This window comes from Amblyomma mixtum, chromosome 9 (genome assembly GCF_055824585.1).
Source record: "Amblyomma mixtum isolate Tamu chromosome 9, ASM5582458v1, whole genome shotgun sequence".
In the NCBI taxonomy this organism is placed as follows: domain Eukaryota; kingdom Metazoa; phylum Arthropoda; class Arachnida; order Ixodida; family Ixodidae; genus Amblyomma; species Amblyomma mixtum.
Window position 1 is genome coordinate 34,567,973 of NC_143020.1, and position 72,089 is coordinate 34,640,061.

The window sequence follows — 72,089 nt, forward strand, 5'->3', positions numbered from 1 at the left end:
TAATATCATATTTCATTCATTGTATACTTATATGCAACATCATGTTAAGGGGGCGAGATTAATACTTTTAGGGGATTTCAGTCTTCCTGATACTAACTGGAATACACTGCACCATACCTCACCTTGCGCTGATGTTTTTGATATAATGCTTTCTTTTAACCTCTCGCAAATTGTAACAGAACCCACACGTGTGCAAGGAACCAGCTCCAATGTTTTAGATTTAGTTTTCCTGAGCAGTCACTTCTCTTGTCCAGAAATAAAGGTTGAAATTTTAAATGGCCTGTCTGATCACAAACTTGTAATGCCGCCGCGGTGGCTCAGCGGTTACGGTGCTCGGCTGCTGTCCCGAAAGACGCGGGTTCGAACCCGGCCGCGGTGGCTAGAATTTCTTTGGAGGAGAAATTCTAGAGGCCCGTGTACTTTGCGATGTCAGTGCACGTTAAAGAACCCCAGGTGGTCCAAATTTCCGGAGCCCTCCACTACGGCGTCTCTCATAGCCTTAGTCGCTTTGGGACGTTAAACCCCATAAACCAAACCATAAACCAAACAAACTTGTAATGTGTTCTGTCCCGCATCAATATAGTGCCCCTTGTTTTCCATCTACAATAACGTACCCAGACTACAACCGAGCTGACGACACTACCATACTTGATACTTTATCACACGAACTAACACCATTTCAGCAACTCTCAGAATTACATTAATACTGACATAGAAACATTGTAGCAGAGATTCAAAAATGTTGTGTCATATTGCGTTACTAATTATGTGCCTACCAAGACTAAGAGAATACGCAAACGTAATCCATGGATAACTCGAATCGTAATTCATGCCAAGCGAAAAGTTCGACGGCTGAAAAAAGTGTAGAAACGCCATCCATCACCAAAAACAATTGAAAAAATAAACTCGGCCATCACTTATTGAAAAACCAAAATAAAAACAGCTAGAACATTTTACTTTACTAATACGCTGACTCGTTTCTTAAAACATGCTCCCCAAAAGATCTGGCGTCACCTGAACCCTAAATCATGAAAAGATAACCAAGCTTCTCCACAGGAAAACAGAAATATTGCAACCACACTGAATAACTACTTTACTTCTATTTTCACTACAGACAACGAAATTAAGCCTCGTATTAGTTCTTGCTCAGGAAATAATTTAGAACCCCTTACTGTAACAGAAGCAGGAGTCTTAAACCTCTTATTAAACTTGGACACAAAAAAAAGGATCAGAACCTGATGGAATCTCTAACATTTTCTTGCGTAGATATGCCGAATGGGTAGCAAAATATTTAGTAATACTTTTTAACAAGTCATTGTCATCGCACATCATTCCTAAAGAATGGAATATAGCTAAAGTGACACCTATACACAAAACAGGAAGCACGTCAGATCCCTCAAATTTCAGACCAATTTCACTAACAAGCACTGTATGCTAGTTACTAGAGCACATTATCTTAAAGCACATGACAACCTACTTAGAGGAAAATCAAATTTTAACACCTTTTCAGCACGGCTTTCGGAAAGGGGTTTCTACACTCACACAACTAATCGAACTTACACATGACATATCCTTCGCTATTGATCAACAGAAACAAATTGATCTCATTTTCTTAGACTTTTCGAAAGCTTTCGACCACGTATCACATTCCAAACTTATTATGAAACTTAATGCAACCCTTGGAGCTGGCCCTATAGTAGATTGGATTGTTAATTATTTGACTGACCGTACTCAATTCGTCAAAATTAACAACGCTAAGTCCGAAACAACTAATGTTACATCCGGCGTGCCACAAGGAAGTGTTCTTGGCCCAGTATTATTTTTAATTTTTATAAACGACTTACCTAATAGTATTTCTCACAATATTAACCTCTTTGCCGATGACTGTGTACTTTACCAGGAAATTAACTGCGTCAATGACCATATAGCTTTAAATAACGCTTTAACAGCAGTGACCAAGTGGTGTGAAGAATGGCAGATGACTATTAATGTTAAAAAATCAGTTGCTTTATCCGTAACCAGAAAGATACCCCAATCAAATTTCCAGTACACATTAAACAACAATCCTCTTAGTTCGGTGTCCGAATATAAATATTTAGGCATAACACTGACCTCTGACCTCAGATGGGATTCTCATGTTAACACTGTCACATCAACCACCTTAAAACAGTTATTTTTCATTAACAGACGCCTCAAACTATCACCATCAGAAACAAAGCTTCTTGCGTATAACACATATGTCAAACCAATTCTAGAGTATGCTAATGTTGCTTGGTTTCCTTTCACTAACAAGCTTACTAAACAAATAAAAGCAGTGCAGAGGAAGGCGGTCAGATGTATATTTAATAAACACAGGTTGACAGACTCACCAACAGAACTACTCAAACACGCAGGACTACTAACCCTTCAAAACAGAGCAAAACTAGCGCGCCTTAAAACCATGTGCCAACTCGTACACAATAAATTAAAAGTCGACACTTCAACGTACATATCACATCACAAACGCGACAAACACGTAATAAACACATACACACTCTAAACGAGTTTTCATTCCGTACTGACACTTCCAAATATTCATACTTCCCTCGTGCTATACGCGAATGGAACACCTTGAACACATCCATTGTTAGTAATCCATCATTGAATTCCTTTAGCACACGTGTGGAAAATCAACTACTTATATCTTAGTATTTATTGAGTTCATATATGTCATTAGGAAGTTATTCCTTCCGTTTGTGTTTTCACTTGTGGTATTATTGTCCGCCAAAATCATGTCATATGCTCCTCATTCTGGTTCATTTGTTATACGTATGTTCTAATATATAATCTCGTGTCATATTTTTTATGTACTTTGATTAATTACCATTGCTATTTTTTGTGTGCCTCTGTACTTTTGAATGCCCTCCCTGTTACGATCCCTGATGGGATTGACAGTATCGAATAAATAAAATAAATAAATAAGTAACTGTCGGTCATTTGTTTATGCAAGACAAAAATGAGGAGGCGACGTCACATTAGATGGAATGCAGCTAACACCCCCCTATAAATGAGATCAAAATGTTCTTAGTTATCACCTCAATCGCGACCGATTCGTAGTTATACGAGTATAAAGCGTCCGATCTGTCTTCAGCTCAGGCAGCCAGCTTCGTTGATTTAAGGCTGGTTTTGGAACAACGCTTCCGAAAACATCCTTCTTCGTGCTAACCTTTTACCACAAAGATTATTGCAAGCTTAGCGCAACGAACCATTTGTATACCACCAGCCCCACGTCTGTACAAGTTGCTTAACCTAAGATTTTGTGCAATTTTTTAAAAATCGCCTTTTCAGTTAGAAGAGCGATTTCTTGACATACCATTTCCCGTGGTGTAGTACATTAGAAAACAGCTAAGACGTGCTAAGTAGCAGGATGGTTAACTGATGATGAGTAGTTTTAAAAAATACAATTAGGCTCCTTAATTATTGCGAAGCGTGTAGCCCACTGTAAGTAATATTCCTCTTACTTTTCAGAATTTCAGAAACGCAGTTAGGCTCGACGCTGTGGCCCAGGAAATTCTCGCTACATCGGGCCAAAATTTCAATTTCGAGAAGCTCTCAGGCAAAGCAACCTGTACAGTGCACGTGGCACGTCGAAATAGAGAAAGTTTGTTGGCCCACAGCGCATAGCATAACTTCGCTGCGAAATCCTGAAAACTGTTGTGTATATTCCTAACGGTGGGCTACAAGCCTTTAAATATTTAAACGTCCTAACACAGGTAGCTAAAAAGTTTACTGTTCGATATTACTTTAGCAGCCTCCTATCTAGCCCCTCTTAGCTGCATTCTGATGGACTACAAGGCTCACAGTGCGATGCCGAAAAAAGCACTCTTCAAACTGAAAACTCTACTTTGAAAAATCGTGTAACATCTTAGGTGAAACACCCAATATATTGTACCTTTATTTAGCAAGAGAATGCTTCACAAATAGGCTTTGCAGACTTGACAGCGCAAGCTTCGGGTGCCGGGAAATCAGTGAATCTGACTACCATTTATTATAAGTCTGGCTTCCTGCTATCGCTTTAATGCACAGTGTAAGTCGTCGATCACCACGACGCTGGAGCGAAGAGCTTTTTTTTTTTTTTGCAGCGACACTGAGCATATAACTACCTTTTAATGTCATGCTGCACAGGTGCTAAGATTCTCCGTATCTAGCCAACCGATCCCGACATGCCCTAATGCCAAGCTTCGCGAGCCTGCCACACCCGCCGCTAGCATAGTCGACAACACGCTCTTGGCAAGAAAATGCGAGCGGTTCCCTTGCCTGTGGATATGAATCAATCTACATGTGGCGCGACATGTACATACGTTAGACGGCGCAGCGTGCAGACTTAAAGCGACTCAACGTATGCAGAAACCTCGCGCTTCACTGGAGCAGTCACTCCGCCAACTGAGCTAACCAGGACGGCTAGCATATGGTCGGACAAGAGTGAATTGATCTATAACTCGAAGTGGGAAGAGTGTTGGTAAAATGTTTAGGGGAATCCCCAAAGGTGAAGTAGATTTGTAATAAGGGAGTAATTACTCATTGGCATCCACCCAAGCGCAGCCAATGGCTACAAATGAAAGCTGTACAGTAGTTCCCTTGCCTGTGTTCAGCTTCGTCTACGTTCTGTGTGTTCCTTTCTGTGTCTGCGTTTTGTTATTTCGGCTGTTCCCACCAAGAAGCTGTACAGCTTTCACAGAAACTTCGTAGTTAAAAGAAGATTCGTTCTGGTCTGGGGTTCGAACCCGGACCACCGCTTCGCCGCAGCAGTCAGTCTACCAACTGAGCTGACCGGGACGGCAAGCTTATGGTGGAAGGGAGTTGTAATAACGGAGTAATTACTCATTAGCATCCACCCAGGCGCAGGCTGCGCTTAGTTATAAGGTAGCAAGTTGAGCTAGTTGGCAAGAATCCATATCAGAAAACTATGAAGACACACGAAGACAATAGAGTAATTCATATATGCGTCCTGTGGATTGTCCCACAGGGTCTGTGTTTTTTTTCTCTGTTCGTTAACGTACACATGCCTTCTTCATTAAAAATGGCATCCAATATGGTTAAGAGCCATACGAAGTGAAAGATCAAAAGCTATGTCTTTTTAAAAAGAAATACCTGGAGAAAGAAGGATAGTGCTAAGTAATGAAGACTACGACCCATGCTCTGTACTGATATACGTGAATAGCTTAACAAATAATTTTTTCTTAGCCGCTGATTTAGGATATGCTCTCCTAAGCTTTGAACAGCTTTCAACTTTTACAGGCATTTTACATTTACGCTGGTGACGCGAAAAATCTGCCTGAGTAAAGTGCGATTGGCAGGCACTACTTATTAAACAAAAGCAACAGACATGAGTACAAACTTCAGGAATAGCCCAGATGAGCTCAACTGGTAGAAAATACCGAAGGCTAGTTATCTACCCAAACGAGTGAATCCTAATAAAAGTGGCCACTCAGAGAAATTCACACTGGTTTCGGAACTCTAGGCGAAATAAATTAATGTTACCATATAGCAGGCGCTGACATCTATCCAGCGAAAAAAATTTCTGAAATGTATGATAATGCAAACTAGCGCACTTACTTGTTTGTGTGTAAAGGGAAGCACATTTTACATTCTGCGCGATTGGTTACTGTATGTTCTGCTGTTGCCGTGTTACGAAAAAAGCTCATGAGAATAATGGTAATGTATGCAAAAGGAATTGCTTACCATATGAACATCGCTAGGAATATTCTAGATGAGCTCCTTTTAATTTTTTTTCTTAACGAACCCCGTGTTGTACTTGCTAAGGTTTGAAAAAGAGAGACAGGACGTAATGAGCAAAAAAAAATGTGTGACCATGACAGAAGTACTGGCATCATTTCCTACGTTAGCGACATTGCTTAGGGAGTTCAAGATAATAGCAAAATTTGTACAAAATATTTCTGAATAGCAATCTGCAGAAAAGAGGCTATAGAAGTACGCTATTTGTTGTGGGGAAACCCCAAGGTGGAGATATTGCCGCAAAGCATTTATGCTAATCTACTTCACATTACGGAATTTTCTAAAACACTGGACAAACTATATTCCCACATAGAATTATTGATCAAATTGGCGGCGCCCTACCTCGTGCTAGCCGCTCTGATTACCTTTCTTCGCACAATGACTAACCCGGTTTTAATTCCCTCACCAGGAGGAATTTTTCTTCAACTACGCAGTTTCTTTAAAACGCTTCACAGGTTTTTCTTTTGTAGCTGTACGGCTGCATTCCGGTGGATGCTAGTTACCAATATTTTATGTACAGTCAGCGTCAAGTTCAACACGAACAAAGTGTTGAAACTGGAACAGCACATTTCCAAAGTTTAAAATCAGCGAGGCAGGGTACTAGCCCTCCTTTATTTTTACTTCAGTGGGGCGAAGACTGCTGCGTGGAAGTTCTGACTACTGCTGTATTTCTTCTTCAGCAGATGATAGTTGTCTAATCGTGTTCCGGTCTCAGTAATTTCGTTGGCGCTTCATTTGACGCTAATGGTACCTTTTAAGCGGGAAACCAGAGAAATTCTAAAGTTTTTCGAAAAGTTCAGTGTTCTAACATAAGAGAACTAAAAGTGCAGACCGTTATTTGGGCGCCTCCTTTCACGCGAAGTCCAGGTTAAAAAAAAAACAATACAGCTTGCAAGTACAGATAAGCAGCTGTTGCCAAAAGACTCACAGAAAGCATCGCGGCTATGCCACCATCATGTCTAGATTCCACGAAGCGGTTTCTTAAATAGAATTTGCACAACGGAGGCTTTTCGTGGACTTTGGTGATAAGCGCCAAATGAAAGGCGTGAAAGCTTCACTGCTCACTAAATCTCTAATGTGGATAATTTTCAGCCGTATGCTGCTTGTTGCTCGGTCTAGGGGTCCGGAGGAGGTTAAGAGGGGTGGGGGAGTTGAAAAATTAAGGGGGGCACTTTGTTGGCCTAAAGTGCGGTGAGACGAAAGCCTTAAGCGCGGCGTTGCTGCTTGTGTCACTGATGTGTGGTCCAGATGTTAAGTTTCGCCTCTAAGAGTGAAACGCGACAGCGTCTTGCAACGCTGCCAGGGAATCCACAGAACGCCATCGCCCTAGCCATCACGAACCCCTCCCTCCAACCGATTGCCACCCTTCACATAACCCCTGCTGCCACTTCGGAGGAGGCCGAAGAGGCCGCCATTGCCCTGGCCATCACACGCACGGAGGCCCGATATATTCTATCCGACTCTAAAACTGCCATACTAAATTTTCCTCGCGGGAGAGTTCACGTCCCTCCATTCCGCATACTGAACTCCCTCGCCGCACACCCACCCCGCCACATGGGTGCCTGCCCACTCCGGTAATCCCGGAAACGAGGCCGCCAACGCTTTAGCCCGAGGTTCTCTCAACCGGGCACCGGCAGCCTCCGACCTGGGGCTCTCGCGGGAGCGCATGCACTCATTAGACACTTTTAGTTGCTGCGTACGTAGCGACATTGCGTACGCAACGCTCCCTACGTTCCGTACGCTGTAAAGGACACCCCCGTCACACTTATAGTTGGCCGTACTGCCGTGCCGCCGCAGAGCAGTCGCGTAGCGCGTTGTGTTGTCGCCATCTAGTGACAAACACTGAAAGCGCTGTAGCGCTCGGCTGAACATTTTTCAGTTTTTGACAATATGAATAGTAGATTACTGTTTTTAATGGAGGAAAAAATGTATAATGTTTAATGAAGTGCAAAAGTAGCCACATGACTAAAAAAATTATTCGACAGGTGCGGTTGCTATGACGATAAGCGTACACAACGTTAGTTAGGCTTAAAAGGTCAAAAATCGCCTCATTATCTTAAAAACAAGGGGCATTTGTCCCTAATATTTTCGCGTGTGGGTGAGAGTAGACAAAATAAAAGCTAACAGCACAGTTTAGAGCGAGCCATCGCGTTGAAGAAAGCAGCGGCGAAGTGAAATCGGTCCGAAGCGGGCGAGATGGTCGCCGCCATGTTCTCTACGCAGCACGTAGCGTCCCGCGTTGCGTACGCTACGCTATGCTTTACAGCGGGCTGGCGTCCGCAACGCGCGGCTAGATACGTCGCGTTCTGCGCATGCGCATTCGTTACCCGCGGTGTCGTTGCGTACGCAAGCTCACTGCGTACGTCCAACTAAAAGTGTCTATTCAGTGAAATGACGCAAGCCTGCAAAGCTGAGCGTCGGCTCTACCCTGCACCCCATCCCTCCCTCGACCATTATCATCAGACACTTTGGTGACGGCTTCAAACACGCACCTTACCCTCCCCTTATGTACGCTCGCGCTATCACCTAGTCTTCACAAACCCCTCCTATACCCTTTGCCACCCCCCCAAAGCCACTCTCGACCATATTCTTTTTCTCTGCTCGGCGGATCCTCCCCCGCGGGGCCTGGAGCACCTTACCACTTGGGAGGCATGGGAGACCCTGCTGCGTTCTGAGGACCCGGCCAAGCAAGCCATCGCCACCGGCCGGGCTGCCAGCGTCATGAGCCTCCGGGACATGAACGTTTGAGTGCAGTGGGACCGTGCGGGGGCCCACGGACCTGCGTGTCCCAAACTCCCCAGTTGTAAATAATGTTTTCACCACCACCACCACAATCGCCCGGAACGGCAGCTGCCCGCACTGTAGTGCGGTGTCTTCTGACACCTATTACATGGTGTGGGCCTGCCCCTCCAACCCGGCTATTCCCCCCATCCCCAACCCAACCCGGGAGGACTGGGAGGCGACCCTGCTCGGCTGCCACGAATTACAGGCCCAACAAGCCTTAGGGCGCGCTCACACTACACCAAAGTTTCGGCGAGCGAAGCGGATTCGCTTCGCTGGAAAAAAAGGGGCTGTTCTCATTACCCCACCCGCGACGGCGGATCCGACGCGGAACTGCGGCTGCTTCTCGCTTTTTCACGAAAGCAGCGAGACCTCATGGCAGTTTCTTTTCCGGTATCGGGAATTCGCGAACGAAGCGAGAGCGCGCGTGAGCCCCGCAGACAGTTCGCGCGCTTTTGTCGCTGGTTGTTCGGCTGCACACTGTCTTGCGCCGTTTTATCGCAGAATGGCGAGCATTTCAGAGGAGGAGGAGATTGTTTCGATTCTTCTCTGCAACTCTGTAATGGCTATGCTGGAAGTGTTGCGAAAGGCAGAAGAAAGACCAGCTTCGCGGCGGAAGCGGTGGTGGGTGCGCTCGTAAGAGCAATATAAAATTTCCACCACACCTGATAACCTGCGCCAGGCGCTGATCTACAGGTATCGCCTTACGTAATCTCGTGTCTTTTTTCTGAATACGAGCGCGAATACTGGAGATTTTATAAAAGAATGTTTATAGAAATGAAGTGTTGGCATTTATTTCATTAGTGCGCCTTTCGAGAATATGACCCCATGTATCTACGAAACGACATCTGTAGGCCCAAAGGAAAATTGAAACTCCTTTGCTTAGTCCTTTCCTACAAGGTAATTAGGAGAATTTTTTATGAGCTTTACCTCCCACGAGCAGGAACCAAGTTTCATCTCTAAACCTTCGAAGAACTGACTGTAATTGGTTTCCACATAACCGGCGTGGAACTATAAATCACATCTGTTCCGCTTAAAACCAACCAGTTCCACTAAACGAGATGAAAGGAAGCTGCCTGTTTCACATAAATTAAGCTGGTCCATCTAACATGAAGTTAAACTCAAATTTAGATGTGGGTATCACAGGACACGCGCGCGTTACTAAAATTGTGCACAATTGAATATTCATCACATGTCACTATCTTAATACAAACATGCATGCTAACTGCAGGGAATAAAAAGTTAATTACTCCATTGGTTAAAGACGTGGCACATAAGGAGGAGCTCTGGGAAAAGATCGGCAAAGAACTGGGAGTGAGCGGTACGTACAATTGCTTTTATATCTTGCTTCACGCCGATACACGCGAGAATCGTTTTTTTTTTTTTCGGATGCCAGTGTAGTACGTTTCGCGTTGTTCTTCTTTGGGTGCGCCTCCTAGCATCACATGATGTTTAAATAAAGGCATTTTGTATTTGTATTTTTGTACAGTTCAGATGTGGTAACTGGACGCTCACATTTTCCTCGGTGTTATGAAGGTACACGTACGCTCGTAAGCGCACGCAACCAAGCTGGTACAGGAATCAAACTGATTATTGAGAGGATCCCCCGGCGGAGCCACATCAAGATCCTTGTCTTCACTTTTCAACAATATTTGGGATTCGACTTTCGCGACACGAAATAAATCGCTAAAAATGCATCGCGCTCACGGTCCGCCCCAGAGCTTGTCACGCAACGCCCAGCGCTGCTACCGTGTTGATATACACTCCAAGATATTCGTACGAGCTGAACTTGCATGGGACAGGAGCTGGCAGTGGCACAAGCAAAGTAACGAAAGTACGTCGCGCGTGCTCGCACGAGCTGTGCGTGCATGCGATAGATGCAAACAGCGGCATAAGCAAAATATGTGCGCCGGTTTTTCAGTGCGTAATGCATGCGTCGTACGATCGCGCGAGTCCGAATGCGTGGTATAAAAGATAGCAGCGGCGAGAAAACAACCATCATTCCCGTATGCTCAAAACGGGAAGACCACGCGAAACGTATACTGTATACGCCAAAACGTATACTCTACTGGCACTCGAAAACAGAGTTCTCAACAGCGGCATGAGCATGCGTCGTACACGATCGCGCAAGGTCCGCATGCAAGGGATAAAAGTTCACAGCATAACGAGAACAACGCGAAACGTACTACACTGGCATCCGAAAAAAAAAAAAAAACGATTCTCGCGTGTATCGGCGTGAAGCAAGATATAAAAGCAATTGTACGTACCGCTCACTCCCAGTTCTTTGCCGATCTTTTCCCAGAGCTCCGCCTTATGTGACACGTCTTTAAAGTTCAGCTGCCGCTTGTCGTAAAGGATTGGGTGTTCCTTTATAGCGTCTAGTAGCATCTCCACCGAGAAAGAGCTAGCCCGGCCCGCTGCCATGCTTGCCGCCATGCTAGAATTTGTCCGGACATGACGTCAACGGCCCGTAGTCGCTTCCGCGGCGAAGGCGGAAAAATCGGTCCCGCACCGATCACCCTCTCCGCGCCGCTTTCCGCCTTCTTCGGCGTCAAAAACGGCCGAATCTGGCCGAATCCGCTTCGCTCGCCGGAACTTTGGTGTAGTGTGAACGCGCCCTTAGTCGGGCGCGCCCGGGCGGCGGCCACCGCCACTGGGGTCCCACACTAGGGACCTCCACCTAGTTTTTTAAGGATCGGTCCCTTACGGGCTGATCGAAGCATACCTCCTGTCCTTTCTTAGTAAATGTTTTCACCACCACCACCCACGCCTTACCCGTCGGTAAATTGGTTTTTGAGGAAAGGAAATGTATCTGTCTCGCATACCTCGGTGTACACCTGAACCTCGCCCTAATGGGAAGGGAGGAAGATGGGAATGAACGAAGACACCGTATCACTAGACGCGTCTTTGTTCATTCCAAACCATCAAGCTGGCATGGCGGAGTGGTTAGCATGCCCGTCTCGCACGCTGGAGACCGGGGTTCGATTCCCGAACTCGACCAATTTCCTACTCGGTTTTATTTATTTATGTGGCCTGATTAGAAAGATTTATTAGGTTAATTGGGTGATTAAGCAATTAACTAACCTCAGTCCCACTTACTTGGAGCATCACTATACGATCCTTTTAATTGGTTACATGGCTACAAGGCAAAGTACAATTGGCCCCGTTGGAAATTCGCGCACTGTGACGTCACGACCGTTTCGACCAATTGAAAAGCGTGACATTTCTGTCGACAACTCCTGCTTACAACGATGAGGCATTAAAGGCTCCCGCCTTAAAAAAGGGTGCGGGATGGATGGATGGAAAAAACTTTATTGTTAATAAATTGGTGTTCTTGACCCTTCGGGGTCACTGGGCGCCGTGGTTGATCCTTGGTCCAGGATGCCGCACTTGACTGCTGCCATCGTGGCTCGGCGCACAAGGAATCGTTGCGCTTCCTCGTCCTCGCTGGCCAGCAAGTGCTCCCACTGCATCACACTCGGGTTGTTTACTCTTGGCTCTAAGCCTGCCTTAGGGCAGGTCCATGTGACATGTTCTAGTGTAGGTTTACCCTGACACCACGGACATTCGTCTCCATATTGTGTAGGGAAAATATTGTGTAGTTTGTGCAGGTGTGGGTAGGTACCGGTTTGTAGTCTGCGCCAGTCTACCGCCTCCTCCTATGGTGAGCCTATTGTGTGGGGCTGGGTAGCGTTCCCGCTGACCCCTGTAATGATCGAGTATATCTGAGTACGGGGGGGGGGGGGGGGGGGGGGAACTTGGTAAAAGGTGCCTATGGTGCAAAGTGCTGAGTCTGGTCGGTTGACGTACCCTCGAGCTAACTCGTCTGCTGCCACGTTGCCCCTCATCCCCTCATGTCCGGGAACCCACACTGTACTATGTTTAGTGTTTTTGTGTCTTCTCGTCGTGTGTAGAATATGATTGGCGGTGCTGTCGATCCTGCCTCTTGTGTAGTTTCTACATGTTTGTTTGGAGTCCGATACTATAGTGAGGTTGTGTCCGGTTGCGTTGCCGTGCGATATTGCCAGAGCAATGGCGGCTTCTTCAGCTGCTTCTCTTTTTGGGTTGTTTGTAGCTGCGCTGGTTATTTCTTGCGCTGAGCACAAAGGCACCTGCCCTTTTCCTGCCTTTCCCCTGATACAGAGCGAGAACTGGACGAAGCCATGGGCTGGACGGGCCTTCTTTCTTTCTTGAGTTGTAACTGACTGTAGCAAGTGGCTGATTTCTTCTCTTACGAAAATACATGTGCTCTATCATCACAATCGCAGTGCGTACCAAAGCTGTGCCTTTCTGAACGGCTTCTAATGTTTATATTCATATGCATTATCTCTTACAAATCTGTTGACCAACAACAAAGCGGCTTCCCAAGATGTCTCAATTATTAGTCAGGTTTATGCTTTTATTATTTCATTTTTAAGAATCCTCAAATTCAAAGAAAGGCCGCGTCATAAGGCTGTTGTTCTAATCCTTATATGGCGATGCCATAGCTGTGAATTGCATATTAAATTGTACAGACATGTATCTATTAAAAGTTTGTATGCATTCCTGCATGCTATATAAGCTAATAGAACATTTTCGTCCCTTTATTCGTGCAGCAATAAATACTGCAGATATCACCGATACAATGCCATCAAGTTGCAAAACAACAAAAGAAGGAAATGCATAAAACCAGGGCTGAGAAAAGGATGCAGTAAACTTTCGCAGCCCTCTCTGTAGGCACAAGTATTCTGCAACGTAGCTTGCAGGACCGTTCTTGGGGTGTGCTCGGAAAAAAAATGACATCCTGCGTAGGTCCGAAATGTCGCGCTGTAATATTAGAGTGAGAGAATTACATGGTTCACCGACGCGAAGTCCTGGCATCGCCCAAAAAGTGGAGGCGATACAAAACTTGCTTTTGGTCGAACGGCGTGACAGCAACAAAGGCAGTAAAATACTAAATTTTAACTAGTTATACTCAGTATTATTACTTACAACTGCACAAAGTAAAATGGAATAGAATAGAATTAAAAAAGAATTGGAATAGAATTTTACAATATTTAGAATAGAATTGGAATGGATTTGAAATAGAAAAAGGATAGAATTTCAATAAAATATGCAATGCTTTCCCTGGAGTCACACATACGTTCCTTACGTGCCCCAGTTAATTTTATTGAGTAATTTCAAGCAGATATAGAGTTTACTCAAAAGCATTTTATGAACCAGGAAGAAAAGTTTACTGATTCTTACCGTGGCCTCCCCCACAAGACGGGCGATGAGGAATTGACGCAGGAGCAAGTTTTCAAAGTAGAGTGTGGGATCAACACGCGGGCAGGGAGTGAAATTAACTTTGGCGTCGTAGGGACCTGTGACTGCGTGTGACGTCGCACAAACTGCGGGAAAATTTTTAATTTGGGCTCCACCCAGGCGCGTCGGCAGTGGGTGAGATTTATTCCTTCGTCTTTCTGCTAAGCAGGCCAAAGCCGTATCGACTTAGGGATCGTGGTCGCTCTCTGCAAACAACACCACTATCACTACTACTACGACTACAACTGCTGCTAATTATTTTAATGCTTGAAGAATTATCCCTAGTTCTGAAGGCTGACATTATTGAAGGCTGTTATAGAACTCACGTGTAGCCAATTAGCCCGCATTTGGCCGTGGAATCTATATCATTCACTGTAAAAAAAATCCTAGCAGCGCTAATACGCAATAGCGAAATCTTATCTTGCCACCCGTTGCCTCCTCCCTTTTCTTTGTCTCTATCGCAATTCGCCCCTTCCTCTTCTTCCCTAAACGTGGAGAGGAGGATTTTCCACTGCGCCACTTCCAACATTAGCAGGTGGCCGCTAGATGCCAAGGTGGGCAGGTGGTGGCCATTAAATGAATAAAATAGAATAAATTACGGTATATGAAACTATAGAAGGTGTAATTAGGATCTTAAGTCTCCCGATAAAGATTCCAAGGTAGAACGCACGGCTTTGTGAATAAGTCGAAGCTATACCACATTTTGCTGCAAAAACTGGTGGTCGCACTCTCGCGCTACACAACGCAGCTCTGTCGAGTGTGTTTCAACGAAAGTGCCGTGCGCAGTCACCGGGCCCAATTTGGCGGACGCTACTCACTGCAATGGGCCGCAAGAGATAAAAAAAAATTCACAGGGGAACTTAATTCAATTATTTGTTGGTAATGCCATAGCATTAGCCTTTATTATTAGCGTGAGCATTATATTTTAGAATTCGCGCCTTTAACGGAACTGATGTTATCTACGTACGGCATGGGGCATCACTTATGGTCTTGTGACGTCACGTGAGGCGGTTGACCTCCCATCCCTCAGCCAATGAAAACGCTCCGCTCTGCCAACTTCACTTTCCCCCTGCCAGTGGAAACGCTCCGGTCTGGTGGCGTCACCTCACATTAGTAAACTTGAATTCTCCGGTCTACTGACGAAACGAATGCACGAAACCCATGCGCGACGAAATCCCATGCCCGAATTTTAAAACTGGTGACGCATTTTGTCCCCGTGGGGCTTCTAAGAAAAGATACGAAGTCTACCTTCAACTGCATTATTTGCCTGATTTATTTTGGTTGTTGTTTTGTTTGTGTAAGGGCTGTTTCTATATAGTGCTTTCTTATTGGTTCTTCTCTGCTCACACCGTCACCCGGCATGCCCGTCTTATTTTTTTGTCCCCACCTTCCTTCCTGTATTCCGTGTCGTGTAGTTTCTAAGTATATTCAGGAAGCTCTCTAGTAGAAACTGTTCAGTGTCCTCTATGATTTGCTTAGGGCAGTGCATTTATTATGAAAGAGAAAACTGGAGAGGACAATTAAGCTCCGCCTTAAGATATGACGCGCAAACGTAATGCGTTAATTACAATCTATGCAGAAGGTCGTTCTTTACATTCACAGATCCCTGGGAGTCCTCATACCCCTCTTAGCCCAGTGGTGCCGCGGTTAAGTGATGCGCCACGGCCCTGCAGTGGCAGGTGCTCCCAGCGGTTGGGACTTTTGTGATCCAGGTTGTCCCGAGCACTGTGCCACATCACTCGACCAATGGTCAATTTAACTGCCACCTGCCACAGTGGGCAGTTTGCTCACAATGCGGTGGTGAGGTTGTAATGACACCGGTAGGTCACATGATCCAGGAGGTCCACCTGCTTCCTAGGTTGCTCTCTGGCCACCACCTTAAATGTCAAGCCCGTAATATTTCGCTCACAACGCCCACATGTATTTTCTGGTGTACGGGGCCTTTAACGCTACCCCTTTAAAATATGGACGGCTGACTTTGAAAAAAACAGAAAAACCCACTACAAGCCTTTTTATTGAATACAAAGATTGGGACATGTCTTAGAAATAGATCAAGGCTCACTCTTTCCTGCTATCGGTGTCTCGGGTGGCCCATATTATTCCTCTTGCGAGTCCAGGGGAAGGAGGTCGCCTTCAACAGCAGCATCAAATACTGCATCGGCAATGCAAGAGACAGTTCGCGCTGTTATCAGTGCATCATACAATGCTCCCGGCGCATAGCATCAGCTACTACTTGCAAGAACGCCGCTCGATTCTTTTTTTATCTTTCTCAAGAAGTCGAGAAAACAAATACGCAAGCAGCATAGCACCAATTCGTGCCTTCAAATGCAATACTGAAAGCCATATTCCTCTATTTGTTTCTTTTAACTTTTTTGCAGAGTCGGCTCCTGTGAGGATGCTCGCTGACTGCAGACTAAATTTCCTACGTGCCTAAAACAGCACAGCGGGATTTTGTGCTGGACCTGCCTAGTGGTCGGGGATCCGCCTCGCATGCGGCAGGTTCTTGGTTCGATCCCAAGTGCCGCCGGGTGCCCGCCGGTGATACAATGGGTAAAAGCTTTCACTTGCCTGGTGCTCGGCTTATTCGCCGTGAAATGCTTGGGAAGTGGGTCTTTGACCCCCCCCCCCCCCCCCCCCCGCCCCCTCGAGCAAACGAAAATAACTTGTTCCATGGCGCTCATTGGGAGCAGATGCCCTTGCGCCATAAATATTCATCGAAGTGCCTCCTTTTTTCTATGGGAGAATCAGACGCCGCCAGGCTTTTTGCAGACGGCCATCATCACAGGGGACAGATGAAGTGACATTCTTTACACTTGCAAACCTTGGTCAGGAGGCTCGACTTGCTCTTCTAGACATCTTCGACTCATCATGGTGTGCGGGTACAGTTCGGGATGCATGGAAATCAAGTCATCTGGTTCCTGTCCATAAACCAGGAATATCGCCGCTTGACATCGCATTGTACCGTCCAACTATATTGCCTAGTTGCGTGGGCAAACTCATGGAAAGGGTGGTACACACATGAATTGAGTGGTCTGGAGCGCTGTCAAATATGACCAGATGTAATATCAGGGTTTCGATGGGGACATTCGTCTATTGATAGCGTGATTGACCTGGTGTCATCAGTTCAACATCAGAAGCATCTGAGGCGCTCGGCCACGGCGTTGTGTCTGGATGTAAAAGGGACATACGACAAATTCACCAATCAAGCTATTTTGGACGCTCGGAAATCTGCAGAAATTGGTGGCCACATGTGCTTGATACGCGATTATTTATTCAACAAATCACTCTTTATGCCGACTGCGTACGGACCAACGTCTTCACATTTCAATTGTTATGGGATCTCACAGGATGGAGTACTTAGCCCAAGGCTTTTCCACCTTGCGCTTATCGGCCTCATAGACGTACTACCACAGTCGCCAGAACTACCTCAGTCTATGCGGATGATATTTGTATCTGGTCATCAGGAGTTACGCGACCACAAGTTAGAGGAAGGCTTCAAAGGCGGCAAGCATTCTTGCGACCTACCTACCCCTGCAAGGCTTGGAGATTTCTATTGAAAAACGTTCCCTTGCTGCCTTTACACGCAAAAGCATGTCTCAATATTACAAGGAAGTGATGGCTTCCTTGGAGTAATCATCGATCGTAATCTATCATGGAGCCCGCATGTCTCGTAGGTTAAAAGCCGATTAACAATTCATCATCATCATTTATTATCCCTTAAGGGCCCTGGTTTGGGCATTGCATAAGGGGGGGGGGGGGGGGACAAGAAAGTATGGTCATGGTCATATTTATACAGACAAGAAAAACACAACGAGGCATGGTGATGTACGTGCATTTCTATGATCCGTGCATTTTGAAATATATGGAGAACAAACGGACGAAAATTACACAGGCAGTTATGGTCCGCATACTTTTAACAAACAACAAAACAGTATATTCACACATAAAAAGGAAAAGCAATCGGGTACTGAACAAAAAATGCCGTGTATTATTTAACAAACAACAAAACAGTATATTCACACACAAAAAGGAAAAGCAATCGGGTACTGAACAAAAAAATGCAGTGTATTGGAGAAAAGTAAAGCAAAAGAAAAATGAAATCCTATTGCTGCTCATCAGTTTATTTAGAAAAATGAGCGAATGTTAACTGCCTGAATTTTGAGTTGTCACGCTCATGGACAATAGTTTCGGGAAGTGAATTCTAGTCATCAATAGCCAAGGGCAACATCGATCGTTCACGTTCTCTACTTTCTCGGGGGGGGGGGGAAGACGTTCAGTCGATGCTCCAGCTGTGCACCGCATTATTCATGGGATTTCTTCGGCACAGTCTCCCTGCACTTGGAAACTTGAGGAAAACGAACGAACGGCGTCTGCAAAGAGTTCAAGCTCAAGCTCTCCGGACGTGCCTCGGGCTGCCAATGTGCGTGTCTACAGCCGCAAAAGTACTCATCGCCCAGGATAAATCCAGTGACTACCTATATAGCAGTCGACGCCTTGTGAGCGCATATTACACACCTCTCTCGGATTGCCGCTCACCATCTTGCCAGTCGTCCTGCTATCCGGCCGGGTACATACTTTGAGAAAGTTATTGATGCCAATCGCGCCTTTCTCCCATCCCACTTTACACCAGCTCCTAGAACGTACTATGGAGCTTGCATCAACGTCGTGGGCTTCTCTCCATACCAGGCATCAAAAAGACGACTGATTTATCGCCGACAGCATTAAAACAGACAAGTCTTCAATATCTTCATAAAAAGCACGGACACCGAGAGCACGTATACACCGAAGGCTTAGTGATCGCCTCCAGTTCCTCGGGCTACGTGGTCATCCTCGTAAGAAACATAGTTAAGAAAGTGAAAACATCACACCAGAATTCATCGACTGGTGCAAAACTTACCGCTGTTTGTGTCATATTGAGCATATCAGTGAAGAAACACCTCGGCAGTGATTCAGTGATTCAAAAACAGCCCTCCAAGCCTTACAATCTGCTTTTCGCCATGGGTCACATGAACAGCTGGGCGCGGAAATCCCAGAGCTACACCACACCGCTATCAATGAAGGGCATGATATCGCCTACCAGTGGCTTCTAGGACAAAGCGGCATCGCAGACCACCAACACGGTGACGAGGCTGCACGAACTGCTCATCACGAGGGCGATTTTGTTTCTATCCCCATCTCGAGAGCGGACGCGGCGAGTAGGCTTCTAACACTGGCACGAGAGATCACGCTTGCCTTGTGGACTTCGCGCCAGTTTTCAAACCTGCGTTTACTATCCCTGGATCCACCTGAAGCTACGACTTCCATACATCTTACCGCGACGTGAGGAAACTTTGCTGTGTCGCCTGTGGCTTCGCGTGGCATTCACTAACCATTACTCTGCTGTGATCGGCATGGCTGACAACCCTGCCTGTGGCATCTGTAGCCGTGCTGAGACCATATCTCCTATTCTTTGTGAATGTCCAGCGTACAGTTCCGCAAAACGCCATGCGCTGGAACATATCGTATCGCGCCCGCTAACAGAATTCAAGATCCTTGGACACTGGCCGCGGCTATCAGTGGCGATGAGGGCCTGCCAGGCCCCCTGTGCTTCTTAAGAGTGTCAGGCCTGCACGACAGGCTGTCATTTTGCCGAAGTTCTTTCTCCGTCTGCTTTTTCGTGTCTCTCCATTTTTTCCCTCAGCTTTATATTCCCTCATCCCTTCCCCCAGTGCAGCGTAGCAAGTTGGTTTCATCTACCGGTTAACCTCTCTGCTTTTCTTCCTCCTCCCTGAAAAGAGGGAAGGTAAAATCAAAGAGCGATACTCACCACGCAGTGAACAGACGTTCGATTCGATCGAACAGAGGATTTCCAGCAGCACTTGCCGCACAGGTTGCCAAGATGACAGCGGCTTTTTCCTCCGGGTCCAATGAAGGAAAGAAAAGAGGTGCAAACTGAATGACATTGTTAACCGTGCGCAAAACCTCCTTCAGCACGTCGAGTCTCTTCGCTTTCATTGGATCCTGCTCGTTCCGCTTGATGAATTCCATGAAACTCTCGTTGATCGTCTGCGAGGTGCAACTTGAAATTACTTCCCACGGACTCATACAATTAGCCAACAAGAAGGAAGTGCTTCAACACATTAAATCCAGTAGGACTTCCCACAACGCAGGCGCAATATATTTTTACGAAGGATCCTTCTGACCTAACCCTCTATTGCCACTGGATCCCGTAGCTGCTAGGTTTCCATTTTCGACCGCTGCTTGTGCGTAGCTCGCTTGCACCTCTCACGGAGGCAATACCACACTGCGGACCGCACAGGATGCTTTGGTGGCGAAAAACGTATAATTTAACGTCCTCTACAACTGATCGCCATGTGACCTTCAGCCATGCGCCAATGTCACCACCACAGTGATCGCATGTGTGCTATGTAGCCTTATCTGGTGCATATGCTTTGCATATCTCACTTCAGCAACAAGCACTCGAATTTGTAAAGCTTGGTAGACTATCAACGCGCCAAGTATTAGCGCATTGCTCTTTACGAGTTGGTAGTTTGCGAGTTGGTAAAATTGAGAAAGCATGCCGACTTCGTAAGAATACTATCAAAGGTAAACTATCTAAAATTTTACATATGAATGTTTACGTTTGTATCGGGGCCAGTTAATCCCGACTTTAGCTAAACGTTGCGCTAACATAGCCGGTTTCGAGGAGAAGCCCCACGCCCTAACTTCAGATGCCCGTTGGTGTGCTTGGGGGAGACGGGTTAAGCAATAGCCAAATCCAGGCCTAGACATTTTTGCCAGGCTTCAGGAATCGCAGGTGTAGTGAGCTTCAGCAGGCTGAAATAATCAATGTTCGCCTATTGGGCGGCTTCAGCACTGTAGTAAGGCTGTAGTTGAGCTGATTGGTTCTTGAGATCACTCATTTTAAAACTGCGCGAAGAAGACGGGACGACAAGTGGTCCTGCTACTGCGTAGTCTTATTTCCTATCTTCTGCCCCTTGTGTAGGTACCCATATTCTTAGCCTTTAGCCACCCATAGCGCCCATTTACAACTGGGCTGTAGCGGCATTGTAAAGCCTGCATCCAATTCTGAGCAGTAAAGCTTCATGAAGAACTAAACAGATGTATTTGTGCATATGCTGTGCTCAGAACTGTTTAGTATTGCAATCTTCAAATATTCATTGGAAAAGCTAGGTCACGGCGGCCATGGCCATGCGGTTTAAGCTCCGCAAACGCGGTTCTGAGTGCTTCCGAATGCAGCTGTGAGTACTTCAAATTGTTCCTAGTAAGTGCTGCCATTTCAAGCCGAGAATCATGGACACTACTGGCATACAGACCCAAGATTCTTCACTGGTAGTCCTTCAGTGTAATAATATATAAAAAGCCTCTTTAAATATCCGGCTTCCTCTGATGCTGCGCTCGAATAACAATGTAAACTTTGCCTCATTTTCGGTTATATGGCCAATCACTTTTACATTTACACAGAAACAGGAAAGTGACCAAATTTCTAAATATATTCTCTTATAATGCTTTTTAACGCCCTTCTCAACTTTCTAACAGCAAGGAAATGGTCCAGTTATAAACTCTTTTAATGCGCCACATCCATGATTTGAGCAAACAGAGACAAAGCGAAGCTTGATACTTTCTTCTTGGTTTATTTTTTGAAGTACACACAGAAAGTAATAATAAAGATAGTGTCCTGCCAAGAGTCATGTCCGTTTAAAAAAAAGCACCGCGTTTATTTACGCAAAGAAATCAGCTTCGATGCCGAAACAACATTGCCTGCGTTGATGGGAACTCCCTTTCAGATGATGCTGCTTCTCAGCCACCAAGCGTACAAGAAGAAAAAACATTTACGCTTCCTTTCTAAAGCCTGATATTCGCAGCTAGCTGCTACTGTGTCCAGACTAAAGCGAAAAGCATAAATGTTTGCTATGTTTTCGCATCTCTTCCATTTTCGCCGCTTCCTTAATAATTTTCTACACAGCACGGTACATATCTCGAAGATACGTTTTTAAATATGTGCATTCAATAGACAGGCCTTCATTCAGGCTCAAACGTCGAGGTGTCTGGCGGACCTTTCTTATTAATGTCCGCTGCATGATGTCCCAGTAGAATACTGCATCTTTACATTTGATTAAAGAAGGACTTCATTGAACGCCGCATTCCTTACAATTTTTCACTTTAGTTATGTCAGTTTTTGACAATAGAAAACAACGTGATTACCGGCTTTAGGTTACAAGCAGCTAAGTTAACCTGCTATCTTGTGCAGATGACGTTGCAGTGTTCACAGTTGATCAGAGTAGCATAAGCGAGGCTGTCGGGTGCTTACGCGAGTTCAACGAAGTCACCGGCAGCGGGGTTAATTGGTCTAAGTGCCTTGGACTCTAGCATAGATGGTGGCCATCCCACACGGGCCATTTTGCAAACGTACTGTGGCCGACGACCCCGGGGAAGTACTTAGGCGTTCCGCTCGATGCTTATCGCGAAAGCGAAGAGTATAGGAAAGCGCAAACTAAAGACGCACGTGGCAGACCTGAGAAACGGAAAGGCAATGGGCCTCTCAATTATCGCCAAGGTTAGAGTCTGAAATTTTTTTTATTACCAAGCTCTGGTAGGTAATAGAGGTTTTTCATTGCTCTCGTATGAACATTCAGAAGCTACACAGGATTTTTGCCGTTTTCACAGTTGCTTCCGAATCGGAACGTTGTAGCAGAACGAACCTGTTCCGGCGGGTCAAAGACGGGGGGCTGGGACTAGGGCACCTAAGGCAGCTGGTGAACCATTTTTTTGTTTTTTCGTGACGTCACAGACCCGTTCTCGCGCACCGTGTGCCAATTGAGGCTGCGGCAATTGCTGCCAGAGTTCATTGAATCCACAGAATCACCCTCAGGTGGAAATTTTGGTTACAACTAAGGGATTGTAGCAAGTGTTAGGTTCTTATCTGCACGTTATTCCTGCGGTTATTTGTACAAAAATAAAAGGAAAAAGTTGTACAGTGATCTTTGTGATATTGTTTTCCCGGACTCCATGTACAGGACTTTGTACACTAGAGGCCCGGGAAGTGATGTTTTAAAAAGTGTGAAGAAAATGCAGGTGCCACCAGAAGTGAAGACCTTTTTCTTTTTAAAATTACACACCGGGACGCTACCAGTTAAAAAGTTTTTACCATGGGGAACACACTGCTTAATTTCTAAACAACCCGAAACAATAGACCATGTCTTTTTCTGCATTGCTGGGAAGGGGTTTATTTTTGGGATGTACTACAAAGCACCAATAAGAAAAGGGCTACCACTTGACGCCAAGGGAACTCGTTGTTTAAGCACTGGTAATGAGGATGGGGTACCATTTGATCTCAAAATGCTCTTGGGCCTCCACTGTATATGGCGCTCAAGAATGGCAGGCTATCATTACGATACAGATGCACGACCTGCCAGAACTTACTTCTGGGAGAGAATGGACTGGTTTCCTGCCATCCAGAAAGCCGCTGCGGAGCCTCCCGATTGGACCTCAAGACTAAAGCCGTTGTGAATATTACAGGAATTTTAACCTGATGAAGCCAGAGTCGTGCTTTCTGACCACGACAGTGCCGTATGTATATAGCGTTATGTGTATTTTTGTTGAGTGTTTTTATTGGGGTAAACGTTATGTGCCACAGCCAGGCAATGAATAACAAAAAATAAAAGAAAAAAAGTGTCGAGGTGGAGTGGCACCGTCCCCGTCTCGCATGCAGCCAGCCCGGGTTCTATTCCCACCTAGACGCTAATTTTCTATTCTTATTATTTTAATTAACAGTGACGGTTGGTGCGGACACTTTCGCGGACAGCCTCTGTCTACAACTTCCGCTCACGCCACTCATGAGCCTATAAAACTTTACGCCTCAAATTTTAATTGTGAAACTAATTTGAGCACTAAAAGTACAATGCATATAAAAGTGATCCCACTCTTCCCTTAATTACCTTGCGTCTTAAGGCACAAATAATGATAATAATAATTATAATAATAACCAACCACACTTAGCTTGTTCCTCCACGTCTGCTCTAGCTTCTTGCCGCCCAATTTCAAGACACTGTCGAACTTTCGAAGAGCAGCCTCACGTTGCTCCTCGTGGCCACGCCTTATCTCTTCTTGGCTGGGGTTCTTGAGCTTGTCACACAGCTGCAGAAGCTCCCAATGTGTTATGTTATATACAAATGCTTACCCATGATTTCTTTACCTCGTTCATTTCACGGACATAGAACTCGACTGCTTCCCTGAGTGCACACACGTTGTTTGCCACACCAGTCGCCTGAAAGTGATTAAAAGATTCGGCGATGGCAATGAATTGCAATGATGGCATTGATTCTGCAATGAAAAGCTGCTTCTCACCTCTTCCAGAGATTTGGGTTCAGGTATGTTTCCCATGCTGAAAGCATGCCCGTATACCTGAAGAAAAGAACCAATTATAACATGTGCAGAAATTAACATGCAGCCATACCTGAATGTAGGTGAACAGACTGCCGCAAGTGATAGTGGAGCCATTAATTATTTTCGGCTGCAACTTCCTTGGGTGTAGCACAGCGGATACGAGCTTGTCTGAATTTTCTATAAAGCCTCGTCGAATGTCGCACAAGCGACCTTCGAACTCTGGGTCTTCTGCCACCTGCACAAAAAGCAGTTAGCACTCGCACAACAAAGTGCTTCGGTGTACCTCAAGGCCAGGATGGGGCATCAGAAAGCAAGTGATCTCCTTGAAGGAGCACCTGATGGCTTTTCTCAACTTCTGCAGCTCCTTAGGCTGTTCACCGCAAACCTGTAGACGCTTATTCAGGAACAACCGGCCCCCTTCTTCACCATAGGCGTACTCGTGCGCAGAACTCCAATCTCTAATCAGAAACAGCAACTTTTGGAAGGGTACGTCGGTCATCTCCTGCGTCAGAATAGGCATCGTTAAGGAGTTCGGGTCATGTACGAAAATCAGAATTTATTCTTTTGAGAACAGACCTTTTGTACCAACTGGCCATATTCGCAGAAGAGCTGCAGGTGCTGGAGGTCATCCTCTCCAATGTTCTGAGAAAGGTTGTAGATCTGGACTGAACTCAGCAATGTGCTGAGCGCAAAAATTGTCACCGATTCTTTCATTGTAGATTTCCCATCAAACGTGCCTTGGGTGTCCATTAACACAACAGCCACTTCCTCTCCTTTTGCAGTAGGCACCTGCATTCATTGTTCATTCAATCAAACATTACGCATCGTAGCAACAGATGGGACGGTCTCACCTGGAAGACTTCCCTCCACAGCTGTATGCCCGTTGTTTCCCGCTCGGATCCTCCGCGCCAGCTGAAGCCATCGAGTGTGGCCTCAGATTCGCTCAGCCAGTCACTCGTGCATCGGTTCCGCAGGTAGCGTATGAAGAAGTTAAGCAGGAACGATTTCCCCCTCCGAAACGCCCCGGCCACTGAGATCACCACTACGGGCTTGTTCTTCACACGGTCACACAGCAGCAGTTCTTTCAATGCTGCCACATCAAGCTCGAAGCTGCTGTCCGGCTGCTGCTCCTTGAAGACAGCCACCGCTTCGCCCCTGCGCGGTCGGTCCTCCATCGCGTTCCTGCGCATGTAAATTCCGGTTTTCATATTCTTACAGCGACACCTAAAACTGCATCCTGTAGTTCTTTAGGTAAGAGTAGGAAAAATTGATTTATTCTTGTCTTATACAGGGCGTTTTATTTAAACTGGCAACAATTATTAAAATTGGCTTATCGAACTAAAACATAGCTTTCTTCGGCATAGCATTGTCAGTGACGTAGTTGTAAGGGAATGTAGCGGCCTAACACGCGATTGCGACGATAGTCCGGCCGAAAAACAAGAAGACTAGCGAGAACTTACAGGGCACGTGGGCAGAAGAGATTCGGCACACAGTCTGGTTTTTCGTCTGGCGAAGTGGGCCTAAAAATATATATTTGTGGACACCGGGCAATGGTGTATGCCTGGTTCTCATACGCCACAAATTGATGACTGCAGACTTCGTGCCTTCGCTCTCAGCTCGCGCCCGGCCTCTGCCTGAGCCACTTTGCTAGGCCTCCCGCTGCTCTGAGCCCGAGCCCCGCCCTCTTCGCCTTTTTTGCCTCTTGTGCGTCATGGCCCCGGATTCCGCCCCCGATGCGCCGCCTTCTTCGCCGCTCCAGCCACTCCATCCTGACTCCGGGGTATGTGTATCCTCAAGCTTCGCGAATTCTGGTCCTCGGACACCGAACTTTGGTTCATTACGATAGAATCATTGTTCCGTCGTCACCGCGTCAGTTCGCAGTTGACCATGTACGACCATGTCGTCGGAGCGCTCACGCCTACTACTGCTCCCATCGTTCGTGACGTTCTACGCTCCGCCAGCCGAGCGACTTCACGACCATCTAAATGCTGCGCTCATCCAGCGCACCACCTACACAGAACAGGGTTGACTGCAGCAACTTGCTCCCAACGAGGAGCTCGGTGACCGGAAACCTACAAACTTACTACGTAACATGCGCGCGTTGGCTGCAGACCAGGATATACCAGCCGACAGCGCCGTTCTGCGGGAACTTTTCCTGCAGCGCCTTGCACAACAGGTGCGCATGCTGCTGACTGTGTCTGCATTCCCGGCTTCGCAGACCCTGGCTCTGCTAGCCGACAGGATCATGGAAGTCTGTTTTCTATTCGTGGCTACAATGCAACATCCTTCTGAATCTCTGACCGCCGGTGCGGCTGCTGGCAATCTCTATTCCCGGCTCCTCCATGTTAACGCGGAGCTCACTCGGCAAGTGTGCAGAATACAGCTGATGTTGCTGCTCTCCGCACACGCCGGACGCGTTCTACGCTACATCGCCATTCCAACCCAGTCATACCGGCCGCCGTTCTTGCCCTTCAGATTCGATTTGCTGGTACCACCATCGCTACGGCTCTCGTGCACGGCAATCCCACCAGCCCTGCTCCTACGCCGAAAACGTTCAGGCCAAACGCTGGCGGTGGCCGGTGTTCTCGGCCCAAGATCAAGTCGCCTCTTCCATGTCACCGACCGTAGCACCAAGATTCGCTACCTCATCTACACTGGAGGCGAGCTCTGTGTCCTTCCTCATACGCTGGTCGAGTGCCGCCGTCCTCCTGCTTCGCCTCCGCTCAGCGCTGACAACAAGTTGGCCATACGTACCTAGGGTCAACCGTTGGCGAATCTCGACATCGGTCTCGAACACATCTTTCGCTGGGTGTTTGTCATCGCGGACGTGCACCAGGCAAGAATCGGAGCCGACTTTCTATGGCACTACAAGGTCGTCGTCGACATGCGGCATTGCCGTATCTTGGACTCCCAGACGGGCTTAGCTCCACCGCTCCAGCTTCTCCAGGCGCCCGCCTTCGTTTCCGACCCTTGATCTGGTGTCGTTGCCGAATTTCCGGATATTTTTCGACCACCCTCTCTCTCCACGCATAAGCCGCACTTAGCGTTACACATCATATCGTCACGATGGGCCCTCCCGTGTTTGCCCGGTCTGGTCGCCTCGCACCATATCTTCTGGCCGTCGCCAAAAAGGAGTTCGAGCGCAAGCTGCACCTGATCTTTATTCGTACCTCCTTGAATCCTTGGGCCTCACCACTTCACATGCTGCCCAAAAAGAACGGTGACTGGCGGCCGTGCGACGACTACCGTGCTTTAAACAAGGCCACTGTACCAGACCGTCACCCCATTCCTCACATCCAGGATTTTACGTCGGCACGGCACGGCTGCACTATCTTCAGGAAGGTCGACCTAGTGAAAGCAGACCCCCATAATCCTGTGGAACCCTCGGATATTCTGAAGACCGCCATTATAATACCCTTCGGTAAATTCGAATATCTCCGCATGCCTTTCCGTCTCCGCAATGTCGCCCAGACCTTTCAACGTTTCGTCGACCGGGTATTGTGAGGTCTCAGATGTTGCTTCGCCTACCTGGACGACATCCTCGTGTTCAGCCCCACCCCCCGAGGCTCGCAAGTTCCACCTACGGCAAGTGCGCGCACGCCTCAATAAGTTTGGCCTTGTGGTTAACGGTCCCAAGACCGAGTACGGTGTCGCGGAGTTGAAGTTCCTCGGTCATCGCGTAAACGCCAAAGGCATTCGCCCGCTCCCAAACCATGCCACAGCCATTCGTGAGTTTCCTTAACCGTCCACCATAAATCAACTACGCGAATTTCTTGGCCTCGGTAATTATTACCGCCGATTCATCCCTCGCTGAGCTAGCATACCACAGCCTCTCCACGACCTCCTCTCGGGCCCCAAGACACCGAACACTGCTGTGGCCTGGACAGACAGTGCTGACCGCACTTTTCAACCCATCAAAGAAGCCATTGGGTGCGACGCTACTCGTACATCCCAAATGTGACGCCCCATCATCTGTCATGGTTGACGCACCAGACATCGCTGTCGGTGCGGTGTTGCAGCAGTTAGTTGCCGGTACAAAAATGAAAATCATGCTCAGCGTAGCATTTTTTAAACGGGTAATATGAAAATTCATTATATGTTATACACTTCTGTGCCTTCCTATTATCACAAAATTGTAGCATTTATGTGGTGAGCTTTAATCGCAACTTGCCGGAAAATGTGGCCGTCGAAAGTTCCACATGTGCTGAGCATTGTTACTCTAAATCCAGTAGGCAATTTACCGACCCAAGCTCATTTCTTCCTTGTTTTGACTTGGATGTCATTAATTAACGTTTGTTTTCAAGCCCACTCGGCGATGTTTCCAGGAAAACAAATATTTCACTTCGCGCACAGCTCATGCTCCATTTAAAGAATGCGGCCAAAAATATTATGCTTATTTTGTTGCCTCGTTGGTATCTACGCAGGCTCTTGTTATTATGTAGTATTTGCTCCAAATATTAGCTTATCTATCCAATGTTCAGAATATATTTTATAAAAGATCAACTACCAAGCAGTACTGCATACATGAAAAGTGGACCAGTGATGGCTTCGGAAGGTGTACGCGTAAAAGTACCGACGCTCCAGTTAAGCGCACTTTATTAGTGCAACCATTTCGTCAGCAAGCAAAGAACGCAACCCACTACAGGCGGTAGGCCCACACTTAACTCACTGAAAATGGCTCAAATTCCCTGAAGCAGTGTTGGCACATCCCAGCGAAGAAAGCTTCAAGATAAAATGTCACATGTTTTACACTGATTGAAAAGTGCTCACCTGTAAGCAGGAAATCTTCTTCGATGGACAGTGCCGCTGTGAATCAAGACCTGCTTATGACGAGCAGTCATTTATACAGAAACTGAGCGCACTGCCTCCGTATCTTCCAACAGGCCCTGAGTCACCCCTATGCTGGTAACTGGTGATAAAAACAAGAGGCCGATATACAACGACGAGGCAGTTGACGTCGTTATCGTAAAGGCGCTATAATCGATAAGGAAGCTCTCAGTCGAAAGACTTGGTTGCCTTGAATCCTGCAAGAGTGCCTATCTCGAACGTATCTCACCCGGCCAGTGCAAATTCTTGAAAAGAGAAATAGAGCTAGGATTTATGGACACAAGCGGCGCCACTCGATATGCAGACAGCGCCAGTTTTGTAGGAAACGAAACGGTTCATGGTTAACCCCATTTATGTGCAAATGTTGGGGGGAGCTGGTAGGTTGCTTCTTAGGTACTGGGTTAACGAGGCAACGATTACCGCCCTCCCTACTCCACCGCTGGCCTTCCGCAACGCAGTGAAGAGCCATCCGTATCCATAGCTATCGTTACCCCCATCACTACTTTACTTTATAGTTCATGTAGGTGAGAACCGCATCGACACAATTATCAGAGGTTCGCATTTCCCAGTTGAGCCATTTTATGGCGGAAGTATTACGCCGAAACATGTTGGATGGAAAACTCAGGATAGGCCCTCGATATCCGAGCTTCATGCCAGAAATGTGGGCCGCAAGTAACGCGCTTTCGCGAGGATTACTGGGACTATTTCGCCGCCGGCGCAGCCAATAGTAACGCTGGGCGGATTTTCGTCGCTGCATTGTCTACTGCGCATGCGCAGGACACAGGAGGGAGCCGGCCTCAAAACGTTTGACGTGACCTCATCTCCCGAGTTCTTTCCTGCCAGCATGAGAAAAAAACTATCCTGACAGAAGTTTATTTTAAGCACCACTTTTGTGTGTTTTCTGGCATACTTCCATGTCCACATCGACCCAAGCTGAACACACAGCCTTTTAAGCCCATGCTCTCTATCTCTCCACGCTCCAGAACCCCGGATTCCTTTCTGCTGAGCTGGATTTTTTTTTTCTTTTCGCAATTTCGGGGGTCAACCGGTTAATCAACTTTGCCAGTCATCATGCCTGGACCAGATTCAACCTGCTCACCTTAAAACCATTCCCACTTCGCACCCTCCTCTCCGTCACCCGGCCTTCCTCCTCGAAGGGACGACCCTATTTAAACGCCGACAGTGATGGCGTTTTGCCAAGACGACAAGTCCCCTTGTCGAAACGTTGGTAAGCAACCTGCGGTTTTACCCTTTTTTGTTCTCTTTGTAATTATCGAAAACTATATCTGACCAACCACTCCCTAACATAGACTCCAAGCTTTAGTCAGTGCATCTCACAAAGGCATCGCGGCGCAGCACACTGTCGATACTCGGTTTGCACCTGCCGAGTAAGTTTTTGTCCTCGCTTTGGACATGTGCGCGACAGTTTGACACACCGCAATGTGTCAGATCTGTAACCTCGGCAGCTCAAACCGCCATCGTCGTTTTGCATTAGAGTGAACGCCCCTGCAGGTGAAAAACCTCTCCTTTATCTTTTCAATCCACTCAGTCCCGTGCCAGCTGCGGCCACCTAATCCCCAAAAACTTATTAATCTCATCCAACCACATGCCTCTCTTCCATCCCCTGTTACGCTTGCCTTCTCTTGGAATCCAGTCCGTTTCCCTAAAGGACCATCGGTTATTTACCGGCCCAAGCTCATTTCTTCTTTGTTTTGACTTGGATGCCATTAACATACGTTTGCTCTCTGGCCCAGTCGTCTCTCTTCCTGTCTCTCAACGTTAGAGCGGTCATTTACCTTTCTTTAGCTCACTTCGTTCTCCTCAATTTAAGTTTAAACTTTTCTTTGACCTCCACCCCATAGGTGAGTGCCGCTAAGACGCAGCTGTTATATAGTTTTCACCAGAGAGGTATTAGTAAACTGACAGTATTACGCTGCAGAAAAGGAATTCGAATCACAAGCTAACAAAACAAAGCGCCATTTTTATTCTGAAATTCTTGTGAACATGATAAAAACTAATCCTAGAAAATTTTGGAATACGATTAACCCGAAGCGCTCTCAGCCATTAAAACTGTACGACGGCCAGAATTGTCCGATTCCAGACAGTTAGGCAGCCTAAGAACTTAACACCGCATTTTGCTCTATTTTCACGAAAGAACCTGATCATAATTTACCATATTTTCCCCTGTGCCACCATTCGTTCATGTCCGACATTACTTTTAATGCCTCCGGTATAGCCAAAATAATTAAATCACTAATTCATACTGCTGTGGCACCACAGGGACAGAGACAGAGACAGAGTGACAACAACACAAGTGCTCACTAACAACTGACAAAATTTATTAAAAGCAAAAAAATATATAGACAAAACCAATGGTTACATGCACAGTCATAACACGGTTACAAAGGTTAGAGGCAAGAACACACGTTAAATCACGACGAATCTACCTGTTATCATGGTTTATTGTTCTTTGAAGATAATCAACCTCGGCGTCAAGTAGCAGCAAGGATGGCAAACTCACGCGTACATCTGCCGACTTCCTTATACGGAAGGCCTCCATAATCTCCCGCGAAGTCTTATCTTTATGCTTCCAGAGAACGCGTGTTTCCTTGAACAACGGGGCACACTTGTGGCTTTTTACATGCTTAGTCATGTGCGTCCCCGAACCCCCGTCAAGTGACCTGGCGTGCTCCTGGAGGCTTACAGGTGCGGCCAGAATAATAGGGAGCGCGCGAAAGACGGCCAAGCTTGCAGAAACTGCATCTAAGCGCCACCTATCAGCACAACAGACACCTCTGGCTATCCGCGCGAAGCGAGAGTGCCTGCCGCCGAGCCCCCCTCTTTGCTGCAACCCTCGTTATCACTGCTCGAAAGATGCACAGCTGGTTCGGGCAGCACCGCCAGGTGCTGCCTTCATCCAGGCGTGCTCACTTCAGCCTCGGTGTCGCGCGTGGACTAAACTGCAAAGCGGTGGCCGCGCGGACTGAAGGGCCGAGATAACACGTAATGCCGAAACGGCCGTCCTGCGCCCGTTTACAGCGCGCGCCGCTCCTCGATGCGAGAAACGGGGCAACGAAGCGCATGGCGCTGTCAGCAGAGTATCAGTCGATCATGGAGCAGGGATTGCATGCTACATGCTGTGATGTTACATGCTGTTACATGCTACATGCTACATGCTGATGTTACATGCTACATGCTGATGTTACATGCTACATGCTGTGATGCTGTGACACCGAGGCTGAAGTGAGCACGCCTGGATGAAGGCAGCACCTGGCGGTGCTGCCCAACGCGAAATTAACAACGCGAAATTAACAACGCGAAATTAACCAAATCGAGGCAGTGCAGAAGAAAGCCGTTCGCTTCATATGTCACAGGTTTGGTAGAGATTTTTCGCCTTCCACAGCACTTTCATCACTGGGCCTGCAACCACTCTCATCTCGACGAAGGACTGAGTCTTTAAAATTTTTGTATTGCATTATTAACTCTTTCTGCCGGACCTCTGCAAATGATTACCTAATCCCTGCTGTACCATCTATAACTAGAAGTCACCACAGCCTAAACATCACGCCTTATTTTGCCCGCACGGACACTTTTAAATACAGTTTTTTTCCGCGTGCAATCGAATACTGGAATTGTTTACCCGGTTCTACTCGCTCTCTTCCTTTAGAGCTGTTTTTAACGGCTATTGAATAGTTTTTTCGTTTTTCTTGTTTTCACTCGTACTGTTTCGGATGTTTGCCATTGTTGTGCTCCATGTTTTCCTACACTGTTGTTCACACCCACCCCTGCAATAGCCCAATAGGGCTGCAGTATGTATAAATAAATAAATAATAAATAAATAAATAAATGTTGATAGGCCTGCGCGAAAAGTGGGTCCGTGCTACCGGCGCCATCTCGCCGCGTCCAAATTAAGATAGTTCCTGTCGCCACTGCTAGGCAGCGCGCATAAGCACGTTTCCGCTGCTCCGCGACCCTTCTTGTGCTTCTTATTATTCTGGCCGCACCTGTACATTTAGACATCGTCCCGTCTGCCCCGTGTAGTGTAGACCTCATGTTAGGGGAATGGAGTTCCATTACTTCCCGGACTTCCCGACTTCCGGACTTCCCGACAATGGATTTCCCGGCAGATTATAGAGGCCTTCCGTATAAGGAAGTCGGCAGATGTATGCGTCAGTTTGCCATCCTTGCTACTACTTGACGCCGAGGTTGATTATCTTCAAAGTACACTAAACCATGATAACAGGTAGATTCGTCGTGATTTAACGTGTGTTCTTGCCTCTAACCTTTGTAACCGTGTTATGACTGTGCATGTAAGCATTGGTTTTGTCTATACATTTTTTTGCTTTTAATAAATTTTGTTAGTTGTTAGTGAGCACTTGTGTTGTTGTCACTCTGTCTCTGTCCCTGTCCCTGCGGTGCCACAGCAGTGTGAATTCGTACCAACTCGCCTAATTCTCAACCCTTTTGAATAACTAAAGCTAACATCCTCATCTGCAGTTGATGGTATCAACACTAAGGTACTAAAAAGCACAAAAACTGTTGTAAGTGTGATCGTATGCAATATTTTTCAGCAGTCATTTTCATCAGGAGTCTTGCCGTAAGACTGGAAAGTGGGCAAAGTAGTTCCAAAAGCTCCTTCACATTTATGTTCCAGTTATCGTCCCATTTCTCTAAAAAGTGTTTTTCCAAGGTAATGGAACACGTCCTCTTCTCTCACATAGTAAATTTTTTATATCTGTTAGTTTTTTCAATCCTCGACAACATGGCTTTCGCTAGGGCCTCTCATGGGATACACAGTTAGCTTCATTCATAAATGACATAAGCTCTAACCTAGACTTCAACATACCTGTAGACGCGCTGTTCTTAGATTTCGAAAAGGCATTCGATAAAGTTCCCCATCTAAGAATACTACTTAAACTCTCAAGATTGCGCATTAACCCCCTTGTATTAGACTGAATTTCTAATTTCCTTACGAACCGAAAATAATTTGTGTACGCTAACAACCGCTCCTCGTCTCTTTCTCCAGTCCTCTCCGGCGTCCTCCAAGGTACAGTACTCGGACCATTGCTATTTCTAATTCATATTAATGACCTGCCTAGTAACATATCCTTTAACATCCGCCTTTTCGCAGACGACTGCGTACTTTATCGCCCCATCCACACCAGCTCTGACTCTAGAATTTTACAGGATGACCTTAAACGGATTGAAACTTGGTGCGGCAAATGGTTAATTTGCCTAAACACCAAGAAAACGTCTTTGCTTTCCTTTCAGCGTCGGAAAAACTATCAAGCATCAAGTTACACCATTTGTGGCTCGGTATTATCATCTCTCCACTCTTACAAATACCTTGGCGTCACCCTTTCAGATACACTAATCTGGTCAGAGCATATAATGAACATTACTAACGAAGCCAATCGCTCTCTTGGTTGCCTCCGTCAAAACTTGCGCCTAGCCTCTGCATCCGTGAAAACACTTACTTATCTTACATTTATCAGACCTAAAATAGAATACGCATGCTCTGTCTGGGGTCCCGATCAAGCTAATCTTTCTAACACCCTCGAAGCTCTACAAAATCGCGCTGCCAGGTTTGTTTTCGCTGACTACTCCTATTATTCTATCATTCCAGTGTCACTCCACTCAAATCACGGGATAATCTTACTAATCTTGAAAAGAGACGCTGCATCTTCAGGCTGTGCCTTTTCGCAATTTCTACCATACGCCGCTCAATGTTTCAGCAATATTACCAGTTCATCGAAAATCAAGTCGCACCAGCCATCCTAAAGCCGTCTATCCGCCCCCAGCACAGACCACAGCCCATCTTCGTTCGTTTTTTGTTCAGACCGCTCGGGACTGGAACAAACTGCCTGTCGACGCGGTGCACCACTCCGACCCACATTCCTTCAAGACTGCCATTGAACTAATCTTCACTTGAACATTATGCCCATCCCTCATGTAATACCCCACACCAATGGGCATTTTAGGTACTAATAATAAGTGAATAAAATTTGTGATCTAAGAGTGCCTGTAAAATGCGTTCCAGCCCATTCGTATTCTTCTACTCGTATACTTACTTCAATGTCGAGATCCGGTCCTGCGGTAACAACTTGCCTTAAGTAAACGCATTCCGTTACCCCTTCTCGTGCCTCGTTAAGGCCGATTCACACGACGGTCCGTTCGCCCGCGGCCCGTGCACTACGTGTGCATGCGTCAGCACATTGAGAGGCGCGCTGTCGGCGGCCAGCCATCCATCCAGCCAGCGCTCCTCTCAGTGTGCTGACGCAGGCACAAGTAGTGCGCGGGCCGCGGGCGAACGGACCGTCGTGTGAATCGGCCTTTACCAGTTGTAAACTACTGTTGCCTTCCGAGACGGTGAAGCATTACATTTGTTTTCTGCATATTGCCACATATCGTTGTAGTGTCAGCGCTCAAGGCCGCAGGAAAGAGTGTTATCATTTTTGTTCCTGACGCGAGAAGCGACCAGACTAATCTCGATTGAGCACTGCCATGAAGAGCTGCGTCTCCGTTTTTCCAGATTGCTGTAGATGGTCTTGACCAGTTATCTCGAAGTTTCGCTGCCGCCTTTAAATTGAACGATGCCGCGAGAGGCGGCCATTCGTAGTTCGACGATTGACATGCACGTTTGTTGCTTACGCCACTGCCGCGCTTTTAAGTTCTTTCGCGGGCGGAAGTCAGCCCAAATAAAGAGCTTCGTTTGCAATTATTGTTGCTGTCTTCCTGACCACTGGACTGTCGTCACTAGAACGTGAATGTCCGACCCATCATTCGGCTTTGCCTCTACAAGTCACTGATGATGCTGTGCAGTTCTTCCGCTGAATAGCTTAGCACCTTGATCTCATCAGCGAACTGTAGATTACTCACGGACTCACCATTACCCCTTATCCTCAACTGCTGCGTGTCGAGGTCAGTTAATACCTTCTGTTAACAGGAGGTGAATGACATTGGACAGATCACGTCTTCCAGCCTGACACGCTTCCTTAGTGAAATTACATTGCATGTCTTTATGTAGGATTATGGTGGTCATGCACCGTAATAGATATCTTTTAGCACATTTATAAGGAGCCACCGCGGTGGCTCAGTGGTTATGGAGCTCGGCTGCTGACCCGAAAGACGCGGGTTCGATCCCGGCCGCGGCGGTTGAATTTCTTTGGAGGAGAAATTTAGAGGCCCGTGTACTGTTAGATGTCAGTGCACGTTAAAGAACCCCAGGTGGTCAAAATTTCCGGAGCCCTCCATTACGGCGTCTCTCATAGCCTTAGTCGCTTTGGGACGTTAAACCCCATAAAACCAAACCAAACCATTTATAAGGCTGTTCTATACCCTGATTACGTAATTGCTGCATAACTGCTGATGTTTCGACTGAGTCAAATTCTTTCTCCTGATCTATGAATGGTATACATAGGGGTTGGTTAAAATCTGCGCGTTTCTCTATTACCTTATTGCTAGTGCGTACATTGGCTACTCTCGAGTACCGTTTACGAATGCCTGCCTGTTCATTTGGGTGATTGATGTCTAAGGTTGTCCCGATTCTATTAGCAATTACCTCAGTAAATATCTTGTTCGAAACAGACAATAATTTGATCGGTTAGTAATTTTTTAAGTCACGGACGTCATCTTTTTATGGCATAAGATCTTAAGAAAGCCAACGTCAAGGGCTTGAAATATTTGCCTTAAAGCAAGAAAAACTTAAGCGTCGATATGTTCGGAAGCAGCAAAGAGTTATGCATACGCATCTAACAGGTGTGCTGTAATCTGCTAAAATTTTTGATCTATGAAGTGTTTGTTTCATTGTCCCACCCCCTCTGTAATCCGAAAGCCCTGTGGGCAAAATAAATGAAATTAAATGAAATGAATTGGCAGCTCTGGAGACAACATTTTCAACGTGCAGTAAGGTCGTCTCAGCCCGGTTCATTGTTAACAGAAAGTGGCAACGGCGGTCGAGTTAATTCGTTTCACCACCGCGTGGCACTCGACAAGACAGTAGGGAATACATTTTATTGTATTGCCAGTCTAGTCTTCTTTCGGCTGAAAAGCCGTGGTCTATGTGAAGCGCTTCAGCGTCCCAAGCGGATCGGGGCGGATCGGGACAGCGTCCATTCCCGGAAGTAGCTTCCTCAGTGGTACCCTCCAGTTGACCACCTCGTGCACGCTTCACTCATCGCTCACTTACCCCACACCCCCTCTAATATATCCACCCACTACCCTTGTGAAAGCGGTGCCCAACAAAACCCCACACAACAACGAAAAAGCGACCGTAAAATGAAATTCAAAGACGCGATGGGAAAGCGATGAAAGTAATAACGAAATATACAAGCGCTACAGGTAACGCAAATTTGTCGCGATAAAACAAACCTGAATGGCGGTACTGTAATTTCTTTTCGTGCACATGAGCGACGCACTCTCTACTCTTTGGGATGACCAACTGTAGGAGACGTGATTGTCACACAATCACAATGTCGTATCGTGTGGGATGGAATTCACAGCCCCGTCCGCACCGCTCACTTGACCGGACCGAAAAGATGCCCTGGAAACTCCAAACCTGCTCCGAAAAAACGCCTTTATTCGCGCATAATATTCGCTCCATCCTCCATCACCATAGCTGTATCACATGCCGAGCACCGCACGCCGTTCTGTTCCAGTGCCTATGGGCATGCCTACATCCCCATGGAGTGAGTACCGATAACCTCTCCTTCTGGCTCCTGATGTGAAAATGCTGAGCTGACCACTCGGCCGGATCATGGGCTAGAGTAATTTAGAACGGAAACACTTGTGTGCAACGTGGTGGAAAGCTTTAGCAAAATCTCAGAAACATGCGGGCTGTTTGTAGGTTAGCGTCCTTCTTTATACGCAAGTCAATCTTGAGTTCCAGCAGTTGCGTATAACTAAGAAATTGCATCCACAATCCGTGAATTATTTTCTAGGTAACAGTAAATGTAAGAAGATTGGTATATTGATGGTTAACGTCCCAAAGAGAGTCAGGCTATAAGGGATGCCGTAGTGAAGGGCTCCGGAAATTTCGACCACCGGTTATGTTTTAACTTGCACTGACACAGTAACGGGCCTCTGGAATTTCGGTTTCATCAAAATTCAGCCGCCGCTTCAGGGATCGAACCCACGTCTTCCGGGTAAGTAGCTGAGTGCCATATCCACTGAGCCATCGCGGCGGCGAAAAGTGAGAAGAGATAATGTGTTCGAGTAAAAGAGACAGTACCTCTCCGGTGAATTTTGGTTTTTATATTTTTGGCACGATAGTTACCTTTTAAATCTTTTGATAACATGGAAGCGATCTAGACGGTAATGGCTCCTGGAAGAACAGGCACAGAATTTGACCAGAGATTGATAGCCGTTTTATTATTGCAGAGTACTGCTGTCAACACTAGCAGTTGTCGGGATCTTAATGATCACAACGGGATAAACTATACCTGATAAGTTAATGAATGAAATGACGCAATTCTTGTGTGTAAATCCTCAGACCAAAAATATATTTCGAACAAGGAGATTCTAACTGCTATCTCACGCGTTGAAACAGCGCCTTTTATGTAATGTCTCGCAAAATGAATACGAAGGAGTCTTTGCAATAGTATTCTATTCATCTGTTATTAAATTCTTGCTTTTTGCTGCAAACGGCAATGATTACCCGTGAGCTGCTGAACTTAACCGTTTAAAGAAGGGAATAGTATATGTCGTCTCGGATGCCTTCTCCGCTCTTTATACTCCATAACGACGTGCTCGTAAACCCAGTTGGCTGTAGCTTTTCGCATTTGAGAAGAGCCTTTTGGTATCAGAACTTCACTTTTTTGGCTGGTATTTTATCAAACACCAAAACCCTCTAAAAGAGCCGTGAGGAGAACACCTTCCATTTAATTTTATCAGTAAAAATTGTTCTCATTCTTTCTGGCTATGCGCCCACTTATCGAGCAGCTCAAGAAGTGCTCATCGCCTGGCGAATTTGATTTGAAATTATTTTTTTCAGTGGATTTAAACTATTGAAATCCTGAAGGAAAAAAACTCTTTGCCATCATTCCGAAGTCGATCACGGTGCAGTATACCGTCCGGGATAAGCATAAAAAAAACTTCTAATGCACATATTTTGTCCTGTACATATGTCGCTGTGTGAACAGAACACTCGTATATAGTTCCTATCTACCATTTATCCTTTCTGGCTGCCCCTCCACCACCTCCTTCAGTTTATTTCACCAGCCTGTCTGCTATACCTCCATTTCCGCTGCCCTAGGTCCGGTCCTTCCATTAGCGAAGGCCGATGCCGAGGCTTGCAAAAATGTTTTCTTTTATTTTAATTATTATTTTCATCAACAACAACTACTACACATTTTATCTGTGAAATCATGTCAAGGCAACATCTGCATTTTGTTTTTTCCTGGTTCTAATCTATAAAAGCTCCGTTTTCGGTTCGATTGGTCTCTTTGTGGTAAGAACGTGGTACCCTATCGATAAATGAAGGTGTTTAATTGTCATCAACATACCTTTAATCAGAAGGAACGGTACTGAAGACTCCCGAAAGCAGGGCGGTAATAACTTATCGCTGACTTTACAGGAACCGTGCGCCTTTAAAGACTTCTCCACTTGAGAAGTTGATCAATCTAGTGCTATAACTAATGCCACTCACGCATCAGGCTAATTTAAGCGCATGTCACTTCTGTCTCTAGAACTTGAACACCAGCCTGGCGACCGACATCTTAAGCCAGCAAAGACGTCGAGCAAAGTGGCACAGCGTTTCTCCTACAAAACAGGAACTCTACTCTTCCTGTTTTCAAGGGCCTGTCTGCAATCGCAAGATTAAAACAAATGACATAAGCGATTCTGAGCTTGTATTATGGTTGCGGTATCCTTACTCACGCGCATGAGATGTTATGCTCACATAGCGACTATCGCGGGTCCGAATCCAGTTAGTTTCCAATCATTGCAAGTGCAAATCATTCTTTTAGACCTCTACTGTCATCCTTCGGTCGCAGGGTAAGATGAAGAGGTAGCTTTTTGAAAAGTTTTGCATGCGTCAGAAAATCAAAACCCGTGAGTAACTGACCCGTCAGTCACGCTGACGAAGCGATAAGTCGACTTCTTGGCGACATGAAAAAAACCAGACCCGCCGCGCATTCCAATCTACCATAGACGAAAACAAGCTAATTCAGCACCATGACACCACCATGTTTACAGTTCTTTCACTTTTTTTCCTTTTAACCGTTCATATAAAATGAGTTTCCCACTCAATAAAATCAGTTAATAGTTTGCGTCATGTCTGTGTGCGTTGTTTTTGCGCCCAGTATTCTTCGTTCCGATGAGTAGCGCACTAATGAACTTAAAGAATGTTAGATATTATCTCTTAATGTTGTCCGCTCGTGTCGTCTGTACAGATGCTGAGGCATTCCTAGGAAGCTGAGTTCCCGTGTTCTTGGTCAGTCATCCATTCATCAACCCAAAATTGAGGCCGTATGAAGCCTTTTCCTATAGTGCATGCTTCCACTCTGCTGCTCAAATTGGAAGATAATTTCCCGGCCATTGTGCAGTCCCATCCCAACGAAAACGTATTCGAAGTCGAAATACAAACTTCAGCTAAAATTACCATCATCATCATCAGCCTGACTGCACCCTCTCCACGGCAAACGCCTCTCCCACATCTCTCCAATTAACCCTGCCTTTCCCAGTTGCGGCCACCATATCCTCACAAACTTCCTAAATTCGACTATCTAACTTTCTGCCGCCCCTTGCTACGTTTGCCTTCTCTTGGAACCCACTCTGTTACCCTTAGGGCCAGCGGTTATCTTGCAGTCGATCAAAAGCGTCCGGCCTGTTGTTTGTGTCTTCTCTGCTGCCCCTATTTTTTGCGCTGTTTATTACTTTTCTGAAGGTTATCTTGCCTATGCATAACAAGCACTTCCCAAGGCCATTTTTTTCATCTTGACTTTGACTAGGATGTTTTTAACCCACGTTTGGTCCCTCACCAACTCCGCCCGCTTCCGGTCTCGTAACGTTACAGCTATCATTTTTTTTTTCATTGCTCGTTGCGTTGTCCTTAACTTGAGCTGAACCCTTTTGTTAGCCTAAACGTTCCTGCCCCATAAGAAACAAACATGAGAAACGCCAATTTTAAATAGAATAATTCGCAGTCTCTCAATAGAATTCACTGCTAAGCGGCACCAAACAAACAGGGAAAATAGTGTTCAATTCATCACTCACTAAATAAGCTTTCATTGCATTCCACCTAGTTTGAAACATTTATCATTTTTTCTTACACCGCAAGCATGAATTCCTGCTAGTATTACCAGGCCAGTCCTGATTCGTCCTTTCCCTGTTCTTTCCGTACTTTGTCGCCACCTGTATGGTGATGACAGCCTGATTGGTTCTTTTTATTTTATTCCGACCTTAAATATATAAACACATGTATGTTACATTCCGACATTGTTTTGCAGAATTTGTGTTTGTTTTAACGTCATTGATTAGTGCCTTATGTCACAGTAATTAAAAAGAAAAAAGATTAATGGAATAGTAAAAGCCCTCTATTGTCTGGGACTAAGCGTTTGCTCTGCATTATAGCCGTCCGGCAAAATCAGTCTTACGTGTAACGTTGTTTCACTGAAAGTAACCCACCTGTTGATCTCAGCAGATGTGACTTCTAAATATAGGACGCGATGGGGACCCGCAAATTCGTTTCTGCGATAAATGCTTTTGTCATACGTAATGTTTGTGGTACTTATGCTTCTTTAGTAATGCGTGTAAAACGAGATGAGTGCTTAGTTAACTGAAAAGCTGCTGCTAGAGTTTGCGCCTTTCTGCCTTTTAGTATAATAGAACTTCTTGGTGGATTCACTGCTTGCAGTGTTAGTAAAAACTATAGTCCAATGGTAGAGCTGTCAGGACTACTATACAAAAAAGTCAAAGTACTCTACACGAACTACATTCAAATAGTTTGTACCTAAGATCCGAACAAATTATGGTTATCAGATGCTGACATACACTGTACCGCTCCAAATAAGCAATAAGGAGTCCTAATTAATTAGTTTATTTATTTAATACTGAAGAGTCGCTCGATATCAAGCAGGCATGAGCACGGGCATGAGCACAGATACAAATAAAAAAAAAACAAGATATACACGAACTTCGTGCAAGAGCAAACGATAACGCGAAAAAAGAAACCAAAAAGAATTGATGCATAGCTAACGCCAAATCGCTAGATTTTGTTGTCTTGCTCTGAAAGTGCTATCATTTAATTATTCGAAAATACTGCAGCCCCATTCTGGGGGCTATAGCAGGAGTGGGTACATAAAATGCGGAACAATTCCACGCATAAACTGTTACATGACAAAGATTACATATACAAACGCTGAAAAAAACACCATAATTTGCTACCACTCAATAGCCGACACAAAATCAGAAATTGATAATGCACAAGTGTAGCCATGCAAAGATTTCCAACTCTCCACAGTGCGCGGAAAAGAGATGTGTTTGAAAACGTTAGTGCGGACAAAAAAGGTTGCATATTAAGACCTTGATGGCTCCTGGTTGCAGATGGTTTTGAAAACGAGATATGGTTACCCTCTGAAAGGCAATTAGCAGAATGGACTATTGAGTGAAGAAGTTCCAAGGACTCAGTTTTCCAGCGGGACGCGAGCGGGCTTAAGTTTGGGAAGACATCGGAGATGAGGGTGAAAAATGAAAGTCGTAGCGATGGAAAATAAATCTTACAGGTTTTCCTTGTACAGATTCTAGTTGATCGATTTCACATTGTTTGTGCAGATTCCAAACATTTGAAGCGTATTCAAGAATAGGGCGAATCAAAGTTTTGTGCATAGCAATTTGGCCTCTTTAGGAGCATCCCGTACTGTGCGGCTCAAGTAACCTACCTTTTTAAGACCTTTAGCTGTAATGTAATCGATGTGTTTTGACCGTGTGATATTGTGAGAAAATTGACGCGAACATATTTATATTCATGTATCCTTTGAAGTGATGCATAGTCGTAAATAGAAGGTGATAGGCGGTTGGTGAAAAACATGAAAACTGTTTTGCTGTAATTAATGTCTACCTGCCACGTATTGCACCAGTCACAGAACACACCAAAAGACTCATTCAGAAGAAGGTGATCATTGACAGAGTTGACAGTATGATACAGTACGTAATCATAGGCATATAGACGGATCTTTGAGGTTATACTATCAGACAAATCATCAATCATTAATCACATTGTGTATCTCTACAATGCCTCTGTAGGGCGTCGGACTCGTCAAGCCTTATCACTGCTTTTTTGCCGGCACATCCAACATCGTCATGATGTCAAGGAAACATTATTCTGATACAGCTGAACGCTAATAAATGTGAACCGAAGCTTGTGCATTACTATCAACACTTGTAGTATTTGCTCATAGCGGTAATAGTCTGCGTGTGCTAAAGATGATCACTACCCCTCCGCGTCCCGACTCGGAATCGTAACCCCTTCTCTATTAGGACGCTAAAAATAAGGCTTTTATATTGTAACGCAGGCAACTGAAACTTTGCTTTAGCTGATGAACAGAAACGTTCGAATAAAATGTTTGCCGTACTGAAACTTGGTGCCCGCAACTAGCCCTACTGAAACTTGTGTCTCGGCGCAGTTAGGTGTAATAATGCATTAGAGACGTTTCACTGTAAGCAAGTGTTGGGGAATGCAGTATTCCTGGAAAAGCCGTCGACAGCTTTGTACTGTAGCTGCAGGGAAGCACTTAAACGAACACAGTAGAGAGTCTTATCTTCTATCAACGACAACAGGGTTTCGTACCCTGATATTTCCGATGCGCGCCACCAAAGGAACTGCGTTAAACACGTTTCACTCCAAGCAGGTCATGGGGAATATTGCATTCCTGGAAAAGCCACCGAAAGCTTTATACTGAAGCTACACGGAACCCCTTGAACGATCACAGTAGAGAGTCTTATCTGCTATCAGCGACGCCAGGATTTCCTACGCTGATATTTCCTGTGGGCGCTAGCAAAGAAACTGCGTTAGACACGTTTCCCTCCAAGCAGGTGGTCTGGAGTATTGCATACCTGGAAAAGCCACCGACAGCTTTATACTGAAGCTACACGGAATCACTTGAACGGTCACAGTAGGTAGACTTATCTATTAGCAGCGACAACAGGATTTCCTGCGGTGATATTACCGATGCGCGACAGTAAAGGAACTGCGTTAGACACGTTTCACTCCAAGCCAGCAATCACTGGATGCTGGTAGCACAAAAGGAACTTAAATCTAAAGGTTACAGCTAATAACGTAAGTTTCTACGTTACCGCTCAATCATTAAAAAAGGCATGCACCCACAATATTAAAGAATCTTTAATAAAAAGAAAACACCCTATTTACACAAAAAACGAAAAGTTAGTTATTTCTCTACAACTGTGGGAATTGGTTTTTGGTTTAAACGCGCCAAGCAGAAAAATTATAAAAGCGGTACAATCTACTTGCCACACATGTTTATGTGGTCTAACTTTGTTCCTTTTCATATAGCAGGGATCTCTACAATTCCGCAAAATGTACAATATTTGTTTGTTCGCATTCATAACCTCCGGCACGCGAATTGGTTTATGACGAAATGCGATTAGATTCACTGGTAATGTATGTAACCGGGCTCAACTTCACTTACGTTATGCGAGTTTATAGTAGGTATTGTTTGTTTTGATACGAAATTAATTAAAAAATAAATGTCTAGGCGCGTGCTACTAGGAAGATAAACGAACTGAAAAGAAAAGAAAGGGGTAACTCTGAAATTTGTATACCAATAGCAGAATAAACTAGCTATAACAGATAAAGTGGAGATAAGCCACCTAAAGTGGTGTGAAAGAAGGGCTCGACAAATTTGTGATATGCCTAGGATGCTAAAGGATGACGCATGAGAAATAAATTCGGGCAAAAAAATTTTTTATGCGTTTTGTGGAAGCTGAGTTATCTGTATTCAAAATTCGAATTTCCTCGTCGTCGCGACTGTCCCTCTCCTCTCGTCACTTTTTGCATCGTAAGAGAGAGAAAGAATGAACTTTATTCGAGTCTTTGAAGAGGAAGGCTTCCTTCTGGCGCATAGGGTCTACTGTCGCTTGGCAGCTTTGATATCTTGGATCTCGGTGACCTGGTCAGCTCTCTGTGTGAGCAACTTTTGTTGCCACAGGTCCGAGCTGCGCAGCGCAGTCTCCCACTCCTCCTTTGTGGTTATTCGGCTGAAACGGTTTCTACTGCAGGCCCGCAAGATGTGGTTGAAGTTAGCATACTCTCCGCAGCTTTGGTATTCTGCAGAGTATATATCTGGAGGAACTTTGGCTACTATTGCGAGGCATGGGAATGTGTTGCTTGCTCTTGCGTGTACGTGGGATTGGGACCAGAATATTCCATTCTGTTACTTTGATAGAAAATCGTGATTTCACTAAAGGAGCGAAGGTGGTCCCTCGTCTATCTGTCCGCGTGGTTTTGGAACGCGCCTGGTCCTGCCCGGATAGTTATTTGTCGGGCTATGCTGCTGACCTTTTCGTTTCCTGGGAGGCTTGAGTATGCGGGGGTTCATATTAGTTTAATTCAAGTTTCTGGGTGGTATTTGATAATTAGGTTTGCGGCCAGCGGTGTGCTCTGCCTTTTATGAAGTTATTTATTGCAGATTTTGATTCGCTTATTAAGCTGTTTTCCTGCGAGACTTCTGTGCACATTGCGTTTGCTATTGCTGCTTCTTCCGGACTTCTCGCTTTCATGGTCGCAGCTGCTATGCAATCTCCTTTGTGGTCCGAAAGGCCAAACTCCAAACACACTTGCGCCGCGCGCCACTGCGCGCCAGGCGTCCCGCGCGTCAGCCCGAAACAGTCTGCGTTCGCCCGCTGCACCAGATGCAACCAGTGCGAGCCCCGACGCTGCGATCTGTCGCTGCCCTGTCAGATGTACTTTGGTTTGGGCTAGTTGGTTCGTAACCATGTTTGAAACAGAAAACGCGTGAATGGGACGAAGAAAAGAAGGAACGTAAAAACAGGCCTGGCGCCATTGGCACTCAAACTGCTTCTAGCAACATCACCATAGCGCGTGACTCAACGCGTGCCCAGACGGGTGGGGCGCGACCCAGCACCCGGAGAACGGAGATGCGTTACCTCTCTCGACGCGCGACGCGGCGCGGCGCTCAACTCAACGCTCCAGTTGTCAGTTGGAGTCAAAAACGGCTGACACCGCCATTGGAAGCCACAATGGCGGGCATTCCAGCGCCAGCCACGTGGATGCGGCTTGCACTGGCATGGACAGCGATAAGCCAGTAGGTCAGACATGTTCAGGCAGGAACAGCTACGCACAGGTGGCAGCTGGGAAGTCGAGAGGCAATACTAAGAAGGGGAACGTGCAAAATTCCTGGAAATGAGGTCACAGTCGCTGATAAGAGGCAGCAAGATCCGTAAGATTGGAGTGTGGGGCGGAATACGCTAGTGCTTATCGCTGGTGACTCAAACATGAGGCGCTGCAAAAGAGCTATTCTGGACCGTGTGAAGGGTGATAGGCGGGTAGCAGTCGGGGTGTTTCCAGGAAGGACAATGGACGATGTTCTGAGAGAGACAAAAAGTTAACTTTCCGAGAAGGTTGCAAGGCGTAACTTGATAGTGGTAGCGGCGGGGCTAAATGATGTCCTGAATGGTAACGCCGCACAAATAGGGAAAAGATTAGCTGAGGGAGTTGACGGTATAAGGGCGATAGCACACCAAGCGCAGATCGTGGTGTGTACAGTGCCGGAGGTACAAGGAAGGAATGTAGAGGTTGCTAAAGACGTTGTGAATATTAATCGCGAGATAAGGCAGTTAGGCCTCGAGAAAGGCTTTGAGGTGGTAGACATAACCAAGGAAGTGCACAGAGCAGGTTTGGGCAGAGACCTTGGACGAGATGGCATCCATTTCAGTGGAAGAGTAGGAGGAGACATAGGCTGGCGCCTGGGAGGCCGGGCGGTAGATTTTTTGGGGGTCCACGGTGGCTCAGGGCGTAGGGGTAGGTAGAAGCGATGTAGTAAATGTAACAATGGCGGCTGAGCCCAACAAAATGGCCGCTAGGAGGCCCAGAAAGAAAACTACGAAAAGGAATTTAACGCCAGGATCAGTTACATAATCATGCAAGAGGGTAGAAAGAGAGCGAAATGGCTAGAAATAGAACAGCAGTTAAAGGACGAAGCTGTAGGTGTGTACGCTCTATGCGAGACACATCTGAGGGATCTAGAAGATCCAGCTTTACTTGATGGCTATGTCTGGGAAGGGTGCAACAGAACAACAACGGAGAAGAAGGGAGGAGGAGTAGGCATGCTGATACATCAAGGAACAAATTGGCAAAGAATAAAATCTTCTTGCAAAGAACATGTCTGGGTATCAGGTACAATTGCTGGCAAGACATGGCTAGGGATAGTTTATTTAGGGACCGGGGACAAATGCAGGCAAGAAAACAAGGATCTAGTTAAGTGCCTCAATGACGATATAAAGCAGATTCGAGACGGTGTCGATATTATTTTGCTTGGAGACATGAACGGCCACATCGAGGATCTGGATGGATACACAGATTGTAACGGGAAGTTAATGCTAGACCAGTGTGAGCGGCACAACCTAGTTATTGACAATAGAGAAACCAAAAGTGAGGGACAAATCACGTGGGAATCCCGCAACAGGCAGACAACCATTGACTACTGTCTAATCTCGCAGGGGATCTATAGCAAGCTCGCAATAATGGAAATAGACGAAGAGGGGAACTACAGCCTAGGAAGTGATCATGAATATATTATTCTACAGTTGGGAGCCCTAATCAAAAGAGAAACGCTGCGAAGTCAAAAAGAAACCGCAAAATTAAACGACGAACAAATAGCGCCAATATCAGCTGATATAGAAGTTTGGTTTGGTTTGGTTTATTGGGGTTTAACGTCCCAAAGCGACTGAGGCTATGAGAGACACCGTAGTGAAGGGCACCGAAAATTTCGACCACCTGGGGTTCTTTAACGTACACTGACATCGCACAGTACACGGGCCTCTAGAATTTCGCCTCCATCAAAATTCAGCCGCCGCAGCCGGGATCGAACCCGCGTCTTTCGGGTCAGCAGCCGAGTGCCGTAACCACTGATCCACCACGGCGGGGCGATATAGAAGAAGTAATCGAGAAACGCCCCATGGAAAAGTGGGATTATGATCAGAACTGCTCATCGCTACAAAAACGAAACAAGTGAAAGGAATAAACCGCTGGAGAGGAAAGAGGAAGCCACGAAGCTGGTGGAATATGGAAATTAAGGAGGCCATCGAACAACGACGGGTGGCTTCAAGGGAACACAGAGAAGCAAAGAGAGCGTAGTTATCTGAAGAGGAAATAGGCGAAAAATGGCAATCTTATCGACAAAACAAACAGCAAGTTCAGGTCCTAAGCCAGGCTAAAATGAAGCAGTTCTGTGATAAATGGCTGGCTGAAGTTCGCGAGGCAAATAAAGGGGCGCCAAGAAAATTCTGGAGCCATATAAGCTGGTTGGGAAAAACAAATCAAAGAACGCAGGAACAGATTATAGATGCTGAGGGAAAATGTTTAGAGGGAGGCGATGCTGTGAACTACATTACGTCATTTATTGCTGCGTCTTATAGCAACGACAATAGGGTAATCTCCCCAAGTGAGGCGGCAACACAGGACAGCACATTAGAGAAGAGCTTAGAACTGACTAGTCTTAACTGTGGAAAGGCGGAAGCGAATATTCCTAAAACCACATCCGCAGGGATAGACGAAATTCCAATTAAGCTGATTAATGAACTTGGCCCAAGAAGCAAGGAAGCGCTGATAAAAGCATTGGAGACAGTCATAACAAATCACCAAATTCCGCACAGCTGGAGACAGAGTAAAATGAATTTGATTTATAAAGGGAAAGGAGATATGATGAACATAAAATCCTTCCGTCCGATTACGATAACATCTGTTATGTACAGGCTGGCAATGCAGGCGGTGAAATTAAAAATGCAGTCATGGGTACAAGGTAATCGGATACTCGGAGAACTTCAGAATGGGTTCAGAAAGGGTAGGCGCTTACATGGTAGCCTGTTCGTGCTTACCCAATGCATAGAAATAGCTAAGGCGGAAAACAAACCTCTGTTTTTAGCCTTTCTGGACATAAGCGGTGCATACGATAACGTGAACAGGGAACTTCTGTGGAGCATATTGAAAGATTTAGGTATCGGTCATGAGGTAATTGATTTTCTACATGAAATCTACCGAGATGATGAAATTGAAATACACATTGTCAGGGAAGAAAAGTACCACAACCGTGGGGGTGCACAAAGGATTAAGGCAAGGTTGTCCTCTATCACCGCTGCTGTTCATGCCCTACATGATAAATATGGAAAGAAGGCTAGAAGAAAGTAATCTGGGTTGTAATCTGTCGTACAGATTAGGCGGAAATGTAGTTGAGCAGCGTCTCCCGACTGTAATGTATGCGGACGATATTGTACTGTTAGCAGATAGCCAGGAAGATTTACAAACTTTGGTTAATTGCTGTGGAGACGAAGGAGACGCTCTAGGATTCAGTTTTAGCGCAACTACCAAGATTTAGTCGAGGTGTTGGCACTGTCCATTCTTCGCCACGTCTTGTTGAATAGACTGATTCTAACCATAAACACGCATAAGGGTCTTTTTAGCTTCAGTCGCCCGCCATTTCAAGTGGCTTCCACGCTGGCAGTGATCCAACGCCGAATGGAGAACATCTTGCCAGGTCTTCCTGGAGTTCAGGTCTACTTAGACGACGTCATCATCGCAGAGAAACACAATGACTGCACCACACTGCACGAAGTGTTGCAGCGGTTTTGGGAAAACGGCGTTCGCTTGAATGCGGACAAGTGGAAGTTCCTTGGAGGAAAGGTGGATTTCCTGGGACATCGAATTGGTGCTCATGGACGGCTCTAGTTTTTGAGGTCTCGGAATTCCGACAGTACCCACTCCGTAAGTCATTCACACTGTTGCCTGACCATAAGGCGCTTGTGGAACGTTTCCATCCCGATCGGGCTGTACCAGTGATTGCCGCCGCCGGAATCCAGCGATGGTCCATGCTGCTGAGTGCATACGACTACGTAATCAAACAGCAGCCGGGAGAGGAACCCGTTCCAGCAGATGCCCTCAGCCGACTTCCAACGACCGCAACGTCTCAGCCAGAAACCCTGGAAGAAACAGGGGTAGCGAGTATGTGTTGCTTATGGAAAACCTCAATGACGGTGTTATGTCCGCGAAGCAACTGCCCGCTCTCACCTCGCACGACGACGACTTAGCAAAGGCGCAGAAATGGATGCGGAAAAGATGGCCAAGGAACTTGGGGCCCAAGGACCTGCATTTGCGACCATACTTCAACGGAAGGCTGAGATAATGTATAGTCATGGGCTTCTATATTGGGGCCATCGCGTATTCGTGCCTAACAGCAGAAGAGCGGGAATGTTACACCTGCTGCATGATTCCCATCAATGAAGTGGCTAGGCCGCTCCCTCCTGTGGTATCCCGTGATTTACAACGAGATTGAGGACATAGTTAAGTCGTGTCCCCGTTGCGTACAAGCAGCGCCTATGCCCTCCAAGAAATCCCCGGTCGAATGGCCAGAAACGAACGAGCGTTGGTTCAGGCTGTATATTGACTCTGCGGGACCGATCGATGGACACATGCTACTGATCATTGTGGATTCACATAGTAAGTGGATCGAAGCAGTACGCCTAGAAAGCACCACTGTCCACGCCACCATAGAAGCCCTGCCCACCTTGCTTGGCACGTTCAGATTGCCCCGGTTGCTGGTTTCTGATAATGGGCGGCAATTTTCAAGTGCTGCATTTCGGGAGTTTATGAAGCTGAATAACATAACACATCTCCGTACAACACAGTATCATCCGCAGTCCAACGGGCTCGCGGAACGCACCGGACAAACTGTTAACTGTTAAAGAGTTTTTGAAGAACACCGTCCACGTGTCTTTGAAAACACGCTTGGCAAAAATTCTGCACGGGTACCGAAGGACGCCGCAGGCCGGGGGCAGTACCCCAGAGAAACTCCTTAGGGGCTACGAGCTCCGTTCCAGACTGGACAACGCAGTGGCACCGCCGGGTCCTCGCGCTCCGCAATCTACAATTGACCGCCACGTTCCTGGTGTGGTGCGGCCGGGGAACCTGTCTGGGTAAAGAACTTCTGGCGAGGCGAGCCATGGATCCCAGCCCGAATCACGTCACCGGACGGCACTCGCATGGTGAACGACGATGGTCCAAAGAGGGAGAACATTCGTCGACACACCGACCAGATCAAGCCACGTGTGGGGTCTCGCGACCTGGAAGACGAAGCCTGTGACCCATGAGCGCCAAGATTGAACCGCCAGCCCCCAAATAATTAGTCCACCAGGACAGGGGCTCGGAATACGCGAGGCTGCCCCAAGCACCCCGACGCCAGCACGGCGCCGGTCGGGCCGGACACGAAATGTCGCATGAAATGTCGCATTGTTACAATTCATCTTACGATGGTCGAACAAACATCCACTCGAAGTTGTCGCGTTCGTTAAAAATAGACAACTTCGTTTAGCGAGTACAAACGACATCCGTTTATTTCAGGTTACATGAACCGACTGCCGCCGCAAGGAGCGCTCCTTGGTTTCCCTTTCCCAGCTTGCTTGCCTTGTCTTGCCTTCCGACTTGGGGCGGTCTTGTTTCGGTTTCGGTTTCGCAACACATTCCCCGCCGAAAATGACTTCAGTCATTTTTTTTCCTTTCACGTTAACTCTAGAGGATACACGAGTTGGATTGGACTATTGAGGGTTGATCCTCCAGGTAGTCTCAGAAGGCACGATCGCACCTTCCCGTCTCTTCCAGGAAACAGTTTCTCAATCCTTGCGATCTTTCACTGCTGCCGTGGATGAAGACTGTCGCGAAGAAGAATCAAGTCGCCTTCCTTGATCGCTTTTCCTTGACGTTCGTTCTGACTCTGCACATTTCACAGTTCTTCAAGGTACTCTATGGTCCACCTACGCCAGAAAGCTTCTGTGGTCTGCTGGCGTCGGGTCTACAGTCTTTGAAGGGATATATTGATTTGGTCATCATCGTTTTTTCCCACGCTAGGCAGCGACGTGAGGCGTCTTCCTGTCAAGAAGAAGGAAGGGCAAAGAGGTTCCGGCTCTGCTGGTCCGTCGTATACGTGAGTTAGAGGTCTTGAGTTCAAGACAGCATCAATTTCGGCCAAGGTCGTTGCTAGCTCGTCGAAGGACAGAAACTTGGCAGCGATAACTTTCTTGAGCGCAAGTTTGGTTGATCCGACGAGTCGGTCATAAAAGCCACCCCACCATGGGGCGCGCTCTACTATGAACTTCCATTCGATTCGTGTCTTTGCAAAGTAGTCAAGAACTTCTGGTTTCCGGATGGAGTTCCAAAGGTATAAAATAAAGGAAAGCGCGTTGTCACTATAGATGACTCTGGGTACACCTCTTCTTGAGATGAAACGTCTAAGGTCATCAAGAACGACTCCGCTGTCATGTCCCTCGCAAGCTCTAAGTGAACTGCCCGTGTCACGGCACAGGTGAACAGCGTGATATAGGACTTGTACAACGAGTTTTCTCCTTTCACTAGAAGTGGCCCTGCAAAGTCCACCCCTGTGACCTCAAAGGGTTGAGCCTGGGTCACTCGATCACATGGAAGCGGTGCAGTCACTTCCAATGCTGGACGTGCATTGTAGCGTTGACAGGTTGTGCACCCTTTGATGATTCTTTTTACCAGCTGGCGGGCTCGTACAACATGGTACTTCTCTCTCAACTGTACCAAAGTATCCCGTGCTCCCCAGTGTAGTACTTGGGGATGAGCTTGACGCACGAGCAATTCGGCTAGGTGATGTCGTCTCGACAGTACAATTGGATGGCGTTCGTTGTACGGCTTGCCACTCTGTTGAGGTCTGCCGCTTATACGGAGAATGCTGTCGTTGTCAACAAACACTCGAGTGTCCCTCAAGGGTGAGTCTGCTGGAAAGCGATCTCCTTTTTTCGTACACTAAATTTTCCTCTCCAGGTCTTCTCGCTGAGCTTGTCGTATCCAGTATTTCTCGGCATCATCCGGTTCAACTGCCGTCAGTGTTCCTTTGTTAGTGCTCAGATGTCGAGCTAGTTGACATATCTTTATATCCAAGCTGTCACTCGGAAGAGTTTTGTTGCACTGCTGTATCGATCTGGGTCTAACAGCTTTGGAAATTCAGCGGAGGTTGTAGTATGAAGGACTTCCACAATTCGCTTTTCTTCGTCCACTGTCAGAATGTTCCTGAGTTGAGAGAAGCGTGGCCAATTGTTTTCAGTCGCCTTCATCCAGGGCGTTCCTTCCCACCAGGTGGAACTCTCAACAAGCTGATCTGCTGTAACTCCCCTGGTCATGAGATCCGCCGGATTCTCGGATCCGGGACAATGTCTCCATGCTGAAGTGTCGGTAAGACGCTGAATTTCTGTTACGCGATTCCTCACAAACTGTTTCCATTGCGAGGGCTCTCCCGTGATCCAATGCAATGCGATTGCCGAGTCGGTTCAGAAATGTGTCACTTGTGGTGGTTCCTTCAGGCTTTTCAGGATGTATCGACTCAGTCTGGCCGCTAAGAGACACGCCATCAGTTCGAGTCTCGGAACAGTTAGTTGCTTTATCGGGGCGACCCTCGACTTGCTAATGAGGATGCTCGAAGTTGCGATGCCATCCGCATCTCTTACGCAGATGTAGGCCACTGCCCCTTATGCCACTGGGCTGGCGTCTGCAAATATGTGCAGGACTGTTTTGATGGCAGGTTCGACTGTGCCTGCTTTGTAGCAGCGCTGCACTTGAACTCTTTTCAGTTCGGTTAGTTCCTTGCACCACCGCATCCATTTTGCGTCCAGATCCTCTGGTAAGATGTCATCCCATTCCACGTTTCTTTTCCACAGCTCTTGGAATAAAGCCTTTGCCTGGACTGTGAATGGAGCTAGCCATCCAAGTGGGTCATACAGTCTTGCTGTAGTCTTCAGAACAGACCTTTTAGTACTTGCTCCTGGCTGAGGTAGCTCGATAGACTGTGGGGCGAAGGTGAGGTTATCTGTGCTGGGATTCCACGTCAGTCCTAACACCTTAAGGACCCCTGGGAGGTATCCTAAGTGTCTTGCTTGACAATCATCCGTCGCAAACCGTTCATTCAATGCCTGGTTGTTGGACGCCCACTTGTGGAGTGTCATAGAGGCCGCGCTGAAGATGGCCGTAGCTTTTTCATAGATCTTCAGGGCTCCCTCCTCGTTTTCTGCTCCCGTTAAGAGGTCATCCACATATAAAGAATGCGCCAGCAGTGATGCTGTGTCCGGATACTCTTCTTCCATATTCTTCAAGTGATGCTGAAGAGATGGTTGTCAACAAGAAAGGACTCGCTGTTGTTCCGAAAGGAACTCGCTTCATTCGCAAAGTCTGCACCTCGCCCGTTGGTCCACTCGCACCTGGCTTCGTATGGTAACACAGAAAGCGCAATGCATCTATGTCGTTCTCTCTTATCTCTATTTGTAAGAATGCCTCTTCGACATCTGTCACCAAGGCGATTCTGTTGCTCCTGAAATTTAGTAGCAGTGCGACAAGGTCGGCTGTAAAATTCGGACCACTTTCTAGGTTTTGATTATATGACTAACTACTGTCCATGCGAAGAAGCATCGAAAACCACTCGCAGTTTTGTTGTTTGTTGTATTGCTCGTTTCTCGGAACACCGGCTGATGAGGCATGTAGTAGATCAGTTTTCCCTGTTCTTCTTTTTCTACTACTGGCTCAGCTATGTCTTCCTGCAATACTGTCTGATGACAGCGTCGTAGGCTTCCAGTAATTCAGGATTTCTTCGAAGGCGGTTTGTCAGTTGGGAGAGGCGTTTTTCCGCAGTCTCCTTGTTGTCACTTAGATCTATGTTTTGCTTCCAGGGAAGGGCTACCTCGTATCGAGATCCACTACGCCTGATATTGACTTCTAAAGATTCGAGTAGCTGTTGCCCAACACAGTCGTCGTTATCCGTTACTCCGATAGACTCCAGAGTCCAGAAACGTTCCAAGCAGTTCATGGTCTCACTCTCGGCCAGTGATATGCGGAGGGCGATGGTTAGCATGCTCTGTGAGTCAACCATGTTTGTTCCTACAGGTCCTTGAATGCGGCGCCCAAATGCGGTCTCGACTGCTCGGAGTTTTCCGTCTAGCTGCTTGCTTCTTCCAGTCACAAATTCCCAGTAATGCTCTGCTCCGATGAGGAGGTCAATGTCACCTCTTTCGTTATCGCAGGTCCTGTCGGCCGCAGCCAAAGGTACAAGTAGTTTTTTGATCCTGTGTTCAGGAACCGGGATTCTTTGTTCGCATATGATGTCTGTCTCAAGAACTTCGATCTGTTGAATCTTCTTGTTTTGTGCGGTTAGCGACACCAGCACTCTGCTAAAGTCTCGTTCTGACTGGTGTCCACCGAACACGTCAACTTTCAACGTTTCTGTTCCAAGAACTCGACACCCGAGTTTTTCTGAGGCTTGCTTCGTAATGAATGAACGTTGGCTTCCGCCGTCAAAGAGAGCACGTAAGTATACCGCTTTCGTTTCACCGGCACACAATGCCGTTGCCGTTTGTAGCAGTACTTCTCGTTTGCGAGTTTCTTTTACTGTAGATTGCAAATTCACTGGGACTGTTGTCACATTGGTGGTATTTGCTTTGACTTTCGGAGGAGTAAATTCTGAGTCGCACATTGTTGTCGCATGCCGCCCTGCACAGTTACCGCATTTAATGCTGCTCCTGCACTCGTTAGAACGGTGATTTGGTTTAATGCTGCGGAGACAGCGTCTTCCCAAACGGAGCATTTTCTTCTTTTCTTCTAACGAAATGCCAGCACGGCAGGCAGCGGTTTCGTGGTTATTCTCCTTGCAAAGAAAACAGTCATCTGTTCTTGCTGACTGCTGCAGTACAGCAGCTGATGATTTAAATTTCGTTCCGATGCTCTTCTTGTAACTCCCAGTTGGGTTTAACGTCTTCAGCATTGACACCTGGTGTTTCTTGCCAGTACTTTGCTAGCAACCAGGTTCTCGCGGCTTTGCACTTCAATCCTCAAAAATTCAAGTAACTTCGAGAATAAAGATGCAGTACCTTTTGTAGCTGTTTCTGTTGGCTGCCCCGGTGCGTCGTCGGTCCGCAGCGCTGATAGAGTTCGTTCTGTGTTCTGTGTTGACGTTTCGGAGGGTTCCTCCCTCGCCACGGCTCGGTGAAACTCGAGCAATATTTCTTTCGGCAGGGCGCGCTGTACGACGGGGTAGAGGAGCGTGCCGTAGGTCGCCTGTTTCTGGCCGAGCGCCTCCAGCCCCCGGAGGTGGGAGACGAGGGCATCGTACAACCGTCGGAGGGACCGTATGTCTTCGGCGTTTCGCGCAGAATCAAGGTCCAAGAGCTTTCGCATGTACGCTTGCACGATGGCGTCCCCACTGCCGAAGCGTTTTTTCAGCAGCAAGATGGCGTCGCCATAGCACTGCGATGTGGGGGGAAGGCCCTTGATCGTTCTTGCTGCTTCGCCACTCACAACCGATTTCAAGTACCCAAACTTGTCCAAGGTCGTTAGCCGATCGTTCTTGTGAAACATTTGCTCGTACTGTTCCCAAAATTCTTGCCAGGACTCATCTTTGCCGTCAAATTTAACCAGCTATAATTTTGGAAGCTTCACCAGGCAGGTCGTGCTTGCCGCGCCTGCGTCGTTGCTTGGTGATCGATCTTATTTCGGCTGCCTCTTTACTTGAATTTCTTTTATCTCCGCTTGGAGCTTCGCAATGTATGTAACGATCTTGTCGTCATACTCAATGGTTCCGATATAGTCCTGCTCCGCTTTTTCCGCTGGCAATAGCGTCTCGACAGCGGCGTTAGCTTCGTTGAGACGGGGCTGCAGACAGCTACTTCTTGCCAAAAAGACACTGAGTTCCTTTTCGTTGCCCGTGCGGCTTTTCATGCAGGAGTCAATTTCAGCAATGAGTCGAGTCACCTGTGATTGGACAGCTGATCGCTTCGCTTTGTGTCTGTCCATATCGCGGCACTCGGTAGCACTGGGCGGCGTCCTTGGAGCAGAAATGGGCTTTTTCTTCGTTATTCGTTGCAGTCGGATCCAGGTAGTTGTCTTCGTTAGGTCTCGGGGTATATCTCGGGTTTCAGCACCAGTTTATATGTCGCGTTCGTTAAAAATAGACAACTTCGTTTAGCGAGTACAAACGACCTCCCTTTATTTCAGCTTACATGACACGACTGCCGCCCCAAGAGGCGCTCCTTGGTTTTCCTTTCCCAGCTTGTTTGGCTTGTCTTGCCTTCCGACTTGGGGCGGTCTTGTTTCGGTTTCGGTTTCGCAACAGAAGCCATAAACGTCAGACTTGTCGCGGTGTTTCTCGGGTTATGTTCGCATTCATCTTCTGGGTGCTCAAAAGTTATACTCACAATGGCGTACACCAGTTTAAGTTAAGTTATTAGCTCTGACAAACTTGCATCGTTTTTGTTTGTTTTTTTTTCAGCAACAACTGAGCAAAATACAGACATATTTAATTAATGCTTAGTGCGGGTTCACAAAAAAGAGTCTTGATGACTAAATTGCCAGCCGTTGTTTTAAGGTTTTATGTGCGCTTCTGGAACTGAAGTCTTATTAGGTAACATGGAATGGAGCTGGCCATTGGTGAAATGTGCCTAATACTGGAAGGTTATGTGATCGTACGTACTCCACAAGAGCAAAAGAGAGCGGTACGGAGGTTAGGAATAACCCCGCACAGCTCATCTCTTTCAAAAGTATTCAGGGCCTGCACCGTAAAGAGCTGATCCGATGCACATCTGCAGCCGATGTCAATCTGAGAAAGCTGTGCAGGCTTGCATGCATCTGCAAAAATAATTCCGCAGCAGTATATGAACATCGATGTCCTTTAACTGAAAAAATTTGCAGAAATGTAAGGTGTGCAAACCCGTGCCTACATATTCATGCCAGATTAGCAGGCTGAAAGGTGTAGTTTTTTTCACACGATTCACAATCCTACATTCTGTGGTAATTCTAACAAGGAGGAAATAATTCTGAATAATCAAACAAACGTTCTAATGCACTTCATAGAAGAGTCCCTTCAAAAAAAGCATTGCTTAGTTTATATATATATATATGATGTGGGGATACACATGAATCCCCTGCCCCATTGTAACGGCCGCGCGTAATTATCACGCGATGCTATGCGCGCGCCGTTCGGGAGGTTTTGCGAGGGAGGGCACTCACGCCACCCCCACTTCCTTTCGCTCCCCGCCGCGACGCCGCCGCGGACACTTTCCCTCTTTCCCCTTTCACAACGGAGAGACCTCCTCTCCACAGCCCGGGAGATCTGTGCGTTCCTTCCGAGGCTCGCTCGTCTTCTGGCGGGAGCCGTGCACACGCACGGATCAGAGATCTGCCACGGAGACCGCTGCCCTTATCGCCCGGCCACCGCGTGTGACTTGACCGCCGCGGGCCATGAGCGAGGAACCACGCGAGGTGAACGGAACCTTCTTCCCCCACATTTTTGCGTGCGTTCTTTCCTTTGTGTTTTTCACCCCCGTACGCGAGCGGAACCCTCTCCCTCGTTACGGCGGTTGTATTGTTGCTGCTGCACTGTATTGCTCGGGAGCAATAAACGCTCCTCCGAGTAGCATACTCGTGTTTGTCCCCTCTGGCCCGAACCCGCCGTGGTTGCGACTCACCGCACCGCGGGTTGGGGGTGACAGCTCTGACTGCTAGGGCTGGCACACTGGTGCTAGAGAGCGACAACTGCTTCTAGCCCTTTGAGCGTTACTACAAGAATAACCCCCATATTCTTGGCGCCCAGTGTGGGGCCAGAGGTGTGACAAACCGAGTGTCTGTGTGACCGACTGCCGACATACAGACTAGCCATGGCGGCGAGCGGGATTGACATCCAGTCCCTGCTGTGGTTGTCCAATACGGCTTCTCAGCAGCAACATCCTGGTCACGGCACTCACTTGGCTGAGACGCCTAGGCGAGCCGTCCGGACGCCTAGCGCGATGGGCGCTACTCCTCCAGCGTTACGACTTTACCGGGCGCTACAGGAGGGGCAAGAACAACGTGGTGGCGGACGCACTTTCGCGCGCGCCCGTTGACGGCTTGGGAAGTAACAACACTGCCCACACCGCCGCGCCCGACAGCCAGAGCAGCGCGACTGCCGCGCAGCCCACATAACGCCCCGAGGGAAGGGACGCCCCGCCTTCCCAGGGCGAAAGCGTAAACCACTTTGAAGGCATCAGTTCAGTGGTGAGCGTTTTCAGCAGAAAGGAGCTGTTGGAGGCACAGCGGGAGGATCCATTTTGTCGAAAAGTGTTCGACGGGCTCAGGGAGCCGGGCGGCGCGGCCGCGGCGCACATGGAGGCAACTGGTATTGTTGTCCTTGCGGGGCGCTCGAACACAGCTGGTAATGCTGTGAGCGCGATGGATTCCTATCTCCTCGACTCCGATGGCATCCTGCTGAGATATATCCCCTCCGAGAAGGATACACACGAGTCCTGCAAGGTGGTGATTCCACGCACGTTGAGAGGAGCACTTTTACGCTACTTTCATAACACGTGCATCGCTGGGCATGCGAGTGGCCCTAAGACTTACCTCAAGTTGTGCCGCCTCGCTACCTGGCCTGGCATGAAGCGGGATGCGATACGCTACGCCCGCTCGTGCGACGTGTGCCAAAGGGTCAAGCCACGTGGTGGACGCCCACCTGGGCTCATGCAGCCGAACAATAGCCAGGTTCCTTGGCAAATTGCGGCTTGTGACGTCATGGGACCTTACCCCAGGATCCTCCCCCGCCAGCAGGCAGCCGCACCGAGAGGCAAGGCTCGACAACAGAGCCCAGCGTCTCGTTACAACTTGCGCCCACGGCAGAAACAACTCTGACCAACGCGCAGGGAGTAGTTTCTCCTGCTTAATATGGACGAAACACCCCTTCCATATTTCGCACCACGGCTTCCGGAGCAAGCACACGTTTTCTCGTCGGAAAAGACCGAGAGGGGTTAGACTAGCTGAAAAAAAAAAGAAAGTGTAAATCTGGAAAGTAACTAGAAAGAAAAGACAGCCTTGCAGCCGCAGGCCAGCCTTCACAGCGTGCCCGGAGGAAAGCCAGCGGACGCCGCAACGACCGTTGCTGCTTCGAACACCGAGAGCCAGGCCGTTTGGAGGGCGGCCGCATTCCAAAAACAAGAGCCCGCTGTCACCACCGAGCAACCATGCCGAAAAACAGCTTCCGGTCGGCCGCGGGACGAGCGGGCGAGAATTCGGAGAAACTGGGGCCTATGTCTACCATGGCGAAAACTGCAGCAGAGAAGCCGCCTTGGAGTCCCCCTGTCCCCGCGGCAGCGGCTTCGCCCACAAGAGAAGCCTGGTGCCCCGCTGGGCCCGTCTCGCAAGTCCTCCATGGCAGAGGGAAAATGGGTCGGCGCGCGTTTGCCAACCCCATCGAGAGGAAAAGAGGGCGAGCCAAGAGCGAGCGGTTCGACCAGCTGAGTGGAGGCCTGCTGAACGCTATACAATGGAATGACACGGTGCGTAATTGCCCTGAGCCAGCCTGCCGCCCGCGCGTCCCGGCAAAGCTGCCTTGGCCGACTCACGGGACCTGCGGTCATTGACCCCCTTCAATCCTGGGCTCCACGGTCGTCCATGGCGGTCGTCTACACTGCCTTCCTGCTCTGGCGTCCACAGCCTTCGACGATGGCACTGCTGGCTGTGAGCTGAATCTTTTCTTTATTGGTTTTAAAGTTAAACGGCGTTGCGCCGGCCCCACTCAGTACACCCCTTTTGTGTGAACGCGGTCACTTCTCGGCCGTAGGGCAGTTTTAAGGAGGGGGGATGTGGGGATACACATGAATCTCCTGCCCCATTGTAACGGCCGCGCGTAATTATCACGCGATGCTATGCGCGCGCCGTTCGGCAGGTTTTGCGAGGGAGGGCACTCACGCCACCCCCACTTCCTTTCGCTCCCCGCCGCGACGCCGCCGCGGAGACTTTCCCTCTGTCCCCTTTCACAACGGAGAGACCTCCTCTCCACAGCCCGGGAGAAGGCGCGTTCCTTCCGAGATTCGCTCGTCTTCTGGCGGGAGCCGTGCACACGCACGGATCAGAGATCTGCCACGGAGACCGCTGCCCTTACCGCCCGGCCACCGCGTGTGACTTGACCGCCGCGGGCCGTGAGCGAGGAACCACGCGAGGTGAGCGGAACCTTCTTCCCCCACATTTTTGCGTGCGTTCTTTCCTTTGTGTTATTCACCCCCGTGCGCGAGCGGAACCCTCTCCCTCGTTACGGCGGTTGTATTGTTGCTGCTGCATTGTATTGCTCGGGAGCAATAAACGCTCCTCCGAGTAGCATACTCGTGTTTGTCCCCTCTGGCCCGAACTAGCCGTGGTTGCGACTCACCGCACCGCGGGTTGGGGGTCACAGCTCTGACTGCTAGGGCTGGCACGCTGGTGCTAGAGAGCGACAACTGCTTCTAGCCCTTTGAGCGTTACTACAAGAATAACCCCCATAATATTGTTACGTGCTTAGCACGCTCGGGGGGTTATTCACAGAGGGGATCGGTCGGAGCAGGATGGAAGCAGGAAGCCTACCAGCGTCCCTCAGCTCTTTTTCTTCCTTTCTCTCTGCTGGTCCTTCATCTTCTGCTTCTTCCGTCGAGGCTCTGTGCAAGCACGTGACAATATATATATATATATATATATATATATATATATATATGTATATATATATATATATATATATATATATATATATATATATATATATATATATATAATCAATTAGCTTTAGGCGGTAACATTTTCAGTAATATTTAAAATTGATCAGCACAACAAAATAAATTAATTAAATATCCCGTGTGCCCCTTGGTTTCTGTGGCTGTTGGCTTCTCTCGTATTTATAACGAGCCCCTTATTCCACTTCCCTTGTTTGGTTAACTGCTTAGCGAGAGCCTCGGTTCTGGCAGTCTTGACGCCATAGGAAGCATAAGGGGGTTCTCACACAGCTTCCACCCTCGCCGTTCAATGACGTTCTACGTCACATCAGCGGTACCTCAGGACGTGCCACGTCCTCCTATTAAGAACGTGGGTGGCGCTAGTGAACACTCCCAAAGGTTAGGTTATTTTTAAACATAAATACCCCCGAAAGCAGAAGGTTTGACAGCCGTCGCTGTAGCTCAGCGGTAGAGCACCGGAGGCGTAATTCGGAGGTCGTGGGTTCGGATCCCACCGGCGGCATGTGGTTGTCTTTTCTTCTGTTTTTCTAATCAATTAGCTTTAAGCGGTAACATTTTCAGTAATATTTAAAACTGATCAACACCACAAAATAAATAAATTAATTAAATATCCCCTGTGTCCCTTGGTTTCTGTAGCTGTTGGCTTCTCTCGTATATATATATATATATATATATATATATATATATATATATATATTACGATGAAAAAGCTTGCTCGACTGCTGATAACATGAGGAAAGAGTTGAAGTACACTTCTTACAGAAACATTTATTTACCGACGGTTTCGGACGGTGGACCGTCCTTCATCAGGGTGACTACTGCCGCCCTTCAGCAAAAACTGTGTTTTGGGCTTCGGTTCGCCGATCTCGACGCACATTATTACGCTTTTGCATCATTCACGGCTCAACTAAGTAAGTACCGTTGTAAACCTTGCTACGATACAAAATTTACCATAATACGCAAGCTCTGTGTGCAGTTTCACCGCACACGAGCCAGCGGTTGGGGTAAGAATTTTGAAACTCTTTACGATAAAAACCCACAATACTGTATGTATGTGTATATATCTATATATATATATATATATATATATATATAGCGAAGTATACGCTTCGTTAAAGGAAACATATTTATTAAACTCGACGTTTCGATCGGAAGACCGATCTTCTTCAGGAGTGATTTTACATTGTGAATGCATCCCCTTTTATAGGGGCGGGCACAGGACAGGTAAGTGGGAAACACAAAGCACATAGCAGAAAAATTGTTAGAGGCAGTGCGACCCACACACACATACACCAAAAAAAAAGAAAAAAAAGAGTGCGAGGAACAGGTACTCAGTCAGAAAATACAACGTCCAGATGCGGCCTCTGCTTTGTTAAGCACCACAGGCTTGCTTATTGACAGTCGTGTCCAGCTGGGAGGTGCTCGACAGGTGCGTGGCCGTGCAAACACTTTCGTAGAAAAATGCGAAAACTTGTTCCTTCTCCTGGCCGCGAGAGCAAAAAAATAAAATATGACCCTCCAACAGAGGGAGCAGACAACAGAAAAAAAAAAGAAGAAAAAAAAGAGAGAAGAAAAAAAAGGAAAATGAACAGAGCAAGGAAGAAACCTCGAAAAAAAAGTGAAATAGATAAAAGAAAACCTTTAAAGTAGTGCTTTTTCTTTGCACCCAGCTATAGTGCACCCACCCCTGGTTGAGGGGGAGTATTGGAAGGAATGTAAAAAAAAGAAAAAATGTAAGAAAAAAATGTGAGCTTACATAGTACAATTAAAAAGGAAAAAATAAAAAAAATGAAAAAAGAAATTGTGCGGCATTCGCGTGACCACAAGCTGAGCACACCCGGGGGGTTAAAGGCACAGGTGTGGCACAGGTGTGGCATGCAGAAAGGGGTATGACCTCAGACGACTTAGTCAGTGTTGCTTTGTTTAATTTCGTAGGCCCCTGACCTCGGAAGAGAGGTGAGGGTGCCGTAAGTTTCATTAATGCCATTTTGCACTGTGTTAAATTTAAAAATAAAATATGATTCTCGTTGCTCGCGCTCACGAGTGTTTTTGAAGCCACTCTGTAGTATTGTTACTTTAAGTTTGTCAAACTCGTGACTTTTCTCGCGGAGGTGTTTCGAAAGAGGGAGGTTGGGGAGGGATTGGGTATGTGAGCGGTGGTTATTAAATCTGAAATGGAAGGAATTGTCTGTTTGGTCTATGTATTGCATTCGACAGTCGCCACACTCGAGCATGTAAACCACGTTGCTGGAATCGCAATTCAGGTCTTCCCGGATAGAATGCTTGAAATTTGAATGGGTGCTTTTAGCCAGTGCCGTGGTTTCCATGTGTTTGCAGACTTGACATCGGCTTTTTTTGCATGGTGTGCAACCTACAGCTCTCGGTTTATTGACTGTCGAATGGACAACATGGTTTTGCAGATTTTTTGGTCTCCTATATGTTACTTGGGGGACCGTTGTGAAAATATTTGAAAGACGGTCACTCTGTTCTATGATATTAAAGTGTTTTTTTAGGATGCTGTTAATATTCGGGAGATTATTTGTGAAGGTTAGTATCAGATTACAGCGCTGTGATGATGGCTGAGATTCCTTAATGACATGATGAATATTAGTTGCTTCTGCCTTTTTAATGGCATCGTTGATTATAGAAGACGGGTAATGTTGTTTTTTTAGAGTGTCCCGCATGCGATTAGCATTTTCGTGAAAATCTTCCGATCGTGAGCAAATTCGTTTGAATCTGATGGCCTGTGAGTATGGGATTGAAGTTTTGCAGTGGCGTGGGTGGCAGCTGTTGAAATGAAGATACTGTTGTCTGTCTGTGGTTTTTTTATAGACACTAGTGATTAATGTACTTCCTTCTACTCGAACAAGAACATCCAGGAAGTTGATTTTATTGGTTGAGTAGGTGTGTGTGAAAGAGATATTGGGATGGATTTTGTTGAATGAGGCGATAAAATGGATGAGTTCGTCCTCGGTTTCTGTCCAAACTATGAATATGTCATCCAGAAAGCGTTTGTAAAAAGCTGGTTTTGTTGGATATGAGGACAGAAAGTCAGATTCAATTTTGTTCATAAATATGTTGGCGTAATTTGGAGCCATTTTTGTGCCCATTGCTGTACCGCTAGTTTGAAGATAATATGAGTTGTTGAACTCAAAGGTGTTAAGTTTAAGGACCAAATTTGCAAGTGTCTCGACGGCACTTGGACTAGGGGTGTCTAGAATTTTGTATTCTTTATATGATCCAACCATTGCCTGAATTCCGTCGTCATGTGGGATGTTAGTGTAAAGTGATACCACATCCAGGGTAACTAGGAAAGCGCCTTGAGGGAAGGTGACATTCGATAATTCTTTCAGGAAGTGATTAGTGTCGCGTATGTAAGATGGATGCTTCGGAGGTATATGTTTGATGAGCGAATCGATTTACTCTGAGATCGGTTCTGTTATTGTGCCAATACCAGAAACAATCGGTCTCCCTGGATGATTCTGTTTGTGTATTTTCGGAAGCATGTAGAAGCGCCCCGCGGAGGAATTTCTTGGCGTGAGCGCCTTACCTACTCGCGGTGGTAATTCACCTTCATCTGTTAGTTTTTTTATAATTTGCTCTACGATGTTCTTTTGCTTAGCGGTCGGGTCTGATGGGAGTTTAGTATAGAATTTTGGGTTGTTGAGCTGGCGGTTGCCCTCCTGAATGTAGTTATCTGTGTCTAAAATAACTATGCCTCCACCTTTGTCGGCGGGCTTGATGACAATGTCGGTTCGTTTGCTAAGTGAGCCTAAGGCGTTACGCTCTTTTTTTGTGAGGTTAGGTGGCCCAGATTTTCGTGTCCCAAAAGCTTGAAGAATCTCCTTTTGTACCGCTTTTATATATAGGTCTAGATGTCTGTCCCTACCAGTTTTGGGTGTCCACTGTTCCTGAGATTGGGGGTACCGCACATTATTTGTGCTCGGTTTGTCGAAGAAATATTCCCGTAATCTGAGAGTTCGCGAAAAGTTATCTAGATCCTGGAGTAACTTGTACTCGTTATACTTGCTATGGCTTGGGCAGAATTTAAGGCCACGCGACAGCAGTGACTTTTCCTCGGGGGTGAGCTGTGAGCTTGACAGGTTAATTATATTTTGCGGAAGGTGTGGCTCTTCGGGTGTTTGGTCTAATGTGGTTGGATGTTGTTTTACGGTTTCCTTGTAATTGTCGGGTGTGGGTATGTGGCTTGCTAGTTGTAATGGCATTGTGAGCTCTATACAATCTTCGATAAGGATGCCGTCACGGGAAAATTTAGTAAGTTTTTTCGTCCAAATTTGCTGAGTTTTGTTAGACTTGAAGACCTCAAGCTCATTTACCTCGGATGTTGAGAGTATCATGCTTTGACGCGCCCGCCTCTCCTCTAGTGTTAGTGATGCCAACGTCTTTTTGAAGTGCTCAATTGTTATTTTTAAAATGTTTATGGATGCTTTAAGTAGTTCTGTGCTCCATGCTAGGCGGTGGGATTCCGAAAGGTTGCTAATGGATGGGGTTAAAGATACAAAAATTCCTTTCGGCACAGTTTCTGATTTAAGGTATATTTGAAGGGATTTTACGTGGAGCTGGTGCTTGATTCGTTTCTCAATAATTTTTCTTAGCTTTAAAAAATTCCGAGAGCGTGTGGCACAAGTAGAGGGAGAGCTGGTGGGCGCGTGAGCTTGGTCGGCCCGTCAGTATTGTTTAAACTTTAGCCGTTGGGCTGAGCCACAGCGTCGTCTGAGGTCATACCTTTGTTTCGGCGTGGTGGCGTCATTCCCGAAGTCCTGGATGATGACGGAAGCTTGCCGGGATCCAGAAGCCGGTGTTGTTGGTGCTGAGGTGGGGCCCATCCGTGATCCGGGGCTCGTTGGTGTGGCATCCGGTGACGCCTCGGCCTGTACAATGGGTGCCGGTAGTGGGGACGGGGCATTTGCTGTTGAGCTCTGGTTCTCGGGTGTGGGGTCTCGCGCCGCAACTCTGCTTGGTTTGGCGGCTTTGAATGAAGACACCGTACACTCTGGGGCTCTCTGTGTTGGGGTTGGTAGCAAAGCTGCCCTCGGGGGCCTGGCGTCAGCTGAAGTTCTTCGCGGCGGATTCCGTGAGGAATTTTTCGGAGGAATCTTCTGACGGAAGCCTTGCAAACCAGGTGTCTGTCTTTGCTTGATGAGATTATCTGCTTCAGCGATGGTCGGGAAATCTGGCCCTGCAGGGCCACTGGAGTGATGATTTGTTCTTCTTGAGACCTCAAAATAGCTCGAAGCTATGCGGGTGGACGGGAGGATCTTCTCTGAGGAAGTGAGGTGATCCTGCCATGGGACCAAGCAGTGTTGTCTGGCAGTGAGGATAAGGTTGTAAATATTCCAGGCGAGCACCGAAACGCCTCCAAAACTTGGGTGCACCCCGTCAGCGGCTAGGACTCTGGTCGCGGGGAAGGCCTCCAGGGAGTGGTGGATGTAGAACACGTCTTGTGTTTTGGCGCACAGTTGGACCAGTCTACAGTTGAACTCAATGGCTCATTCATTGAATTTCTCCACTGTCCGCCTATTTCCGGAACCTCGTCGGCGGTTAGGGGCCCGGGGTAATACTAATGTGGCATACACCACCTCGATTTTAGGCCGTGCGTTGCGGATAAACTTTAGGGCCTCCTCATAGTGGCGAAGGACCGTGTCCGTGCTTGAACCGTAGATGTCGTTCGTACCCAAATGAAGGATCAGTCCGGTGACACTGGGAGGCACCAAGTCCAGCAGGTTTCTCACATCGTTGATGCCGGCTCCGGGTAGCGAAATGAAGGCCGGGGCGCACAAGCTTGAAGCGTCGAAATGGTTGTACAAGTGCTTGGTCTGCGAATCTCCAATTAAGGCCCATGTTGGTGCGTGGAGTGGGATTTTCCAGAAAACTTTCCTTGAAGCGTTAATGGCAGCCATTGAAGAAAATAGGTTGCGAAAGCGTGAAGTACTAGACTGCTTATAAGAATATATAGCGAAGTATACGCTTCGTTAAAGGAAACGTATTTATTAAACTCGACGTTTCGATCGGAAGACCGATCTTCTTCATGAGTGATTTTACATTGTGAATGCATCCCCTTTTATAGGGGCGGGCACAGGACAGGTGCCCGCCCCTATAAAAGGGGATGCATTCACAATGTAAAATCACTCCTGAAGAAGATCGGTCTTCCGATCGAAACGTCGAGTTTAATAAATATGTTTCCTTTAACGAAGCGTATACTTCGCTATATATTCTTATAAGCAGTCTAGTACTTCACGCTTTCGCAACCTATTTTCTTCAATGGCTGCCATTAACGCTTCAAGGAAAGTTTTCTGGAAAATCCCACTCCACGCACCAACATGGGCCTTAATTGGAGATTCGCAGACCAAGCACTTGTACAACCATTTCGACGCTTCAAGTTTGTGCGCCCCGGCCTTCATTTCGCTACCCGGAGCCGGCATCAGCGATGTGAGAAACCTGCTGGACTTGGTGCCTCCCAGTGTCACCGGACTGATCCTTCATTTGGGTACGAACGACATCTACGGTTCAAGCACGGACACGGTCCTTCGCCACTATGAGGAGGCCCTAAAGTTTATCCGCAACGCACGGCCTAAAATCGAGGTGGTGTATGCCACATTAGTATTACCCCGGGCCCCTAACCGCCGACGAGGTTCCGGAAATAGGCGGACAGTGGAGAAATTCAATGAACGAGCCATTGAGTTCAACTGTAGACTGGTCCGACTGTGCGCCAAAACACAAGACGTGTTCTACATCCACCACTCCCTGGAGGCCTTCCCCGCGACCAGAGTCCTAGCCGCTGACGGGGTGCACCCAAGTTTTGGAGGCGTTTCGGTGCTCGCCTGGAATATTTACAACCTTATCCTCACTGCCAGACAACACTGCTTGGTCCCATGGCAGGATCACCTCACTTCCTCAGAGAAGATCCTCCCGTCCACCCGCATAGCTTCGAGCTATTTTGAGGTCTCAAGAAGAACAAATCATCACTCCAGTGGCCCTGCAGGGCCAGATTTCCCGACCATCGCTGAAGCAGATAATCTCATCAAGCAAAGACAGACACCTGGTTTGCAAGGCTTCCGTCAGAAGATTCCTCCGAAAAATTCCTCACGGAATCCGCCGCGAAGAACTTCAGCTGACGCCAGGCCCCCGAGGGCAGCTTTGCTACCAACCCCAACACAGAGAGCCCCAGAGTGTACGGTGTCTTCATTCAAAGCCGCCAAACCAAGCAGAGTTGCGGCGCGAGACCCCACACCCGAGAACCAGAGCTCAACAGCAAATGCCCCGTCCCCACTACCGGCACCCATTGTACAGGCCGAGGCGTCACCGGATGCCACACCAACGAGCCCCGGATCACGGATGGGCCCCACCTCAGCACCAACAACACCGGCTTCTGGATCCCGGCAAGCTTCCGTCATCATCCAGGACTTCGGGAATGACGCCACCACGCCGAAACAAAGGTATGACCTCAGACGACGCTGTGGCTCAGCCCAACGGCTAAAGTTTAAACAATACTGACGGGCCGACCAAGCTCACGCGCCCACCAGCTCTCCCTCTACTTGTGCCACACGCTCTCGGAATTTTTTAAAGCTAAGAAAAATTATTGAGAAACGAATCAAGCACCAGCTCCACGTAAAATCCCTTCAAATATACCTTAAATCAGAAACTGTGCCGAAAGGAATTTTTGTATCTTTAACCCCATCCATTAGCAACCTTTCGGAATCCCACCGCCTAGCATGGAGCACAGAACTACTTAAAGCATCCATAAACATTTTAAAAATAACAATTGAGCACTTCAAAAAGACGTTGGCATCACTAACACTAGAGGAGAGGCGGGCGCGTCAAAGCATGATACTCTCAACATCCGAGGTAAATGAGCTTGAGGTCTTCAAGTCTAACAAAACTCAGCAAATTTGGACGAAAAAACTTACTAAATTTTCCCGTGACGGCATCCTTATCGAGGATTGTATAGAGCTCACAATGCCATTACAACTAGCAAGCCACATACCCACACCCGACAATTACAAGGAAACCGTAAAACAACATCCAACCACATTAGACCAAACACCCGAAGAGCCACACCTTCCGCAAAATATAATTAACCTGTCAAGCTCACAGCTCACCCCCGAGGAAAAGTCACTGCTGTCGCGTGGCCTTAAATTCTGCCCAAGCCATAGCAAGTATAACGAGTACAAGTTACTCCAGGATCTAGATAACTTTTCGCGAACTCTCAGATTACGGGAATATTTCTTCGACAAACCGAGCACAAATAATGTGCGGTACCCCCAATCTCAGGAACAGTGGACACCCAAAACTGGTAGGGACAGACATCTAGACCTATATATAAAAGCGGTACAAAAGGAGATTCTTCAAGCTTTTGGGACACGAAAATCTGGGCCACCTAACCTCACAAAAAAAGAGCGTAACGCCTTAGGCTCACTTAGCAAACGAACCGACATTGTCATCAAGCCCGCCGACAAAGGTGGAGGCATAGTTATTTTAGACACAGATAACTACATTCAGGAGGGCAACCGCCAGCTCAACAACCCAAAATTCTATACTAAACTCCCATCAGACCCGACCGCTAAGCAAAAGAACATCGTAGAGCAAATTATAAAAAAACTAACAGATGAAGGTGAATTACCACCGCGAGTAGGTAAGGCGCTCACGCCAAGAAATTCCTCCGCGGGGCGCTTCTACATGCTTCCGAAAATACACAAACAGAATCATCCAGGGAGACCGATTGTTTCTGGTATTGGCACAATAACAGAACCGATCTCAGAGTAAATCGATTCGCTCATCAAACATATACCTCCGAAGCATCCATCTTACATACGCGACACTAATCACTTCCTGAAAGAATTATCGAATGTCACCTTCCCTCAAGGCGCTTTCCTAGTTACCCTGGATGTGGTATCACTTTACACTAACATCCCACATGACGACGGAATTCAGGCAATGGTTGGATCATATAAAGAATACAAAATTCTAGACACCCCTAGTCCAAGTGCCGTCGAGACACTTGCAAATTTGGTCCTTAAACTTAACACCTTTGAGTTCAACAACTCATATTATCTTCAAACTAGCGGTACAGCAATGGGCACAAAAATGGCTCCAAATTACGCCAACATATTTATGAACAAAATTGAATCTGACTTTCTGTCCTCATATCCAACAAAACCAGCTTTTTACAAACGCTTTCTGGATGACATATTCATAGTTTGGACAGAAACCGAGGACGAACTCATCCATTTTATCGCCTCATTCAACAAAATCCATCCCAATATCTCTTTCACACACACCTACTCAACCAATAAAATCAACTTCCTGGATGTTCTTGTTCGAGTAGAAGGAAGTACATTAATCACTAGTGTCTATAAAAAAACCACAGACAGACAACAGTATCTTCATTTCAACAGCTGCCACCCACGCCACTGCAAAACTTCAATCCCATACTCACAGGCCATCAGATTCAAACGAATTTGCTCACGATCGGAAGATTTTCACGAAAATGCTAATCGCATGCGGGACACTCTAAAAAAACAACATTACCCGTCTTCTATAATCAACGATGCCATTAAAAAGGCAGAAGCAACTAATATTCATCATGTCATTAAGGAATCTCAGCCATCATCACAGCGCTGTAATCTGATACTAACCTTCACAAATAATCTCCCGAATATTAACAGCATCCTAAAAAAACACTTTAATATCATAGAACAGAGTGACCGTCTTTCAAATATTTTCACAACGGTCCCCCAAGTAACATATAGGAGACCAAAAAATCTGCAAAACCATGTTGTCCATTCGACAGTCAATAAACCGAGAGCTGTAGGTTGCACACCATGCAAAAAAAGCCGATGTCAAGTCTGCAAACACATGGAAACCACGGCACTGGCTAAAAGCACCCATTCAAATTTCAAGCATTCTATCCGGGAAGACCTGAATTGCGATTCCAGCAACGTGGTTTACATGCTCGAGTGTGGCGACTGTCGAATGCAATACATAGGCCAAACAGACAATTCCTTCCATTTCAGATTTATTAACCACCGCTCACATACCCAATCCCTCCCCAACCTCCCTCTTTCGAAACACCTCCGCGAGAAAAGTCACGAGTTTGACAAACTTAAAGTAACAATACTACAGAGTGGCTTCAAAAACACTCGTGAGCGCGAGCAACGAGAATCATATTTTATTTTTAAATTTAACACAGTGCAAAATGGCATTAATGAAACTTACGGCACCCTCACCTCTCTTCCGAGGTCAGGGGCCTACGAAATTAAACAAAGCAACAC

The 72,089-nt window shown here is 46.9% G+C and overlaps 1 protein-coding gene across 2 annotated transcripts; it reads right to left on the minus strand.

Moving 5' to 3' along the window:
- Positions 1–15,835: 15,835 nt before the first annotated feature.
- Positions 15,836–29,120, minus strand: LOC149328711 (atlastin-1-like). 2 transcript variants are annotated; one of them, XM_089559669.1, is made up of 10 exons: positions 28,996–29,120; positions 25,077–25,407; positions 24,802–25,014; positions 24,509–24,727; positions 24,296–24,460; positions 24,187–24,243; positions 24,035–24,106; positions 23,830–23,976; positions 19,646–19,884; positions 15,836–15,991 (listed from the first exon to the last, which is right to left on the minus strand). In XM_089559669.1, exons 1-10 carry the CDS (start codon positions 29,064–29,066, stop codon positions 15,985–15,987), a joined length of 1,521 nt encoding a protein of 506 aa, XP_089415795.1. In that variant the 5' UTR covers positions 29,067–29,120; the 3' UTR covers positions 15,836–15,984. The 2 variants fall into 2 exon arrangements, with proteins under 2 accessions (XP_089415795.1, XP_089415796.1); XM_089559670.1 differs by lacking the exon at positions 15,836–15,991 and adding an exon at positions 17,614–18,209.
- Positions 29,121–72,089: the final 42,969 nt, after the last annotated feature.

Coding starts and splice junctions, on each gene's coding strand:
- LOC149328711 (XM_089559669.1), bottom strand. CDS start 29,066: ATGACTGCTCGTCATAAGCAGGTCTTGATTCACAGCGGCACTGTCCAT. Junction 24,728..24,801: donor ATGGCCAGTTGGTACAAAAG/GTCTGTTCTCAA, acceptor ATTCTGACGCAG/GAGATGACCGACGTACCCTT. Junction 24,244..24,295: donor GTCTGTTCACCTACATTCAG/GTATGGCTGCAT, acceptor TCTTTTCTTCAG/GTATACGGGCATGCTTTCAG.